This window comes from Taudactylus pleione, unplaced genomic scaffold, assembly GCF_031769625.1.
Source record: "Taudactylus pleione unplaced genomic scaffold, aTauple2 ptg000155l, whole genome shotgun sequence".
NCBI lineage: Eukaryota > Metazoa > Chordata > Amphibia > Anura > Myobatrachidae > Taudactylus > Taudactylus pleione.
The window spans coordinates 4,483,534-4,555,622 of NW_028284557.1; the positions used below are offsets into that span (position 1 = coordinate 4,483,534).

The 72,089-nt window shown below is 45.7% G+C and overlaps 2 protein-coding genes across 2 annotated transcripts in view; both read left to right on the forward strand.

Annotated features, from left to right (window-relative positions):
- Positions 1–13,405, forward strand: part of RPL19 (ribosomal protein L19) — a 14,203-nt gene extending 798 nt beyond the window's left edge. The window contains exons 2-6 of the mRNA XM_088474610.1: positions 1,607–1,713; positions 1,798–1,920; positions 2,622–2,742; positions 12,476–12,586; positions 13,206–13,405. Coding sequence (XP_088330736.1) covers positions 1,607–1,713; positions 1,798–1,920; positions 2,622–2,742; positions 12,476–12,586; positions 13,206–13,332 — 589 coding nt within the window. The 3' untranslated portion in view covers positions 13,333–13,405. The remainder of the gene's footprint in view (positions 1–1,606; positions 1,714–1,797; positions 1,921–2,621; positions 2,743–12,475; positions 12,587–13,205) is intronic.
- Positions 13,406–31,464: 18,059 nt separating this feature from the next.
- LOC148521744 (P43 5S RNA-binding protein-like) lies at positions 31,465–41,063 on the forward strand. The gene is made up of 9 exons (XM_088474611.1): positions 31,465–31,635; positions 32,214–32,314; positions 32,550–32,643; positions 33,411–33,499; positions 37,131–37,204; positions 37,284–37,364; positions 37,888–38,117; positions 38,207–38,260; positions 40,187–41,063. The coding sequence occupies exons 1-9, from the start codon at positions 31,480–31,482 to the stop codon at positions 40,433–40,435; spliced, it is 1,128 nt and encodes a 375-aa protein (XP_088330737.1). The 5' UTR covers positions 31,465–31,479; the 3' UTR covers positions 40,436–41,063.
- The last annotated feature ends 31,026 nt before the right edge of the window (positions 41,064–72,089 follow it).

A 72,089-nucleotide genomic window follows, 5' to 3' on the forward strand; every position in this document is an offset into this window, starting at 1 on the left:
CCCATAGAGATAGATATCTCTTATCTGCATGGAAAGATCAGTTCAGAATACTTCATTAAAGAAAACTGCACCATTTTTTGACTTCACTAACTTTAAGTATATTGCCAGGCTTTCATAAGTATGTATGTAATATATATATATATAATTTTTGTCGTCCTGTGATGTTAACATGAAGAATCTAATGGCTGATATGTGCGCAGCTGGTGGCACATCAATTTGAATTGAAGTTCCCTGTGTATTATGGATGCTTTAAAAAGTTATCCTTGTATGCAGATACTGTTGGAACTTGTCATGGTTAATGCTTATATTCTTGTACAATATAAATATTCTCTTAATTTGACACTTTCTCTGTTGCTATGGCAGATCTCTCTGCTAGAGTAGTATGAGATTGTTTTGCAGTGGTCCCATGTTCAAATTTCATCTGCACCATTTGGACAAGCTCTAGATTTGTGTATTGTAATTTTATTTTTTTAAAATGTTCATTATCCTTTCTAGGCTTCCTTCTGTTTTAGCTGTGTTTAGTCATGTGCTGACTGGTTTTGTGGTTACTGTGTCTTTAATGCATTTAAAGCGTATCACTCCCTGGAGGGGTTTATCAAAGCTTGGAGAGAGATAAGATTCTGGGGTAGATGTATGAAGAGGCAGGTAATGGATGTTTTCGGCAGCATGTATTATTGTAGTTGCCAAAGAGGGAGAGTTTACTCCCCTCTGGCGAATGGCACTCTCCCTTATTCGGCTTCTAACCGGCGCTCTGCGCATGCGCCGGTCAGAAACCCCCTCCAATGGCACCTGCGGCTCACTAAAAGAAACCCTAGGGACAGTGCTATGCATCAGGCAACGACAGTTGCATCTGTTGGAACAGTCGGTGTAACTGACAGTTCCTATATCTGCCTGCACATCGGCGCTACTATCTTGTAGATAGCAGTGCCGTTAATGATGGCGGCATAGCGCCCCTGTCATTTACCACCCAACACTGCATTTATACATGGGGAGAAGCAGTATCAGCATACATAAATTGTGCTGATACAGCTTTGGCAGTTCATACATCTCCCCCTGTGAGAGTACCAACCAATCAACTCCTAACTGTTGTTTTTTCCAACACAGCCAATGACATGACAGGAGCTGATAAGTTGGGACAGGCTTTGTAAATAGACCCCGTTTGAAAACTTAGGAGCTGATTGGTTGGTACTTTCTCTCTCAATTTTATTTCTCCAAGTTTTGATTAATACCCCTTTCACACCATGCTTCTGAACCAGGATATTGCTGGGACTACCCAAGTCGTTGGTTGTGTAGCCGGGGACTTCAACCTTGGTCAGATACAATACAGTCTGTATGGGAGAACTCAGGTAAAGTTTGTGATGCTGATTGGCTGTGGATGCGTAGGCCTGCCTCAAGGGAGTGACATGCAGGGCAAACACGGGTGCAATGTAAACGTGGATGACCTGGGTCCAACGTGCAGTATGAGGTCTGTGCAGCTGTGACACAGGTTGAAACTGTTCAATAACCTGGGTTGGACCTGGGATTTTATTCCTGTAAACCTTTCAGCGTCTGATGTAGGAATGCATATACACTTTTGTGGTGTGATATTAAACTTCTATTTCTTTAGCATGCTCAGACTTCAAAAGAGGCTCGCCTCCAGCGTGCTGCGCTGTGGCAAGAAAAAAGTATGGCTTGATCCAAATGAGACCAATGAGATCGCCAATGCCAACTCCCGTAAGTGTTATCCCAGTCACCTCATCTAGTTGTCTGTCTCTGCTCCTGGTGACTAGACTAAATGTGTTCCTGCTTTTCTTGTAGGTCAGCAAATCCGGAAGCTGGTCAAGGATGGTTTGATTATACGCAAGCCAGTAACTGTCCACTCTCGTGCTCGTTGCCGTAAGAACACCCTTGCCCGTAGGAAGGGAAGACATATGGGCATCGGTAAGTTTGGGCACATGACAAAGCATTGCTGACTTAAATCTTTGCTGTTCGTGTAGAATAGCCTCAAGTTACATGTGGAAATGTTTGGTGTTCCACTTAAGTCATGTTGGGTGGAATGATATTGCAACATTTGAAGCTGATAGTGGAACTGTCCCGAGGCTATTCCTTATTTGGTAAGGTTGACCTTCATATTCCCTCTAACCTCACCTCCCCAAGAACCCACCAAAACTAATTGGTTATATATTGAAATGCAGCCAAGTGCTTTCTTGCAGCTAACTGAAAAAGGACCACCTACTGTGTACCACAGTCATCAATAGTGTGCCATTTTTCTCATTGACAACCTCTCGAATGTATTTATCCACTTTATCATAACCTACACCTGGTCTGCTTGAGAGAAATCATAATGGGGTATAATGCAGTATAGATTAGTGCTCAAATTATCTTGTGTAAACTGATTTCCTCCAACCTCCCTGTTCTGTCCTCCCACACTCCTAAGTCAGCCAGGATCAGAGTCACCAGTGGGAAGAAATAGAGACTGCAACAAATGCCTAGTGACTCCAAAAGTGCTAGGAAGAGAAAATGAAGGAAAAGGCCCTGTCTGAGGGATTACCGTGTCAGTTGCGCATATCCTAGGCTGTTTGTATTCCTTACTGATTTATAATTGAAAACTTTATGATGGAGCTCTCTGCATTTCCGTGCAGGTAAGAGAAAGGGTACTGCTAATGCTCGTATGCCTGAGAAGCTGTCATGGATGAGGAGGATGAGAATTCTTCGTCGTCTGCTCCGTCGTTACCGTGAGTCAAAGAAGATCGACAGGCACATGTAAGAACTTCAGTGATGGCAGTAAATTGCCTTTTAATCCATTGAGCATGAGACTGAAATAAGAATACTACTTTTGGTTTGAAAGCCTATATTTAAAAAAAAATACTGTGCTATTGATGCATCTTCAGGAATACTCTGTTACAGGTGTAAATGTTGAAAAAAGAACAAGTTGGTAAATGTAACCTTTCATAAAATCTAGTTTTTATTCAGAATCCCTTAAATTGCCCAGCTCTGAAAAGCCAAAAGCTGTGTTTTCCCAACCTCTGCCCTCGAGGCACACAAACAGTCCAGGTTTTAGTGATATCCATGCTTGAGCACAGATGGTTAAATCAAAATAACTAATACTAATTAAGACACCTGTGCTCAAGTATGGCTATCCTTGAAACCTGGACTGTTAGTGTGCTTTGAGATGCTTAAAACTACCTCATGTTCAAGATGTGGTGTAAATGGGGATCGCTGTGATAGTGATATTATTTTCATATTTCCCATGATTTTAATTGCCATTGCAGCTGCTACTCTTCTTGGTGTAAACTGTATATCGAAGTCCTTTTTTAATTTCCATTCCCTCAATTTTGTACAGAGCTGTTCATAGTTGAGCTGATTATTTTTTTATTTGACTGCACATGAATAAAAATTCCTTACCTCGTACGGTGCATGAAGTTACAAAGTGTATGTATAAAAGTGCTGTAGCAATTGAAGTGCATGGTATCAGAAATGTGACTGCCAGAGTGACTGAGGGGGCTAGAGATGCACGCGAACATGGTCTTTCAGTTTAAAAGTGTTTTGACCTAAGAAGCATTAACTGAATTAAACAGTTTTCTATTTATAGCTGTACAATGTTTTGGCTGCATTTGTGCATTTGATGCGGGCAAAGGCCACCAGGTAGCCTGTTAAAGATTGTGAGGCTCACATTTCAATAGTTAAGTGCCAGCTAATGGCTGGGCACCAGGCTATCAAAGAAGAATGTTAGCAGGAGCTACTTACATGGTCACCTGGAGCACTGCCACTGTCCAGGACCCAGATAAGCTGGAAGCTACTGTGCTCAAGGCTGTTGTCCTCCGAGCGGAGTGCTCAAAGTTGGATCTTAAGTAGTCTCCAAGTAGGCCAAGATTAATAACCTATGCTCCTGTAGAGTGTGATGACAAGTGCTTGGTCACTTTAACTTTACCTGCAATAGATTAAGCCCCTTTCACTCTACTCATGATGATTACCATTTCTTTATCGTGTGACCACCTCTGTGGGGAAGATCAGTCTCTGTCACTGCAGGTAGTGGTGGCCATCTTAGTGTTGAGCCCTGGTGGGGAAAAATACACAACAGTAGACCACAGCTCTGAAAGTTTTGCAGTCTGTAGTCAGCATGGCTTTATGCACTGTATCTTGTTCTGAACAGTGTCTGTTATGCTGTGCAGCTCTTGTAATTCCCATTGGATCTGATTAAGCAAAATACGTCCAGGGATATCAGTGATATGGTTTAAATTGTCAGACGTCACTCTATATTACCTAGTGGGCCATAAGGAGCTGCAGCTTGTGAATTGGATGTCAAAATTATTAATTTGGAGCTCCTCCAATAGGTTTGTGGCATGCACCTTTTTTTTTGGGGGGGGGGGGGGGGGGGTTCTGTCGAAGATTTGTATGGACAGCAAGGAGTAAGGGCTTAATGCAAGCAACCCAGCATGTTGTAGATCTTCAAGAAGGCAAAAAGTCAGTTGTGCTGAACAGTTCTCAGACCTGACCTAATTGGAATCTACAGCTTACATGAGACCTGGAACATTCAAATGAGGATATGTTCAGTGTTAGTCACTGTCTGGGTTAGACATACCCATAATGTGACTAATAGACCCCTGTTATTCTTAGGCTGGGTACACATCAGGCAATGTATAGGACAATATATTGTTCTGATGCAGATCGGAGCGATATATAGTCCCTATCGCTCAGCATGATCCCTCAATTGCGCGTTCACGTGCGTTAGCATGTGCTGCATGTCAGATGGGCCGATCACGCTGACTGCATGCAAGTGAATGTGGGATGGAAGGGTATATTGCGTGGTCATGGATCGTGCATGGCGCCAGTTATTGCGTTAGGTCAGCTGGGATACATGTTATTCTGATGTGTAGCCAGCATTAGGCAGGGTACACATTAGACAATATATCGTTTTGACACTGATCAGAATGATGTATTGGGCACATCGTCTTATGTGTATCCACGATTCCCACGACACAACAGTGACTTAGTCACATCTGGTGTTCTGCACAGCAGATGTGACTATATGAAGGCATGCTCCTAGATGCGGCCACTGAATGGTGTATCACACGTTTGTGCGCTATATCGTTCTGTGTACGGGCGACCAATATATTGTTGCATCAGTCAGCCACGATCCAGGATAGTATTGTGTACCCAATCTGAAAGTTGAGGCTCTGTCTTGACAGTATGAATAGGAAGATTGAGACCAGCTGAGTGTACTCTTACTTAGGAAAACTGAAATGTACATATTGTATCCAGTGTCCCCCAGTGGATGTCAAAATAAAGGTACATTTCTACTTTAGGGTCCATAGGGTTCCACAGGAGACCTTGGGGGTATAGGCGATGCTGCAGCAGCATTGGGCACCACAGAGTTAAAACTTTAGCCTCCCAGGATGCACTGGGGTCCCTACTCTATACCCTGCCCCCCAGCCAAGGCCATCAGTTTTGTCAGTCCCCGGCCAGGAGTCAGAGCACATGTAGCAGAGTGGGGCTGTTACAGCCCCTGAAGACTTTCAAAAGCAGCTGTGGCTGCACATCTAGAGCAGTACAGCATGGACAGTCTCTTCAGACGTCCATGCTGTCGCTCCTTCACCCCGCCGGTACCGATCTGGGGATGCTGGTGGGGGTCTGGGGTCACGGCTAGCGGTGGTCCCGGACTGTAGCCGGATCTAAGGGGACCAGGTAAGCGGCGGGTCCCGCGGAGGGGACCCGCCGAAAGACAGAGTCCTCAGTCCCCAGGCAGGGGGCTCCCTGGGGACTGGCTTGCGAGTGGAGCCAGGTATTAACCTGCGCTCCAGGGACAGCGAGCGGAAAACGTCCGGCGTCCCTGGGGTTAAATGCATGCCAGGGGAGTGCGCCTTCCCTGTTAACAGCCGGCGTCTCCCCCGCTGCACAGTGCCTCTCCACAGCGGTCTGGCGGGCTGTGTTCAGCGTTCCTCCCCCGGGGCCCGCCTCCTCTCTGCTCCTCGGCGGCCATTTTATGATTAATGTACTAATAGCGGAGGGTATTGTAACACTGGGAGTTTATGCAGGGCGTGGTTTCTAATATCACGCCCAGTTACTGTGTCTGCGCCTGTACAGGAACACCCTGGCCTTGTTGGGCTTGGGTTAACTGGCCACACCCCCTGCGTTGCCCCATAGGGGTTATCACGGCGGTTGGTTCCTCACCCATATAGGGGTTTCCCAGGACGCTGTGTGGCTCCCAGTCTCACCTGCTCTCACCCACCTATGTCTCGCATGAGCCTGCCTGTGTGGGTTCACGGCCCAATTCGGTACAGAACCTATCGGCCGTGTTACGGGGGAGCCATCATTGCAGTCTAAGCGGTCTGTAGTGTCTCAAATGTTCTGCATGATGGTGATGTCATGACATTTGATGACGGTGACAATTTTTGACCTTTCAGACCAGAAGTCTTAAGTCAAAAACATATATGCCAAACCTTATATGGGCAGTCCGTGCGGTCTTGGTTATTGGCAACCCCCCCGTGGCCAAAACTAAATAGACTCCTCCGCAGTGGATTCTCATGTTACACGCCTAGTGTGGAGTACTACGTTACCATGCCCTCCATGCCTCCTTCAAGCATGCCACGGATCATTAGGTGGAAATATGCCTAAAATCCAGTTATTCCCTTGCTGGAGGGGCGTCCAGACGGCTGTGGCCGTGGGCTAGGTATCCACAGCCATGGAGCGCTGGGCTGATAATTTGTAATTGTCTCTGGACTCTGACTCGTCGCCTGAACTGGCGAAGTTGGTAGGCAATCCCAAAGACTCAGCCACGTATATTAATGAGGCAGCCGTTTCCAGAATCTCCTTGCCAGCCATGGCAGTTCGCCGCACCCTAGGGTTGCGTTCTTGGAAAGCGGATGCCAAAGTGGGAGGCTGGCTTCTTCACTTTGCCCAGTGCTGGTATCTGACTTCCGTGGACACTTGGGTCAAAGAAGTGGTCTCTCTGGGGTACGCCCTCTCATTTCGGCGTAGGCATCCCAGCCGGTTTTTCACTACAGGTCTTCCATCTGTTAAGGCCATGGAACTCCAGAAGAGCTGCACTCTATGCTCCGGGGTGGAGTTATAGTACCTGTTCCATTATCCCAACAGGGAACGGGATATTACTCGATTATCTTTCTGGTACACGAACCCAATGGGTTTTACCGGCCAAAACCTCAGGTGCCTAGACAAGTCTTGAGGTTCTTCGGTTAAGGATACAGACCCTCTGTTCCATTATATTGGCAATGGGACCTAGAGTGTCTCTGGACACTTATGAAGCCTACCTTCATATACCTATTATCTTGGCGCAACAGCAATTCCTCGGGTTTGCGATGTTAAGCCGCCATTTCCTGTTTCAGGCACTGCCCTTTACTCTGGCCACTGCGCCTCGAGTATTTACCATACTCATGGCGGTTATGGCAGCCCACCTTCGAATGCAGGGGGTCCGCCTGTTGTCCTATCTGGACTACCTCATGTTAGCAGGGTCTCCAGAAATCCTTCAGCGCCATCTGCACCTAACATCTGTGCTGCACAATTATGGCTAGCTGATAAACTGAGAGAAGTCCTCCCTGGGTCCCCTTACTGAGGATGCTCCATTTCGGAGCCCTGTTAGTCTTTCAACACCAGGGGATCTTTTTGACAAAGGACGATATCTCTAAGTTACAGACGTTGCCTTCGCAGCCGACAAGTGTCTGTGCACTCAACAATGCGGTTACTGGGTTCCATGGTATCGATGTTCGACATGGTGGAATATTCCCAGTTCCACTCCAGACCTCTGCTGCAGATAGATAGAATGGGATGCCCAATCGGGTAAAAGTTAAAAACACAGACGTTTGTGCTTTCCCCAGTGGTCCGTCTGTCTCTAGCCTGGTGGCTACTAACTGCTCCCCAGACATGGTGCGCCCCTTTTCAACTGCGGACTGGGTCCTTCTAATGATGGGCGCCAGTCCCCAGGGCTGGGAAGCAGTGACGGGTCCACACTTCGTTCAGGGATGGTGGACGCCAACAGAATCTGCATTTCCAATAAATCCCTTGGAACTTTGGCCAGTATTCAAAATTCTCCAGCAGATAAAACATGTCCTCCACGGACAGTCCGTGCAGGTACAGTCAGACGACGCCATCACGGTGGCTTACATAGACCGCCCAGGGGGAAACTGAAGTCAGGCAGTTCTGACGGAAGTGGCCCACATTCTACCTTGGGCAGAGGCCAATCTCCCTGCCATAATTTGGCAATGTTCATGCCAGGAGGCCTCAAATGGGGTGCAGACTTTCTCAGCCGTCAGGACGTGCATCCAGGGGAATGGTCTCTTCACCAGGAAGTATTTCACCAACTGGTGAATAAATGTTTTTTTTGTTTCTCTCCAGAAAAAGACCTCATGTCCTCCCGACACAACAACAAGCTGCCTGTGTACGGTTCAATCACAGAAGACGAAGGGGCTCTTCTGGTGGACGCGCTGTGAGTAAGGTGGACCTTCAGGTTTGCGTATCTGTTCCCTCCGTTTTCCCTTCTTCCTCGAATTACTCGCAAATGACACGCTTCTGCTCATAGCTCCAGCGTGGGCTAGACGGCACTGGTTCTCAGATCTCCGGGGTTTCTCAGTTGACACCCCGACATTGTTGCCTCTGCATACGGGCCCACATGGCTGTTAAGTCAGCCCTCTTAAGGTCCAGGGGTTTTTCCAGCTCTGTTAACACCATGCTCATAGCTCGGAAACCTACTTCTGCAGGGATGTACCACCGGGTGCGGCATACTTTCTTTAAATGGTGTCGTCCTAGAGGTTCTGATTCTCAGGTCCTTAGGATATCCAGGGTTTTGGCTTTCCTACAAACGGGCTTAGATCACGGTCTTCGCCTTGCTTCACTGAAGGTGCAACTTTCTGCCCTGTCAGTCTAGTTTCAGTGTAGGATCGCTACGCTTCCTAATGTCCACACCTTGATGCAAGGTGCACTTCGTATTCAGCCTCCCTTTGTCCCGCCAGTGGCTCCTTGGAATTTGGCTGTGGTCCTGAGGGCTCTCCAAGGACTGCCATTGAAACCTCTGGGCTCAGTGGCTTTCAAATGGCTTACAGCTAAGACTGTTTCTTCTGTCCATTACTTCGACCAGAAGGGTGTCAGATTTGGGGGTTCTCTCGTCCTCCCTTTCTGAATTTTCATAGACAGGGCGGGGCTTCGCACTCACCCTGGTTTTCTACCTAAGGTGATATCTAGTTTCTACATTTAATTAGGAAATCCTAGTACCGGCCTTTAATTCCTCAGTCCTCTCTGCTGGTGAGGCCTCTCTGGATGTGGTACGTGCTATGAGGATTTACGTTGACCATACCAGTTCCTTTTGGAAATCTGACTCCCTTCTTTGTCCTCTATGGTTTCCATAAGAAAGGTTGACCTGCCACTAAACAATTTTTGGCAGGATTGATTCGCATGGCCATTTCTCAGGCTTACATTCATAAGGGCCTTCTTAGACCAACCTCTCTAAATCCTCACTCTACTTGGTCCGTGGGTCCTTCGTGGGCAGTTCGCCGTGGTGCCTCAGCTGTTCAGCTTTGCAGGGCAGCCACGTGGTCTTCTGTCCATACCTTAGTCAGGTATTATGCATTTCCTGCCTTCGCCTCTCAGGATGCTTCCTTCGGGTGGCAGATTCTTCTTCCAGCACAGTACCCTCCCTTAAAAGGATACTGCTTTGGGACATCCCCAAGGTATCCTGTGGATACCCTATGGACTCTAAAGTAGAAAATAAGAGATATGGTAAGAACTTACCCTTGTTATCTCTATTTCTACGAAGTCCATAGGGTTCCACAGGACTACCGCCCTGTCGCACCTGTACTGCAGATGGGCTTTAATCTGGTCACTGGTTTTTCCGTCTCCTACTAGTGAGAAGGTGTTTCTTCTGTGTTCCAGACTTTCTTCTTTGTTCTCCTCCTCCGCCTATGGCTTGTTACAAAACTGATGGCCTTGGCTGGGGGGCGGGGTATAAAGTAGGGACCCCAGTGCATCCTGGGAGGCTAAAGTTTTAACTCTGTGGTGCCCGATGCTGCTGCCGCATCGCCTATACCCCCAAGGTATCCTGTGGAACCCTATGGACTTCGTAGAAATAGAGATAACAAGGGTAAGTTATATCTCTTATTTGTACTCTATAATTTTTTTTTTTTTTACTCATTGCCACTCGATGTCCTTTCTTTACGCTGTTTTTGTTATTGCAATCCTAGAAGATCTTGTTAGAGAATGTTTTCTCCTCTACATCTCATTCTTATGGTCCTGTCTTTTGGGGTCATATTTTTTTTTTTCCTGCAGAGACTTGTTTTTTCTTCGATAACATTAGGGTGCAGCTCCCTATCCTGGCACTTTCAGGACTGAAGGCATTCTGGTTTGAAAGAGAGCCCTCCTTCAACCTAGGTGCCCCCATAGAAGAGACTGCCTGGTGATAGCCAGACCATAACCCCCTATCAGAAAGCTAGGGAAGTACAGGGATTGGAGGAACATCTCCCCCATCCTGTTTCCCAGTAATTCAAGATAGTCAGTATTTGAAAGGGGCAGTTTGCTTCACACAAAGTGGCCCATTAGTTGTCTAATCACCAGACACCTTAACCTGCACTAATGGCCAAAGTTTTGTTATTCTCCCATAGTAGTTAATGTCTGATCACCAGACAGTGACACACACTACATAGAACCAAAAACAAATCCATAGATTAGAGTCTAATGCCAAGATGACTTGCCCCATCTAGGTTTAAAAATCAAAGGACCCCAAATGGATTTGTCACAGATGCGTCTGCGTCTTTATGCTAATGCTGCTACAGCTACTTCCCTGGTATAGATCCATGCGTCTAAGTATGCAAAGAGTGAGAGACCCACTGTCCGAGTATGGCTTCCTATGTGGGTGGCTCAGTGTCTTTGCATGCAACTGCTTTCCGTAACACTCCCCTGACACTCATACGCAAAATGTCTCTTAAGCCACTCCCCGTTACCTCCCAGTCACTGTCCAGGAATGCCCTTCACATTTCTGCTACCATGCTTCCAAATCTGTACTGTGACTCTGTGCAAAATGGGGATGCATGAGGAGTGTGACTCAGACACATGCATAGATGAAAAACATCGCTCCATTGCGTCCGATGTTGCTCAATTCAGAATCTGGCCCTTAATGTGTTAGGTTTTCTCAATTTTAAAATACTATTGGAATTTAATTAGCTGCTGTACTTTACTGCCAGCTAATTAATACCCTGAGCTAATTCAATTAGCCCCGAAGCTGGCACTTTTCAAAGGCGTGGGAGGCGTGGCCATGCCTCACTTTAAAAAAACCAAAACTATTTGCCGCAGTGCTGAAGGGGGAGCTGTGAACTCCTTGGCCAGAGGCTTCCAGTTGGGGGGGGGGGGGGGGGGTTCGCTTCCCGGCCAACCAAAGCAGAGTTCCCGACAGCGCTGGAAATCCCGATCGTCGATGGGTAAGTATTGACTAACCTAACCCTCTTTAGGGGTGTCTAACCCTAAGTCCCCCAGGGCTGTCCGCTCGTGGCGCCCGGCATCGGGGAAATTTCAGGCGTCTACATCTAGATGCCCAGCATTTCACCCTCGCCAGGATATGACATTCGGGAAGCCGGCTGCTGGTATTAAGGCAGCCGACTTCCCGATTGTATACAGTGTATTTCCCTGGGCGACTGAAACTGGATTGCAGAAATGCAATTCATGCGTTAAAATCCTGTTTTATTTGCCAGAAAAAATGATTGGGTCTATTTGAATTTCCTCTATGCCTTCTTGGGCTCCTATATTACTATGTTTAAATAAAACTGTGATTGCAGAGGCCATTCACACTCAACTTTGCCCTGAGTGCTTGTAAGAACAGCCCTATCCCACTGTGGTGATTCATATCCCTCTAGGTATTTATAATCTTTAATGAAATGCAGCTGAAGCTAAGGGGTAACTCTGGCGCTGAACACCTGTAAATATTGAGGCTTTTATTGTCCTAGTTTGTCCAACACTCTGCCACAGCTTCAGTCAGCTGGAAGACTCCCACATAGCATGCTAGTTATCATATGCCCTTTTGGTTACCAGTGATGGGCTGCATCTAGTAAGTGCGTTTCTCTGATGTATCTTTTACCAAAGTTAATTTCTACATGCTTTATCACATTGGGTGTTCTTTATAATCAAATCTCACAAAGTCCTACAGTATCTGTCCTGAAAGATAAATTCTCTCTACTAAAGTGGGAAAAAAAAATGGTTGGGGTCTCTTGAAAATTTGTCTTATAAAATTTAACACCTTCATTGCCAAGATTATAAGTGCTGCATCCATGTAGCTTAGCGTGTGGAACCCTTTAAATTTGGAATCTTGCCAAGCCTATATGGGAATATGATGCTGTTTATGTACCTATATTCATATCTCATGAGGACGTGTCTGAGCTACCGTAATTGCTATTCATTTGGTGCATAATATATATGGGCGTATTAGATAATGCGCAGTTGAGACAGTGAAAACGATGCAATGTCCAATAGCTGCTCTTCATAACTTCCTTTCTTGTTGTATTAGGTACCACAGTCTGTATCTGAAGGTTAAGGGTAATGTGTTTAAGAACAAGCGTATTCTCATGGAGCACATCCACAAACTGAAGGCTGATAAAGCTCGTAAGAAGCTCTTGGCGTAAGTACCCACCTTTGGCTAACCTGTCTGAGATTGTAGTGTCTTTAGGGGGAAGTGGGTGTTTAGTCTCAATTATAAATTCACTGACTGGAGTGCTTGGAATGAAATGGTGGAAATTAGGAGCAACTGGAAAATTACAGTACCAGAACCTTCAACAATTTGTCTTGTAGGCCATTTACAAATATATTATATTTTATGTAATATTTACATTGGAGATTCACACTTATGTAAATTTGCTTTAAATGAGAGCATTAAAACATTTGTCTACTTAACTAAAGGTCCTTTCCACACAGTAAAGTCTTCATTCATAATTGACACTCACACATACTGACTGTATTTTCTGACATCCGTATAATATACAGCAATATAACAACCCTTTGATTCAGTGATTCTGAATCCATCAGATAGTTGCAGTGATCCTTTCATTAGCATGTGGTGTTGGAATCAGACTAGATAAGCAGATTTAATTATTGGAAAATGATGATGGTCTCTAGACTGCATCTGAAAACTTGCTTAATTTTGTTCCTTGTGCCATCAGAAAAGTATCTTTTAAGGCATTTTATGTGCTCAATGAAATAATGGTACGGCAATTATATAATATCCCCCTCTCTCTCTGTAGTGACCAGGCAGAAGCTCGCAGATCCAAGACAAAGGAGGCAAGGAAGCGTCGTGAGGAGAGACTCCAAGCCAAGAAAGAGGAGATTATCAAGACCCTCTCCAAGGAAGAGGAGTCCAGCAAGAAATAAATCCCTGCACCTTATTATGTGTGTGTATAGAGTACTGCCTTGTGCAAGTTCAATAAAACGTCCTCCACCTCCAGTATGTGCTCATCTGACATGCATTGTTTTGTCAATCTGCTAACATTTACTTTTCAAATACATAATGGAGGTTTATGTATCCACAATTAGATATTTTGGTCAGTCTGATTAGTTACCTTTTTCCCTAAGCTATATTTATTTTTTAACTTTATCTATTATACTCTGGACATTTTACCCCGGCTGCCGCGTGAGGGTGTTGGAGGTTTTTGTTGTTTGTGGGAAGGGTACATTCTTACTAACCTGAAGGCCACTACTGTGCCACCAGCTCAGAACTTTGTGACCCCAGTTGACTGTTCCTGACCTGACAGGCTCAGCAGACTTCCACTTTACGTGACCTCCTCTGCACAAAGCTGAGAGGTCAGGCTGATGCTGCGCACACAGTAATTTGTGAATGAGGGTAAGTCTTCCTGGATCGATAAAGAGATCAGAGGAGATTAGTGTTCCCGCTAGACTGCGGGCAGGGCACTATGCGAGTGCGTGCTCCCGAAAAGGGGGCTATGACACACCCTCAATAATTAACACTTTGGGGTGTGCCCACCACTTCCGGAGGTGTTGGGCTTCCCCCAAGTTCTCCTCTCATGGTGAACAGGTGCTGTGTGCATGCGCATGGCATCTATTCACCTGGCGGTGAACGTTCACTTAACTTTTTACACCTGCGGTACACTGGGGCCTGCGGGTGGGGAAGATATAGGGCAGGCTGTTTTAGCGGGGTGTTGCTAAAAGAGCAGGGTGCATTTTCCCCTTTAAAATTGGGCAGGGTGTTGTGCTCTGCTAAAACAGCCTAGTGGGAATACTAGAGAAGTCAAGACAGCTACCCCCACTGTGCTCAGACAGCAACTGAACTAAAGTTCACTTCCTTGTTTTAAACTGAATAGGATGGGGCAGTGTGAAGACACAGGATTTAAGGTAAGTGCAGGGGCAGAGTGCGCTACATGTAATGAATGTCCAAACTGTTTACATGTAAAAATTCATACCTTCTGCAAAGGGTAGTCATTATGTTGACATTCAGAATATCGGCTTGAACAATAGAAAAATGTTATGCCAACTGTCAACATTCAGGATGTCTTTGTACCACACTTCTGCAAAGTGGTACTTGACCTACTCCTTGGTTGCTATATGGTATTTACCAAAAATAAATGTTTGAACCCCTGATCTAGAGGACCATGCCTGGTAGGAAATAAAGAAATATTCAACATTTTAGTTCTTTCCTGCCAATTAGTCACAAATGGGCTAGACCACATAGCCTACTTTTCTATTAGGGGCCTATGTATCAAGCTGTTTTTTTTAGTAGCAATGTACTAATGGTACAATGCAGGAGATTTCACAAATCTCTGAGTGCTAATTAGTACTGCAGATCAGTTGCCATTATCAATGTGGACCATATGACCCCTATGCACCAAACTCCAAAAAGCAAAGCTTTTTAGAGGTTGGCCCCAGGAGTTTACAGCATCTTCAGATGGTGTAAACTGTTTTAAGCCTATGGAGGCTCCAGGTGCAGGAGAGAACTTTCGATCTTTCGCAGCCTCCTCTGCTTCCACAGGAGAAGTTTTGCACAAACATGAAAGATTTATCCTTGCGAGTTAGATCCCCGGCAAATTGTATATTAGTCACCACAACCGCTATCCCTGAGTTCCCCTTTGTACATAGTGGGGATATTTTCATTAAAAATTAAAATATCCCCTGCAATATGGATACTTGATGACCATGGCAGTTCTGCAATTATTAGTACATTATTAACTTAAACTATTGATGCAAAACATTTTGTATTAATCTTTATATTAGAGGGCATATTCATCACAATCTGCATTTTTAATGCAGATGTGATCAATATTGTGTAAGTTTGAATTGTGAGAATTAATATTGCTTCAGGGTCTATAGGGCTCCACAGGGAGACATGGGGGACCGAACAGCAAAGCTTTTCAATCCCAGGATTCTCTGGTCCTTCCTCCTATACCCCACCCACAGCCTGAGGGCACTTCAGTTTTGTTGGTGTCTGGCAGGAGCTGGACCAACATTATAATGGAGGACTGCATTAAATAGCCCAAGCTTTAATTTTTTTTTAACAAACTTCCGAGCAGCACCAGACTGTCCTCCGGATGTGTCTGCTGCCGCCCCATCAACCCTCTGGAGCTGTGAGGCCAAGCCTGTGCTAGGTACTCCGAGGGGGACTAGCTAGCAGGCTTACCAGACTGCTTCCTGGAATCCAGGGTACACGTAAGCCGTCTTAGTGCAGTCTTTCCTCCGGTGTCGGGAGATAGACTGAAAGTCCTGATGAGAACACTGGCTTGTCCACTACACCATAATGATACTGGTGCAGAGGCATATAGTAAAGGCCATGTGATAAGGTGCCCTCCCTGCAACTCCTCCCCCAGCTCTGGGTGCCATTCCACTGTGGTCTTGGTGTTCCCTGAGTTACTCCTCCACCCCTTCAGAGATGCTTGGCAGCCATTTTAGGCAAGCAGGTCTCTGGGAAATGCTGGTTCCAGTCTCCCTGTTTACCTCTCCCAAGGGCCAGGTTATACAGTGCTATATCCTACCAGCCACTGTGGTCTGTGTAGTTTATTTCAGTGCCCATTGCAGACATGTAATGTTTTTTTCTGCGTTTGTGCTAGTGCTAATCTCTATTTTCTATACTGTCAGGTTATCCCTGGCCCTTTTTTTTTTTCTACTATACCCTGACATACTAGGGTATTGGGGGTTCATTGTACCTCACATCTGCTATTTAAGTGTGAGGACTATCACATACTATATAGTGTGGTTGCACACTATTGTGCCATATTATACTGCAAGGTGTTCATTGCACTGTATCATACTGTGTATTGTATTCTTGTGACTATGTCTGGCACAGGAAAGCATAACAAGCAGCCTGATGCTGCTGCTCCTACTCTAATAGCTTGTACATCCTGCTGTGTGGGCTTAGCCACAGATGACCTCATTCAGGATGGGTCTCTGTATTGTTACACAGCCCCAGGTTCATCAGCCCCGGTGCCTCTACCTCAGAACCCACCCTGGGCTGCCTTTTCACAAATGCTGGCAAAACTTGTGAACCAAGTAGCAGACCCCGTGGTAGCTCCACCTATGGGATGGCCACAGCAGGTACCCTCTGCAAATCCTTTGCCTCCCCCATGGATAGGCGTACTGTCTACCTCAGGTATCAGGACTTTAGCTAATACCTCCACGGTTTTTCAGCAAATGCTGCAAAAAGATAAACCTTTACCTACTAAGGGCCATATTCAATTAGACGCAAAAAGCCAAGATATGCAAAAAAGTTTTGCCAGTTGCCTCTTTGCCTGTCTGAAACTTATCGGCGTATTCAATTCTATCCGCTTTTCGCGTACGTGGAAAATCAATGCAATGTAATAGGTGAAAAAGATTCGCCTCTGAATAGTAGTTGAAAAGAAGTGCAAAAATTTTTTTTGGGGGGGAAACCACTCGGAACCCTTGGGACAGCCCCCCAATGGACAACTGCATCCAAAAATTCCTAAATTAAAAAAAACTTACCCCCCATAAGTACTTTGAATTTGGGGGTGAAAAAGCACAAAGTGGAGTAGCAAATTCAAAAACTAGTGAAATAAGGTTCTGGGGGTGCTCTAATAAGGGCTCAATTGTTTTTGGGGTTGCAGGTGCTTTTATGGGGGTGGAATTTCACTTTCATTAAAACTTTGCAAACATTAAAAGATGCTTGCACCCATTTTCAGGTACCCCAAATTTGACAGGACTACTTATTTTCACCAAAAAAAACTGCTTTATGCCATTCACCACTTGTGCAAAGACGCTAATTAGAGACTATTGTACCAACTTAAGTACCGCGAACAGTTTTATTTGGGCACTATTACATTAATCCTCAATATATCTGCATCTTTTGGGGGGTTCAAGCTGATTTCCCCGATTCTGACACCACTTTTCACCTGTTTTGACTTTGCGTGTCGCCGTTTTCGCGTCCTTTGGAATTGAATAGGTCAAATAGCAGGGATGCGCACGATAAGTTTCCACGGCTAAATTATGCAATGTAGGCGAAAAGTCAGGCATGCAAAACTTTTCCGCGGGTGCGAAACTAATTGAATACCGCCCAATACGTACTATGATATCCTCCCAATTCACACAGTTATCTGATTCTGAGATATCATCTGGGGAGGCAGAAGACGCAGATCTCTCTGACTCCATCTCAGGAGAAGGGGAGCCACCCTCTAAACTAAATATACCTGCTCTTGTGAGAGCTGTTAAAACTTCTACAAATAGAAGAGTATGAACCCGCTCCTAACAAAAAACATGCGCTTTTTAAGCGACAAAAGGTTGTTTTTACCAGAGTTTCCTCACTCTGACCAGCTATCTGATCACATGAGTGAAGCTTGGAATATGCCCGGTAAAAGGTTTCAAATTCCAAAACTGTTCAGTTCCTTTTACTCGCTTCCAGCTACTGATTGTACTAAATGGGAACTTCCCCCAATGGTGGATTCTCATGTTACATGTCTGGTTAAAAATGCCACCTTGCCAATTCATACTGCAACCTCCTTAGAGGAGACCACAGATAGACGTATAGAAGGTTGTCATAAATCTATATACGCTCTTACAGGAGCTATTACTGGTCCTGCCAGGGCTATGGCCTAGGTGGCAAAATCCATTGGGAGTTGGGCAGAGGCCTTTGAGACTTTTCCCCCTGATGCTTCAAGCTGTCCAACATATCTGACATTAGAGATGCAGCCTCCTACTTCGGTGAAGCAGCTATGGATACAGCTTTCCTGGCCTCCAGGATATTTGCCACTTCGGTAGTGGCCTGCCGTATTCTTTGGCTAAGTTCCTGGAAAGCAGATTAAGACTCAAGCCCATGCTCTAGAGTCTCTGCCTTATGCAGGAGACATCCTATTTGGTCCAGAATTGGATACAATTGTGACTACTTTGGTGACTAACAAGATGGTGTTCCTGCCCTCTGCATATAATACAAAGCCACGGACGTCATCCTTTCAGTCCTTTCGCCCTCGAGGCAAAGCCAAGGGTCAGTCCTTTCCACAACAACAGACATCAGCCAGGGCCTCCAAGCCTAGGGCCAAACAAGCCTGGGCTGCTATTCCACCTGCTAAGTCTGAGGACAAGCCTGCAGCCTGAGGGGGCGGGCCTCTCCCAGGGTGGGAGGCCGACTTCTTCAGTTTACCCAGGTTTTGCATCAAACCACGTAAGAGAAGTGGTCTCCCATGGATACACCCTCCCCTTCCTGAGGCGACCCCCCCCTAACAGTTCTTTTGCACAGGACCTCCATGGGACTCAAGGCCCTGCTGCTCCAAAAAGCTATTCAGTCCTTACTGAGGTCAGGAGTAATAATTTGGGTCCCCGCCTCATGTCAGGGAAAGGGCTATTCTACCGCTTTCTTAGTTCAGAAGCCCAATGGTTCTCATCGGCCTATCCTCAACCTCAAGTCTCTGAACAAGTTTATCAGGGTGCCCAGGTTTCGTATGGAAACCCTCCGTTCTATTAACCCTCCGTTCTATGGAGCCTGGAGATTTTATGGTATCCCTAGACATTCAAGATGCTTACCTACACGTACCTTCTCATCAACAATATCTCCAATTTGCTACTCTGCAGCAACATTACCAATTCCAGGCTCTGCCATTTGGCTTCTCAACGGCCCCTCGGGTCTTTACCAAGATCATGGCAGTTATGGCAGCCTCTCTTCGTCGTCAAGGGATCAGAATGCTCCCGTACTTAGACAATCTCTTGCTGTTGACAAGCTCCCCAGAGACTCTTCACAGCCATCTGCAGGTAACCATTGCCTTTCTACAAATTCACGTTTGACTGATCAACTGGAAAAAGTCTTCCCTGACACCCTCTCAAAGGATGGTACATTTTGGAGCCCTCCTGGACTCTCGAGTTCAGAGAATCTTCCTGACGGCGGACAAGACTTCAGCACTACAGCACAGACTATGCAGACTGCTTCACAATCGCAGAGTGTCGATTAACTCTGCAATGCAGGACTTGGAATCAATGGTGTCCACCTTTGACATGGTGGAGTTTGCCCAGTTTCACTCCGGGTCCCTCCAACACTTGATCCTCTCCAGGTGGAACGAGCTACCCCATCTACTCAATCCCAGACGATGAGCCTCCCCCCAGAGGTTCGCCTATCCCTAGCCTGGTGGCTACACACTTCTCATTTGAACCAGGGTCGTTCCTTTTAGATCCTGGACTGGGCTCTCCTACCCCAGACGCAAGCCTCTAAGGGTGGGGCACAGTAACCGGCCATCACTCCTTCCAGCGCCGATGGTCACCAGTCGAGGCAGTGTTTCCAATCAACATCCTGGAATTTTGAGCCATCTACAGAGCTCTCACTCTGGCTCAGAATATTCTGAAAAACAGGCCATTACAAGTACAGTCCGACAATGCCACGGTTGTGGCCTACCTCAATCACCAAGGGGGCCCTCGAAGTCAGTCAGCAAAGACAAAAGTGTCCCGCATTTTCACCTGGACCGAACGCAGTATTCGTACCGGGGATTCTCAATTGGGAGGTGGATTTCCTCAGCCGTGGCGATGTGCATGCAGGAGAATGGTCTCTACATCCAGAATTGTTTTAGCTTCTAGTGGACAAATGGTGTCTTCCGGAGGTGAATCTCATGGCCTCCAGACACAACAACAAACTTCCAATTTATGGAGCCAGAACAAAGGACCCCGATGCGGCCTTCATAGACGCATTGTCGGTGAAATGGACTTCCATTTAGCATATCTCTTCCCTCTAATATCGCTGCTTCGAGTGCTTCAAAAGTTCAGACAGGAGGGAGGCACAGTCATGTTAACAGCTCCAACATGGCCCAGACATCACTGGTACTCCGATCCTCAAAGGCTCTCCATAGACGTTACTCTTCAGCTTCCTCTACGAGTAGACCTGTTGTCTCAGGGTTCATGTCTACAACCGGACCTAGTCTGTCTGTCTTTAATGGCTTGGCTCTTGAGACATTCCTCCTAACGGCTAAGGGTTTCTCCAGCTCTGTGGTCCAGACCATGCTGAAAGCATGTAATCCAGCCTCAGCCAGGATTTACCACAGAATATGGCATACATATTTTCAATGGTGTGCTCCAAGAAACCCACAGATCTTTAAGGTTTTTAGAATCCTTGCCTTTCTTCAAGCTGGACTGGATCTAGCATCTCTGAAAGTGCAGGTCTCTGGTTTGTCTATCTGGTTTCAGTGCAGAATTGCTCCTATACCGGATGTTTACACCTTCATGCAGCATGTTCCACGAATACAACCTCCCTTCATCCCTCCTGTGGCTCCATGGGATCTGTCAGTGGTGCTACAAGCACTGCAGGAACCTCCATTCGAACCCTTGGAATTAGTGGATGTCAAATGGCTCACTGCGAAGACTGTTTCTGCTGGCTATAGCATCTGCATGTAGGGTATCGGATTTAGGGGGCGCTTTCATGTCGCTCGCCCTTTTTTATATATCATCAGGAGAGGGCTGTCCTTCGAACACGCCCAGGCTTCCTTCCCAAGGTGGTTTCTCGCTTTCACCTGAATGAGGAAATTGTGGTTTCGGCCTTTTATTCACCCTACCTCTTGACAGATGAGGTCTCTTTGGATGTGGTCCGTGCTCTAAAGATCGATGTGGACCGTGCTGCTTCCATCCGGAAATCTGACTCCCTCTTTGTCCTATCTGGATTCCACAAGAATGGATGGCCAGCTAACAAACAGACTCTGGCCAGGTGGATTTCTATGACTATCTCACAGGCTTACACGCAGACGGGCCCTCCTGACTACAGTCTCTGTGGGTCCCTTGTGGGCAGCCCGGCGTGGCGCCTCAGCTGAACAGCTATGCAAGGCGGCCAATGTCTCCCTGTGGAGCCCTATGGACCCTGAAGAAGAAAAGGAGAGTTATGGTAAAACTTACCTTGGTTAACTCTTTCTTCAAAGTCCATAGGGTCCACAGGGCACCCACCCTGAAGCATCTGGTTTCTATGGGTTTCTTCTCTTGGTCACTTGTTTCCTTCTCCGTGTGAAAGTGTGATTCTTCAGTGTACCAGTCTTCCTTCTCTCCTATCCTGCTCCTGCCTCGGGCTTGTTAACAAAACTGAAGTGTCCTCAGGCTGTGGGCGGGATATAGGGGGAAGGACCGGAGCACCCTGGGATTGAAAAGCTTTGCTTTGTCCAGTCGTCCAGGTACCACCTACACCTCAATGTCTCCCTGTGGACCCTATGGACTTTGAAGAAAGGGCGTTAACCAAGGTAAGTTTTAGGGAATCGGTATGGAATCCCGTCTGCCGCATGGCTGGCAGTTCGATTCCCGGCAGCGGCAGCCCGACAGATCAGCAGAGCCCGGCAGCGGAAGCCCGACAGCGCTGGAAATCCCGATCGTCCCTAAGGTAAGTATAAATTAACCTAACTCCCTAACCCTCCTTAGGGGTGCCTAACCCTAATCCCCTTCTAAATGCCTAACCCTAACTCCCCCTTCCCCGCTGCCTACACCGAAGTCCCCCGGGGGAGTGCCTAACCCTAACCTCCCCCCGGGGGTGCCTAACCCCCCCTTCCCATAGCCTAATCCCGTGGGGGTGCCTAAGCCCCCCCAGGTGCCCTAAACCTAACCCTACCCCCCGCGGCTGTCCGTTCGCTGCGCCCGGCATCCCTACAATCAGGATGCCGGTCTCCCGGCGTCAGGGAAATGACAGTCATCTAGATATAGACGCCGGTCATTTATCCCACGCCGGGATAAAGCAGCCAGGAAGCTGGCTGTCTGTATTAAGGCAGCCGGTTTCCCGACTGCATACCAGTTTTGGCATAACTCTTCTTTTTAACGTGATTTACCATTATGCTCTTGCCAGGAGATGGGCTCCGAAAACAGCCTCTCCCAGTGAAGAGCTAGAAGTAGTGTGATAGTTTATGCTATCATTCTGCTCCCTGCTTCAGTTTCTGCATAATTTCTGCATAATTTGATGCATCATTCCTATGTACTAATGCAGGGCCGGATTAACGGGGTGGGGGGGGTGTGACAGGGGCGATCGTCCCTGGGCCCCACACGTTAAGGGCCCCCACACCCATCTGGGTTAAAGTGGACCGGAGGAGACGGAACCAGTTCCGCCTTCTCCGGCCAACCTAACCCCCGGCGTCGCAGGGAGGCTCCATTTACCAGGCGCCCGCTGTAACCAGTGGGCGCCCGGCTCCCTCCCCACAGTGGCAGCCGGAGTCGGAGGCTTGAGCTCATGCAGAGCACTATGGCAGAGACGTCATGTCTCTGCCATAGGTCGGGGGAGCAGCCGAGCGGACTGCAGCGGACGTGGGGCTTAGCTTAAGGTAAGTATAAGCTATATTTTTTTTTATTGCAAGCGGCCTACTGGGGGCATTACTGGCGGGGGGCATTACTCGAGGGGGAGCATTACACCTGGGGCATTACTCGGGGAGGGGGGAGGCATTACTACTGGGGGCATTACTGGCGGGGAGAGCATTACTACTGGGGCATTACTCGGGGGGGAGGCATTACTACTGAGGGCATTAATCAGGGGGCATTACTATAGGGGGCTCTACTAGAGAGGGAGCATTAGTATTGGGGGCACTAATAGAGGGGCATTACTACTGGGGGCATTTCTACAGAGGGCTCTACTAAAGGGGGAATGACTACTGGGGGCATTACTATTGGGGGATTTATACAGGGGGCATTACTACTAGGGTATTACTATTGGGCACATGCCCAATTACTACTGGGGGGCATTACTATTTGGGGCACAACTACAGGGGTATTACTACTGGGGGCATTTATACAGAGGGCATTACTACAGAGGGCACTACTAATGGGAGTATTGCATAGGGGGCACTGCATAAGGGGCACTACTACTGGGTGCACTGCATACGGGGTACTACTACTGTGGGTACTGACACTACTGGGGGCTCTGAATAAGGTCCCCATTGCGCATACCCCCAGTTTGTCACATTTAATAGGGCCCCCCACGTTTGTTGCCCAGGGGCCCCCACAGACCTTAATCCGGTCCTGAGCATTAGTATTGGGGGCACTAATAGAGGGACATTACTACTGGGGGCATTTCTACAAAGGGCTCTACTAAATGGGTAATGACTACTGGGGGCATTACTATTGGGGGCACAACTACATGGGTATTACTACTGGGGGATTTATACAGGGGGCATTACTACTAGGGCATTACTATTGGGTACATGCCCAATTACTACTGGAGGGCATTACTATTTGGGGCACAACTACAGGGGTATTACTAATGGGGGCATTTATACAGAGGGCATTACTACAGGGGGCACTACTAATGGGAGTATTGCATAGGGGGCACTACCACTGTGGGCACTGACACTACTGGGGGCTCTGCATAAGGTCCCCATTGCACATACCCCCAGTTTGTCACATTTAATAGGGGCCCCCACATGTTTGTTGCCCAGGGGCCCCCACAGACCTTAATCCGGCCCTGTACTAATGGTACAAAGCAGGAGATTTCACCGAAATCTTTGGTAAAGTGCTAATTAGCAATGCAGATCGCAGTCCTCATTATTATCAATGGGTACTATGATCTGACTCCTATGTACTAAACTCCAAAAAACTGAGCTTTTCAGAGTTTAGCACTGGTAGTTTACACCATCTTCAGACCCCTAAATGTGTTTATTGGAGCAGCTTCTAGAAGAGAGGTATTTGCCATTTATACCCTTGCTACCTGCAATGTTGGCGAGCAAGAGGACACCCCACATGGAGATACAGTTACCACTTACAAGTCCGGAACCACAAGGGTCTAAACCCTTCTTTGCTTTACTACCTGCAAGTTTGCGGACTTAACCTTAGCTGGGACATATTTGTAATATTAAGAGGTATGTTTGGTGTACTGGACTGGTTCCTTTCTAATCATACCCATATCTGCCACGGACACCTATAACCCTTTCAAACTGACAACTCATGAATTTTCCGGGTCTCGGCCTAATTCAGAGGCGGTCGTAGGATGCAAGCGGTCGTTCAGAAACAGGGCGGCGGCTTGCATCCTGAACGGCCGCCTCCATGTCGGTCGTTAGGCTGTGAGTTAACACCCACAGCTCTAACGACCGCTAAGGGAGATGGTCGCGATGGTCAAGACCATCGGGGCTTACGACGAGACCCTAGGGTAGGGTCTCGTCAACCTTAAGCCCCAGGGAGCTTCCTGCTGTGTTTCAGCAGGAAGCTCCCCACTGACATCACTGATGATGTCAGTGGGGCCGCCCCCGAACGGCTAGCGTTCCGGCGGGAACGCCTCCGTTTGGGCAGGCACGCCCCCTGCCCGTCCAGCAAACGGAGTGAGCTGTCAATCAACATCGACAGCTCGCTCCGTCTGCTTCGAGCCCGCTAACAACGGATTACCCGTCGTTAGCGGGGGCTCGCACATGCGCACGACGGAGCAAACTCCGTTGTGCGCAAGCCCTGTGGACCAACATCGAGTCGGTCGCGAGCGCTCGCGACCGACCGACTCTGAATAAGGTCCTCAGTCCCCAGCCATAGTACAGAACAGGGATGTGGACCTGGGACTTCGATCTGGGTTGTTTGCATTCACACACAGCAAAATCCCAGGTTTTTGCATTGTGTTTGAAAGGGCTACTACTGTGGTGCCTAAACTGCATAAGTCTTTGGGACACCCCATTATATTTACTGCTGCTTTGGGATTATCCATTCCTTAGGGACACAAACTGCAATCCAGTTCTAATATGGGTAACTAGCTTGATTGATAATCTTTCCCAATACTGCTTTTTAATTGGTCGTGACTTTAATATACGTTATATATTTAGTTGTTGCTATAGGTATTAAACTTGTTTTTAATCTTATTGGTCTCCTGTAAATCAATCATGGTTACAAATATAATTACAGATTTTTATCCATTGATTATTCATGCTCTTCAACTTGACATCACTCGCTGATTGGATGAGCAACTGCTTATAACATACACATACACCCATAACATTAAAACCACTGACAGGTATAAGTGAATAACACTGATTATCCCATTACAATGGCACCTGTCAAGGGGTGGGATAAATTAGGCAGCAACTGATGTAGACAATGGCCAAATTGTAAGGGCTAGAGGACTGGGTCAGAGCATCTTCAAAACAGCAGATCATGTGGGGCGTTAATGGTATGCAGTGGTTAGTACCTACCAAAAGTGCTCCAAGGAAGGACTTCTAGTATACCGGCAACAGTGCCATGGGCACCCAAAGGCTCTTAGATGTGCGTGGGGAGCAAAGGCTAGTCCATCTGGCCATATCCCAAAGAGCTACTGTAGCACAAATTGCTGAAAAAGTAAATGCATGCTATGATAGAAAGGTGTCAGAACACACAGTGCATCACAGCTTTGCTGCAGACCGGGTACAGTGCTCATGCTAACCCGTCCACCAGCAAAAGCGCCTACAATGGGTAAGTGAGTGTCAGAACTGATCCATAGAGCAATGGAAGAAGGTGGCCTGGTCTGATGAATCGCATTTTCTTTTAAATCATGTGGACAGCCAGGTATGTGTGCGACGCTTATCTGGGGAAGAGATGGCACCAGGATGCACTATGGGAAGAAGGCAAGCTGGCAGAGGCAGTGTGATGCTTTGGCCAATGTTTTGCTACCTAAACATTGTTGCAGACCAGGTACACCCCTTCATGGCAATAATATTCCTTGATGGCATTGGCCTCTTTCAGCAGGATAATATGCCCTGCCACACTGCAAAAAGTGTTCAGAAATGGTCTGAGGAACATAAAGAGTTCAAGTGTTGACTGGGCCACCAAATTACCCAGATCTCAATCCGATCAAGCATCTGTGTGATGTATATGTATGTACAGTGGCGCACGCAGGGGGTTTCTGAGTACCCAGAGGCCCCCCTGACAGACTTGACAGCGGGCACCATGTTAAGCCTCACCGTCTTATGGCAAAATGCCGAATTCGCAGGTCCATAGAGGGGAGGTGGAGCCAATATGATTCAATTCCATTAGAAATGCACAATTTTGGCTCCGTCTCCTCCAGATTGACCCACAAATTGCTGCATGTTGCCACTAGGGGGATGGACCTAATTATATGGTGCTTGTTCCGTCCCTATCTACAACCCATACGTAGCTGCTGCAAGGTGGGGGAGGTGGGGACAGCCTGCCCAGCCTCTCCTAAGTGTGGACTTTATCAATGTGTCCAAGGACTTGGCTACTATTCAGAGAAGCACATTTTAATGATTTAATAACCTATGTTTCCTATTCCCTTTGAAATATCTCTGATGCGGGATCATTTCTGCTTGATTTAAAGCCTATTACCCATCTATCTACATGCAATTCTTTGGTTATTAGAGGATATTGGAGGAACCACCAGGAGTATATGACTACATGCTGTCATTTTGGTTCTATCTGGTACGCACTTCTTATTATTATTTCCACACTTCCTACATGAGATGTACTACACTATGGCCCGTATTCAATTTTAGGCGAAAAGTCCGGATCCGCGATACTTTTTCGCTGATGACGTCATTTTCGCCTGTTTTGCTTTTACCCCGTATTAAATTTGAAAGACTTTCTGCCTAGGTGGAAAGTCACTGCAATGTAATAGGCGAAAATGAATAGCAGGTGTAAAAAAGTGCAGAATTGGGGTTTTGGGGTGCAAAGTTACGGGAACCCCCCTGCAGCCTTCAGACAGTCCCCCCAAAGGTAAACTTTGTCAAAAAAAAAACACTTAAGGACACCCCAAAAAATGACTTTGAAAAGTGGACAAAAAAAAAAGGTTGGGGTACAAAGTTAAAAACTATGCCCCAAGTGTTTTTTTTGATTGCAGGTGGATTTTTCAAGATTTTTTCAAAATCACTTTAGCAACTTTTAAATATGCTGGCCCCCATTTTCAAGTACCCCAAATTTGCTGGGATAACTTATTTTCAGGAAAAAATACTCCTGAATACTACTCTGCATCATGTATAGAAAAACGCTATTTAGCAGCTATTGAGCCGGTTTAAAAACACCAAATACCTTCAGCAAGCCAAATCGGGGGGTACCATAGTGAACCTCCATGTCAGAGCATCTTTTGGGGGCTGATTTCCCCAATTCTGACAGTACTTTCTGCCTGTTCAAGTTTCGCCAGGTCCCGTTTTCATGTACTTTCAAATTGAATACGTGGTAAAGCATGCACGTGCGCGATGCTTTTCCGCCTACAAAACAGGCGAAGTAGGCGAAAAGTCCGGGCCACGAAAAAGTATCGCGGCTCCGCTCAAATTGAATACGGCTCTATATGTTATTCTTATGGGCCCATATGAGACCCTTCTCTAAGGTTTCCAGCTGATGGAACTCGGGTATATTTACTAAAGTGCGGGTGTTTAGAAATGGAGATGTTGCCCATAGCAACCAATCAGATTCTACTTAAAATGTATCAAGCACATTATAGAAGATAATAGCTAGAATCAGAAGACTCAGACACTGGCCTTGGCACGCCTCAAAAATGGGAACTGAAGTGCTAATTACCCCTTTCAAACTGCCAGCAATAACCCGGATTATTGCACGTGAACGTGCAGCAACCCGGGTTACTGTGCAGTGTAAAAGTGCCAGGTTGAAATAATCCAGGTCGAGCAACCCGGCATTTCAACCCTGGTAACAAGCAGGGTTGAACACTGGTTCAACCAGGCTCGCGATGCAGTGTGAATGGGTAATCTGGGTCGATGCGAACTGGGTCCCATTCACAGCATAGGAAGAGCCAGCACTTGCAGATGATCTGATCTTCAAGCGCCGGCTCAGCACGTGATGGGGTGATGTCATCGACCCGGCAATAAGCCGAGTCGGGCCACCATTCTGAAAGGGGTCACACCTGGGATGGAGCCGTGAACAAAATCTCAGGTGTGACCCGGCATAGCAATGTGAGAGTGGTATAACCTTTACAGGAGATTTCAGTATATTCTCCTGGCTGCATTAGGCTATTGGTACATAGTGGGGATACCAAAAATTATGCAGAAGCTACAGTTTCTACAACATTTTATGGGGAAAAAAAGCTTGTTAAATATGCTCCTATGATTCACAAGGACAGCAGCTTTTCACAAACCCTGTCCCGGCTCTGAAGCATTCAGAAATTGCCCCAAAACAATTTTATTGTGGCGAGATTGAATGTTCATTACCATACCTCCCAACATGACCCATTCCAGGAGGGACAAAATGCTCTAATCCTGGTCTTCCCTCCTAATTTATGATTGCCTTCACCTGTGTTGAACTAGTTCATTGCTAAAAATTTGTTTCAAAACAGGTGATGGCAATCATAAATTAGGAGGGAAGACCAGGAACAGAGCATTTTGTCCCTCCTGGCATAGGTCATGATGGGAGACATTTAAACATGTAATACCCAGTGCTGATATAGCAGAGAGTAAAGCTGGCCACACATCTAAAGATTATCTGTCCAACCAGCCAACTAGTTGATTGGTTGGAATGAAAATCTGGTAAGGTATGAAAGCAAATGACAATCAGCAATTTGCTCCCAAACGCCGGAAAATTGACAATTTTTATAGTTTGAACTAATTATTTAGATCACAGGTTCTCAAACTCGGTCCTCGGGACCCCAAACTGCATGTTTTCCATGTCTCCTCACAGAATCACATGTGAAATAATTAGCTCCACCTGTGGATCTTTTAAAATGTGTCAGTGAGTAATGAGCATCTGCTGGGTGACCTGCAAAACGTGAACTGTGTGGGGTCCTGAGAACCGAGTTTGAGAACCCCTGGTTTAGATCAAACATTTAACAAACTTGTCTGACGACCAATTTCACCTGTTTTCTGGCATTTAGGAGCAAATTACTGATCATCAGTTACTCCCATAAATTACCAGATTTTCATTCCAACCAATCAACTAGTTGGCTGGTTGGACAGATAATCTTTAGATATGTGGCCAGTTTAAGGGCACAGCTGCAGCAGTAGTAAAGGGGAATAGCCCGCCCCACAGTACATACAACAGGAAAAAACTGTGCTGCAGAGTCCTACTGGTGTAACAAAATCAAGTTTTTCAGCCCTTAAATAATATTTATTCATAACCAATAAAAGACATAATATAGACATGAACAATAAAAATAATAACTTATCAGTAAAAAAAAAGTATCAAAATTATTACTTTTCAGCAACAATATAAAGTACTTTGTTTTGGTTGTTGAATGTAGCTATACAAAGTTCCGATCAGTTAAAAAAACAGTCACTCCAAAGAATATGAACTATATATCATATACAGTACCATATCAATTGAAATAAAATCTTATAGAAATATAGGCATGATTCACTGGTATAATGTTACCGCATGAATCCAGCCACACAAGGTAAGATAAATCTTTAGACAGCTGGCATATTATATTGGTAAACAACTATAATAATCAGAAGCTTGCAGACCTTTTTATATTTAAGGCACCTGATGAACCACGTCTCCTTTCAAACGGATTGGAACTCTATATGCTGCAGTTTCATGGGCTACTCTCAGCTGTCTTGGGGCCCCATTTATCATTAAATATTTGTGACTTATTCCCTGCAAACACCCATTTTCAAGGGAGGAACCACAAATATTTAGTATGAACTGAGGGAGCACAACAGATATCTCTGCTATCCGATACCTGCTGTGATCCCTCCATTCCCTCTGGCAGCCGCAGCCCCTATAGGTTTCTATGGGGGATGCGATGCTGCCAGATTTACCAACTTCCGTAATGCAAAGCATTGCAGCGATTGGGCACCGCAGCTAAAGCCATCTGGAGATGGCGTTAGCCTGTTGTTCCCTATGAGCTATTTCCCATTATCCGGTCTTGGCCGGTCAGGCAAGAACCGCCCGGTAGCTGGACGGCTTTTTTCTGGCACTCCGTGCCTTTCATAAGCAGCGGCTTTGAGCCGCTTTTTGTGTCAGGTTTTTTTTTTTCTTATTGGGCATGCGCAGCTGCTGCTGCGCATGCCCGGCCGGCAGAAGCCAGTGTGTGTGAAAGTGAAGATTGTTTCCTTCACACTACTGGCGTGCAGGGATAGCACAGCACCGTCCTGCATAGTAGTTTTTTCCGGCTATATCACGGCGCCCGTGCTGTGTGAAAGGAGTCTATCCTTTCCCTGCAGTACTACATTTCACAGCCGGTTAAATACCGGGCGGCTTTTTGCCGCCCGGTCAAAACCGGCATGTGTGAAATAGCTCTATGGAAACACCTTTCTTATCCATTAACTTGTTCAACACAGGTGACAGCCATCACAAATTTTGTGGAAGTCCAGGAGCAGAGCATTTTGTCCCTCCTAGAATGGGTTATGTTGGGAGATGTGTTACCTGGATCTAATTAATGGATTTATTTTGTAACCACTATTTTTTGTCAATAATACCCATTTTCCACCAAAAACCCGAGTCTGACTTGAGTTTTCGGACATCGTTCCAACTCTGGTCAGACCCCGTTTAAACTACACATTTGATCTGGGTTATTCCTGGGTCAGCCCCGTTCATACTGAACCCAGGTCTGCCCTGCTAAACTTGTGAGGTCATGAAAAGTGGGAGGTGACTGCTTCACAGCCACCAATCAGCTCATTTTTAGGCATGATCTGGGTTTGATAACCCGGGTCGTGCCATTTACTGCGCCATTACCCAGGTCCATCCCAGTTTCAACCCTGGTAGCTACCCGGTTTGGATTCCCAGGTTACTTGACTCAGGTTATTTTTCAGGGACATTTTTCCACTGGGCCGCTACCCAGGGAAAACCCAGCAATAACCTGGGTTATTGCAGCAGTGGAAAAGGGGTATTCATAAATGCAGCTCAGGTAGGACTAGGAGATATTGTAGCCAACCTTTCAAAATGATTATGGGTGCCCCCCATATGATATGGCAGCCAAGCCGGGTGTATGTATTATGTATCAGGCAACATAGGGCGTGAGCATCCCGTTCAATGAGGAAATCGGGGTTACTGATGCTTACTCCACCCTGCCCTTCAGGTGACCCGGTATAGCCACGCGTGTACGGTATCCACCCCCACTCCGGGTTCCTTTCCTTCTTACGATGCTTCCTGGCCTGAGGCTCCCCGTGATCACAGTCACACTCTCACCTATTATCCGCTTGTCTAATGAAGCTGGAGCAGAGACATGAATGTGCGTCAGCTGAGAAGGGAGGAGGAGGAGGGGGTATAAGATGTGGGGACGAACCTCTAATGAGGCAGATAGAGGCGGTGAGAATGCAGCAGCACGGGCAGATGGTGAACAACCTGGAGGGGAAGGCTGTGTTCCCCTGCTCCTACGCGGGCTGCCGGGCGGTCTTCAGGAAGCGGCTGCGGCTACAGGAGCATGTGGCTAAGCACGCCGGCCAGGTGACCCCCTCTGCTTTCAATAGTCTGTGTTCAGGAGACGTGTATGTTCGATGTGATGTAGGTGCATGTTTTGTTGCTCCCGTCGTGGGGAGTACTCCGTATCTGTGTGTATACGGACCCGCTTCTAACGGGACAAATGCTTCTCTGTCCGAAGTCTGTCCCGCCGTGTTCTACCTGCTGTCGGGGTTTTTTCGTCGTGTAAGTTCTCCTCATTGTGATGAGAGAACCTATAACGGCAGCAGTTGTGCACGCACAGCCTTATTCTAATATCTGAAAGGTGATAATGTTGTAATTTGACCAATCATCGAAAACTGCGTTAACAAAATGCAAATTAAGGCCAAAAATGTCTTTAATTTTCCCCGCACAAATTTAGTCTTTTTATATTTTGCTGCCGGTTGCATATGACTAGTTTATTGCTATTTTAATTAAAGTGAAGATTTAAGAATATTATGTCCTAAATCCTATTGCTTCTTACTGTCAGGCTAATTAAACAAGTGTCAATTTTATCTGACTACCAGATAAACCAATACTTATCATTTTCTGTGATATTTCCTCTACATGACCTTCTTTTGGCCCAGAAACCTTGGCACTGTGACACACCAGATTGTGGGAAGGCGTTTACTCGCATAACACACCTTCAGAGACACAAGCAAATACACCTGGGTGTGAAGAAATATAGGTGAGTTGCTCCATGTAAGCCCTTGTTGGTGAGTCTAGTATGAGACATGGGGGTCTATGTGCTAAATGTTAGAGATTAAGTACCAACCAGTCTGCTCCTGTCACTTTACAGGCTGTATTTTTAAAATGAGTTAGGAGCTGATTGGTTGGTAACTTGTCTCCATCCACTTTCTCTCCAATGTTTAGTACATGGACCCCATGGTTTCATGTGAGCCAACTGCATTTTCTGTTTCCAGCTGTCAATCTACTGGCTGCAGGGCTGCTTTTGTGAGGATGAAGACTTTAAAATGTCACCAAAAGTACAAACATGGGGAAATTGCCCCGCTAAAGGTGAGTTTAGATGTGCTAGTTGGGACATGTGCGCATAGGTCTGTCTGCTTTAAAGGGGCCTATCCATTAGCAGATGTATTTCTGAGTGATAAAAGATATCCCTTGAAAATTCCGGTGGTTGTGCTGAAGGGTATCTGACATGTACATAACAGATTTTGGAAAACTATGAACAATATCGCATGACATAATTCAGGGAGTGTTTTTTTTTCTCTATAGCTGCTGCTAATATTGTTTGTTGTTTACCGCATATAAACTGCATGATATTGCGAATATCTTACAGCTATATGTGGTAACTGACCAACATGTTGGAGAGATGATGCGATTTATCGGCTGCAGGAGTGCGCATCTGTCATCGTTCAGGGCCTATCCATTAGCAGATATGAATGATTGAATGATATATCGTTCATTTTATCTGCTAATGGATAGGTCCCTTTAGACTGTGCATAGTTAATTTACTATGTGTGAACAGTCTACACCAGTTTAGTAACTGTCCAAATGAATGCCTTTATTGGTTAACAAATTGTGCTCCCCCCTCATTGGTTCACAAATGTGTTTGAAATGGGTTTTGTGCCTTGAAAGCTTTCATTAACTTTTTCCACTGAAGGGAAAGTACACATTGGTGTTTTGGGAAAGTATTACACATGCAACTAGCAAATTGTGATTTGCTATAAAGCTCCATAGTTTGGGGTGTAGAGGTTTACAATAAAAACAGCCACCTAATGCTCACAAAGAAACAAATGTTAACTCCCTTCTATGTCCTCTCCTAGTGCTCTGTATCGGGGTGCTCCCAAACCTTTCAAAAGAAGAGTGCCTTAAAATGCCACATGGCCGAGCATACCGGGGAACCTCAGATTGTGTAAGTACAGACTGCCAAGAAGTGACTGAACAGCACTCTAGCCTCTTTTGGCCTAATTATCAATTTAAAGACCATAATTCTTCCAATTTTAATACTTTATGTATTTTTGGCATATTGACAAAAGTAGAAACTACATGGCAGCTACAAATATTCCCTCCATTTTAAACCTTTACTGCAAAGACATGCCTCAAGTCCAAATGGCCAATGAGGGGCATTACTTTTCTTTATAAAAAAAGGAACAGATGAAATTAAAAAAAAATTATATATATATATATAATTTATTTCAGAAAACCCTGCACTCACCATTGCTAAATCACTCACAATAATATATAAATTATGGGGTTTTGGTTCATGGATTGATCAATGCTTTACGCCTGCAGCCCACATCACAGGACCCCACTTCTCTGCAGGTCCTACACTATCTGCAATACTTATGGAAACCTGGTAGCTACTATCAGTTTAAACTGAAAAAATGTTACCTGGTTTAAAGCTCACCTGCCAACTAATGGCTTTTAAAGGCAAGGCAGTCACCAAACATAGCTTCTAACCTGCTACCAAAAAGGCAGCTGACACAGGTTATTATAAATGAGCTTGCAGAGGGGTGCATGAGAAAGCTATGAACACAAAAGGTTAATTAAAAATTAACCAAATAAAGTCAGAAATCCACTGCACTTGCCACTCCCAGATTTGGGGTGCAGACCTGCGCTCTCCATTTCCAGGAATGGGGTGCAAGTGGCTTGTGACCACATTGCTTAAATAAGTAAAAGCTGAAAACTCACCATTGTTAAATCACTCGCAATAATATAGCTGCTACCAGGTTTCCATAAGTATGATAGATAGTGTAAGACCTGCAGAGAAGTGGGGTCCCGTGATGTGGGCTGCAGGCTTAAATGCATTGATCAATCCATAAACCAAAACCCATTATTTATATATTGAGTGATTTAACAATGGTGAGTGCTGAGTTTTCTCTATTTAAGCAATCTGGTCACAAGCCACTTGCACCCCATTCCTGGGAATGGAGAGTGCAGGTCTGCATCCCAAATCGGAGTGGCGAGTGCAGTGGATTTCTTATAAAAAAAATTATATATTTTCAAAGTCTTGGGCCTGTGTACCAAACTGTCTTATGTAAAAAAAAAAAATAAAAAAAAATTTATGCCGGTAAGCTTTTTGGCATTTAGCACCAGTAGTGTAGTCTTCAGAAGGTGTAAACTACTGTAAGCCTATGGTGGGCTCCAGGTGCATGAAATCTTTCAATCTTTCACCCAGTCAGTTTCGGAAGCTTACTCTGTGCACATGTGCAGTGTCAGCTTCCCCTGGGGAAGTCTCTCACTTCTGTGAAAGATTTCTCCTAAATGCCGGGGACATAACTTGCGGGGACAGCAGCTACCGTAACCACTGTCCTTGCAAATTCCTTGTAGCACATAGCAAGGATATTTTTACTAAAAATGTAAAAATGTCCCTTGCGAGTTAGACACTCAATTGATGCAGTACTGTGATTAGTACGTAGACCCCCCCCCCCCCTTATGTAAAGGGGCAATCCAATTGGCCACAAGTCAGTGCAGCTGTGCTTTATGGTATCCTGAATTTGTTCAAAACTCCTTGCAGCTCCATAGGGCTGCAAGCAAAAATGAGCAAATTTGGTCTGGGAGTGGGCTGCAAGATTCAGTGATTTTGGTGGTGTTTTAACACTGGCAACAGCACCTCATGCCCTTCGTGGCTGATTGGCCCCTGAATCTCTGGTTTGTATGGTGCCAGGCAATTTACCACCCCCTTATCTCTGCACTTTCTGCAGAAATGCTTTGTGCACTATGGGTCTGCTCCCACACTGCAACACTGGCTTCTCCAGCAGTGTCATGATCTATGTATGTCTACTGTATAAAACTGACACATCTCAAACTTTGTAATACAGAAAGAGGGACCTGGGTTATCCTGCCCCATCTATTGGGTATTGGTGCCTTTTAAAAGTGACGTGTGGAATGTTTAAAATGTTATGAAGGCTGTATAAAGCTGTGGTTCTCAACTCCAGTCCTTGAGTACCACCAACAGGTCATGTTTTGTGATGTCTTTAATTTTGCACAGGTGAGTTACTCTAATTTGCTGTGTCAGTAATTATCCCACCTGCTTCCATAGACAGAAATCCTCTACCTGACCTGTTGGAATACTTGAGGGTTCAGGTTTAGAACAATTGTTCTAAAGTTTAGACTTGGACCTCGACCCTCTATGTTGAGGATGAATCTTGAGTATAATACCAAGCTCTCTAATGTATTTTGTTTACTTTAGCTCAACCCAATGTGATTTATCCCCTCCTTTACCTTGCACTTGCTGTTTGAAAAGAAACACAAAGTTAATTTTTTTAAAAACTTTCTTTAGTGCAAAGTGTTGAACCCCACTGGGCAGCTCCAAATTTCCAGTCCTCGCATGCTCAGAATATGGCAGCTTCAGCCATTAATAGAAAGGTTCCATGGGAGTGGGTCATTTTGAGTACAGTGGTGCTTGACTCAAACCTGAGTTGTGACGTGCCACCTCTCTAAAGTAATAGGAACAGAACTACACGGGAGCTCAGATTATGGACATGGCTGCTCAGCCTGACTCCCATGACTATTTATTTTTGTTTGATAAATGTGAAGCTGGTCTTCCTTTGTTCAATTTTTATTTTGAAAAAGCATCTAATAAATGGTACAATCCACAATTGCTGTGTAAAATAGCCTTGCTATATTATATATGCAATAGCACATGAGCATAACTTTTAAATATAAAATAAACTTTAGTCAAAGACACAGTACTTGCACTTCATTTACAGACACCTGCAGAACCGCAATCTGTTCACTTATGCTGCCAGTCCTTAAGCCTAAAGTGATTCCTGAGTCCCAGACCTGCTGGCCAGCCTATAATTGCATACACCTTCCAGCACAGATGGTGTAATGGCTGGCATTACTGCCTCACAGCACTGAGGTTGTGGGTTTGATTCCCACTACGGCCCTACCTGTGTGGAGTTTGTATATTCTCCCTGTGCTTGCGTGGGTTTCCTCGGGTGCTTTGGTTTCCTCCCACACTCCAAAAATATACTGGTAGGTTAGTTGGCTCCCAACAAAATTAACCTGTGTGTGATAGGAAAATTAGATTGTAAGCTCCACTGGGGCAGGGACTGAAGTGAATGGCCAAATACTCTGTAAATCACTGTGGAATGTGTGCTATATAAATAACTGGTAACAAAATAAAATATAGAATGCAGCATGAAATGGTGTCCACAGCTCCATGGTGGCTGCTCTGTTGTGCCACCAGGGTGGGCTGAAGGCAGGAAAATACTATCCACAGGATCCTGAGTATGTGGGCACACCGGGGTTATTGCCCCACTGGCAATCAATCCCACTCTACTGCTGGGAATTGTTAGCCCTTGTTCTAATAGAGAGATATAAAATTCCATTATTCTTTGAAAGGTGACTTACTCTGGACTGTTTGGCATCATTCTTGAGCACTATTCTGCTTGCCTCTTTCCTAATCAAAGGGTGTTTATTTTGAATGTTTAGTCCTAAAGTATTGTGACCCTGGAAAGAGTTGTGCACAATGCTTGACTAGGACTTGATAACTGCCATTTTGGATTTTGCCCCCAATCCCTTTATGTGGCCTTCAGGTGTGATCATGCAGGCTGTGAATGGAAATCTCACACTGGTGGCGGTCTTGCAGCCCACCATCGTCGCCATGCTGGTGAGTCAAAATATTGCTATTTGGTTTTATTAGGTGAGGACTTGTTTAGAAGAATTGGTTTATAGTCTGTTTGTTGCAGGATACCGCTGCCCTTTCCAAGGATGCCAAATTACATCTCCAACCTGGACAGCTTTGCAGAAACATCGCAAAAAGCATCCATGTAAGTATTGCAATTTAAATGGAAAATCAAAATCACTCCATTCTATTTCTTTCAATGCTTATATTGAAATGAGGATTCTACACAGCTTTCTAGCCATATAGCTTCTCATATCTGTTTGGTACAATTGTAACAGTTGCACAACAAAATTCATATTGCGGCTATAAAGTTTAATAGACAACATCCTGTATAGAACTAACAATGATTGTTGTTTCAGATCGAATTAGCTTGATAAGCTTGTATAGATAACTTAAAGTGGAGTTTTTATTGCAGTTTGTCAATTATGACTAAAACAATCTGCAAAATGTTCTTAAGCCAATTTTCAGTTCTCTATTTTGAGAACTAATATTAGTTTCTCCTCCAAATGGTGGGTGGTACTGGAGACCCTTTTGGCAGTAACAGGTACCAGATAATGATCTCACTGATATATTTATTTTACAGTAGGTTGGAGTTCATGGCTTAAATATAACCTGGGCTCATGTTGGTCTTCAGTTGCTAATGTTTCCCACATCCTCCATTCAACTAGTGGCTCTCCAGTGTACAAAGTGTAAGAAGCCGTTCACAAAACGGAGCACTCTGCGGAAACACAAAGCAACCCATATGGAAAGACTTATCGCCTTTGCCTGCCCCCGAGAAGACTGTCGGCAAACCTTTACCACAATCTTCAACCTGACGCACCACATACGTAAGATCCACCTGTGCTTGCAGACCTACCACTGCTACCATGCTGGCTGTAACCGCACCTTTTCAATGAGGGTATGTATAAAAATGCTTGGGCAATATAACCGCTAGAATAGTGGCTTTTGGCTTAAATTTTTTTATTTTTTTTTATTCCCTTTATTTAGGAAAGTCTGATACGACATATTGTTGTCCATGACCCTGAAAAGAAAAAGTTGAAGGTAAGATTGAGAAGCAGATGGCTATTGTGCTTGCAGAAGGCCTTTTATGCTAGGATTACATTCACACTATACTTAGTGAAAGTGCAAAACTATGGAAGATGGCAGTCTAAAGTTGGCTGCACACCTACATTCTTGGGGCAAGCAGTCAGGAAGCCGATGGATGGAAACCTGACCTTCTGCTTCCCGACTGTCTAATCCCGGCAAGGGATTAAATGATGGGTGTCGATATCCCAATTCCTGTCATTTTATCTACGCCGTGTGCCCGACACCCGGCTTACCGATCTAAGGCAAGCTGGGTGCGGACAGCCGCAGGGGGGAGGGTTAGGTTTAGGGTTCCCGGAGGGACTTGGGGTTAGGTTTAGGCTAGGGGAAGGGTGGGTAAGGGTTAGGCACCCACGGGGGGGGGGGGGACTTGGGTTTAGGTGGCAGGGAGGGGGGGGGTTTAGGTTTAGGCACCCCTAAGGGAGGGTTATGGGGTAGAATTGGGTTGGTAAATACTTTTGACGATCGGGATTTCCTCCTCCATGCGGCCGGCAGTAAATTGTATGTATTCTGTTCTTAGTGCTGATCTTGCCATTCCTGACCTGTTCAGATATTGTAAGTGATGTGTACATTCCTACGAGTCTCATCACAAGAAAACTGGTCACATCTGAAGATCTAATATTGTGTTCTTCTAAAATTCATTACACAATGGTCACAGGTCAAACAAATCAGGAAATGCATGCACTTGGAATTCTTTCCAATGCTCCTACAGTAGTGCCACCTTTGGATGTGCCTATTTAAATCTCTTCCTGTGTTTATGTACAGTCCAGCCCATTGTGTGTGTATATAGTCTACACCACTGCCAAATATCTGTAGAATATGTCTAGAGTCTCTATCCTTTCAGCAGATTGTTTAGAGATCAGGATTGCAAGGTAAACTGTAAGGGGTGTACGCATGACTGGATGCTCATCAGGATTTGTAATTCCACTTGAGATTGCAAGTACCATTGCATCTGAAGTATAATTGTGTAGCTGTGTACCCAGCTTCACAATAGGGCAGAGGTTCCCAAACTGAGTCCTCAAGGCACCCTAATGGTCCAAGCTTTAGGGATATCCATGGTTGAGCACAGATGGTTAATTCAAGACTGAGGTACTAATGAAGTCACCTGTGCCCAAGCATGGTTATACTTAAAACCTGGACCATTGTGGTGCCTTGAGGACAGTTTAGGAACCTCTGCACTAGGGGATAATTTTTAGTAGAAAATGGATCTCATGTAAACTGCTTATCGGATTGCCGCTGCAGTATTTAATTTAACCAGCATTAAATACTATGCCCACTTAGGGACTGATGTAGAGTTGAACCACAAGTACCTTTTGTGAAGCATATCTTGTATGTTCTAGCATTGCACATGCTCCAGAACAAAGTGAATGCAACTATGGGCAATGCAAAGTCATGTACTATTAATCTCCATTTGCAACTGGAGGGTAGGTTCTCCTGTATTTAATTGGTGAGAGATTGTTGGAATTGCATATGCCTGTGCTTGGTGTGCTTTTCCACCTGGTACAGCTGGTGCCATTGCATTGGTGATGGCTTTATAGTTAAGGATGGGTGTAGTCTCCAAGCAGAGGTGTATTCCATTCTTTAGTCCAGTGTAAGAAATACAGCAGATTTTCACTCTACTCTGCATTGGTCCCTTTGGTATCATGATGAATAGTGATATGGGAGCATGTCTGTTGCATTGACTACAAATGTGACCTAGATTGCCATGAAGTCTCTGTGCTGGACTGCTTATAAATCTAGTAAATGGATAAACTTTTGAGTTCCTTGATTAGTTATTGTTGCATGATCAGTATCCCATACAGCTTGTCACATTTACTGTCCCTTACAATCTTTTTCCCACTTTAATTTTGTCCATCACTTACAATATGCATTCCTTATCCACAGCTTAAATTTAATCTGAGACCTGCTAAGAAATATCTGAGAAGAGCCCACCGTCCACAACCCTCCTTGGAGCAGGACCTTAGTCGGCTTTTCAATCAGAAACTTGTATTCCGATACAAGGCACAGTTGGAGAGCAACCTTTCCAGCCTCTTCAATGAAAGAAAGTTCCGCACACCTGCTCTGCCAGAGGTAAACCTAAGTGGTCTCTTCCAGCAACCTCCTCTGGGTGCCAGGGCAGAGAAAACTGCCTGAATCTGGTCAAAGGAAGCCAGACATCTCTTTACCTATGCTGTAGACTGACAAGTTGCCACACTTTTGTTCTTTGGAGGCCTGTAATGGATTTTTACAGCCTGCTATTAAGACATGGAAGTAAATGCAGCCCAGCTAATATATTGTGAACAGTGTTCATACAGAATTATTTCTAATTTGGTTAAACTTAAGTGAATTTATTTAAAATGTCAGTTCTGGGCAGTAATGATTTAGAAAATGTTTGAAGCAAAAATGCTGCTGTTTCATTTCAAACGGTATAGCTTGGAAATGTGCTTATGGGACAATAAATTTAATTTATTCTATGGTATGTATGAGTACTTGTGAAATTCCACTAGGTGGCGCTCCTGTCTGTCTTGTTCAGAAGGCGTGTTTAAATGTATTGAATGCTAGTATTAAACAATATTAATGTGTATTGTGACTTTGGGTTAATCCTCCACTTGCATTCTAAAATCTTGTTCTCATGGTAAAAGCTAAAGTTTATTTTCTTTCCTACTACCAATATCTCCACTATCCCATAGCTTTATTTCTGATATATCCTGCAACTTGCATGGATGAAATAACCTATCCTTGTGCTAATGTTTGTAAATAAATCTAAGGAGTGACTAAAGAAGTACAGTGTCTGTTTTTTGCTCTGGGCTTAATGTCTGTTTATAGAAAAGCACCAGTGATGGAACACAATTTTATTTGAAACTTCATTAGTTGAAGTCTGGGTCTTTTTAGTTTCCGCATTATACTGATCATTGTATGATTCGCACTGCCCAATAAGCCTGGTCTATTCACAACCTAACAATCCCAAACTTTGTTTTAAATAGACATCGGGAGCACAAAGCTCTAGTCAGGGCGTGTCTTAAAAGTTGCATTAACCTTCTAAATCCCTGCACCAGATTTAACTTAAGTGTGGGGCTCTGTTACCACCACCCCCTACATCTGTTTGTTTTTTGTTTTTTTTCCTGTACACTGGAGGGAGGAACCCTGCTCTGATCCGGTTATCCACAACTGAAAATGTGCTGACTGTACAGCATTTCTAGATTACCAGCAATGCCTAAAGGATTACATATGGTATAAATGGATTGGTGATTTCTAAGCTGGCTGCCATGCTTTATAGGTTGAAGACATGATCAATCTTGTGGTCTTTATGTTGAACCTTTTTTTTTAATAAGTGACCTGGAGATGTAGTAATCCTTAAAGAGTATATACCAATGGGTTCCTAACTGTCATTTTACAGACTGTTTGAAAAATGGTTAGGCGTTGATTTGTTGGTACTTTATCACACTCCACTGTATCCCTCTCCTAGGGGCCTATTCATTATACCTAAAATACTGATGGAGGTAATTGGGTTTAGAACTCGCATGGAGTTGTACCTAATTACAGGAGGAATTCATCATTCCTCCTCTCCACAAGTATCTATTCCGAAAAGCTGTCATTTTTGCGATGACAGCTTTTCGGGAAATAGGGAAAAGTATACTAATGTATGGGGAGTGTGGAAATCAACACAGGGGGGCTTAGCAAGGAGATATCAGTGATATCTGCTGTGCCAAGTATGTTCATGAATACCAAAATAACCTTATTTAAGGAAAATGTTATTTTAGTGTTGATGAATAGGCCTCCTAGTCTTGGTACATTTGCCCCTTATACTGTGTGCATGTTTAAAACAAATGTTCTGCAAATTATGATAAATGCAAATTATTGTAAAGGCTGAGGAACTCCTCTGTATAGCAGGGAAATTAGTCTGGTACTGTGAACAGTACTCTAAATGGTACAATGCAGCTTTTAAAGCACCATCCACTCTTTAATGAGGAAAAATAAAACACTTTTGTCAACAAAACTGCTAACAAACATACTTTATGTATTCAGTCAAAGTAGGTAAAAGATGCAAGTGAGGCACGGTTTCGCTGTTGGCAGTATACACAAAAATGAACCTTCTGTACATAGGCGTCTTTATAATGGGTGCAAGGTGTGCGGTGCACACTGTCTCCTGGGTCCAAGGGACCCACACTGCACACCTATAGGTAATATACTTGCGCCTCTGCAGTTTCTGATGTGCTGCTCCACATCGCTGGCACGGTGCTGCAGAGCAGCAAAAACTCACTGGGAAAATGTCAGCAGGCATTTTCTTGGTGGTCTGCATAGAAAAGATGCCCCAGGTATATAGGTGCAGGTGCCATTTTACCAGAGACCTGCACAATAGATTCTGGCATAAAGCCAGAATCTACAGCTCTCCAGTGCGCTGACAGAGGGGCCCAAATGGAGGCTGCACACAGGCCCCCTTCCTCTCTTAAGCAGGAATATTTTATGTAATTAGGAATAAGTTGGCTTTTGCGTTATGCAGAAATGTTTATAAATCATGTATTGGCCTGCATTGTTTGTACTGTTAACTGTACAAACAATGAACAACTAGAGAAACTCTTGTGTGCTCGTTTGCTTATGTGCATTGTAAGGCAGTGTGGAACCCTTGTGGCACCATATAAAGTATGATAATATTAAACTGTTGCATAGTTAGTATGGAAGGATAAGTTAAATGCATTCCAGTATGAGTGATGGGCCCAATAAAATGCTCAACAGGATCTGTGAGAATGTATTTTAGTATCAGTCCCATCTCCTACCTTGTACAAATAAGGTGATTTGGGCAAGGGGTTGTAACTCATAGTATGAGCTAGTCTATAGGTGTTTTTGAATCTGTTTTAATTTCTCATTGTAGTATAGTTACATACCATACCCACATTTCAAAGCATTTAGGGGCATAGGTATCAAAGCTTGATGGGAGATAAAATTGTGAAATGTAGATCACCAACCAATCGGCTCCAAACTATCATTTCTTAAATGCAGCCTGCAAAATGTAAGTTAGAAGCTGATTGGTGTGATATATCGCACATCAAGCTTTGATACATATGCCCCTTAGTATGTCTGTCTAGCATGGTCTCCAACAAGCACCTGAAATTTTATTTGGTGTTAAACTAGCTGAAGTACTTGAGTTTAAATCTTCAGGATACTAAGTTTTTTTTTTTTGTGATATCGTCCAAAGCCTTCCAGTGAAAGGCCCAGACAGGCTCCGCCCTGAGGTCTGAAAAGGACCCAACCACTCCATTAGGCATCCCAGACCAATTGCCACCCCTCTGAAGCTTTCATCCAAATCCATCCAGTGGAAGGCTCAGAACAGGCTCCCTGGGTCAAAGGTCTGCCCAGTGTTCATAAACTGAGACCCTAAAACCTGGTCAGGATCCAATTGGACCACCTCACGTTGGTTTCATCCCAGTCTGTACAGGGATGTTTGAAAGCATAACAGCACAAACAAGGAGCCTCATGTTTGCTCCACACCTACAGGTTGGCTTTCCTGGCTGCTGGGCTAATTTTCTCTTCTAGTGTTATTCTGTACCTGTGGAAGAATCGTCCATTGAGGCATGTGTTCCCATCACATATCTTATAAAGTTGAGTGCAGAACTCCTGATTTTAGGCTAATATCAGACAATGGTTTGACACAAAGATCTGCTTAGTGGTATTACATTTGGAGTGGTTGTGGGAGCTATACAAGCTGTTACATATCACTTCCACAGCCATACTAAATATAAGGAAAACTTCTGTATACAAGCTTGCTGGTAGGAGCTGACAGCAGTCTAGGGGGTATATGTACAAAGAAATGGCTTTAACACTTAGTGGCACCTATATGAAATGCAAAGTCCCATGGGCGTGCTCTTAATATTTGTGCTGGTTTAAATCTTGAGGTTAAACTAAGGTGCTGATATGTAACTTATAAACACATGGAGGAATATTTCAATTTAATTACATTTGCTTTGTCATATTCACTGATTTTGTATTTGTAACCCAATCCATTCACCCTATTATCTTCTAAACTCATTTCTGCCTCACTTTCCCCTTACTACTATTGAACATACCACCTTGACTTACCTTGTCCCCCTATTGCACATTTGATCTTGTGTCAGGTGAGTCAGTTCTCTTGAGTGGACACTTGATAGTGCTTGTTTCCTTTAGCAGTCATGAGCCCTAGAGCAGTGGTTTTTCAAACCCGGTCCTGGTGAAACCCTAGATCTAGCTGGATCACAGGTGTGTTAATTGTCTAACATTATAGATCTACAGGTGATACCAATTATTTCTGAGGATACCTTGAAAGCACTCACCATAATTACACCTCAGCTAAGCCTGGGTTATTGCTAGGTGTGAAAGGTGCAAGGGTTGGATTCCCAGGTTGAGTGACCATCCAACCCAGATAACATGCAGGGTTTAACACTGGAACAAAACCCTGAATACCTGCAGTGTAAATGGGTAACCTGGGTTCTGTTTACATCATGGGGACTTCTGGGTTTTTCAGTGCTTGGAGATGTCATACAAACCTGGGGGGGGCACCATTTTGTAAGCAAAACTATGATTAATTTTTCACACCCCCTGGGACTTTCCTGTCAAGAGTTTAGATAATGTTTTATTAAAATGTTCTGCCAAAGGTGGTGTATGATGATTAAACACTATAGAAAAAGGAATGCACTTTACCTATATTAATGATCCTGTAAACATGAGCTGCTGGTTGATCCAGTACATAAGGGTCTATTTGTGCGGTCTTGTATGAGGGTAGGTGATATGCTCAGCATGTAATGTTAGAAATGTGTGTACAGCTGGTGTTTAGCAGAGTTAAATGTACACACCCATAGATTGCAAGATGATCCGAAAACCAGCCGCGTGTAACTTATCTAGGCAGTGTGGTTTATTATGCAAGTGGTAGTACAGCCGTCCTCGCTGTTACATTGGTAGAGTAGAAGCCTGAAGCGGAGCAGGGTTTTGGCAGGTCACTAGCCAGTGACTGTCTCAGGCATGCTGTAGCTGTGAAGATGCTGGAACAGCTTTCAATGCGGGTGGAAGGTTGCAGGTCTCTGGAAGTAAGAGGGAGATGTCCATCTCCCACTATACAATTCAGTGGCGTCACACTGGGTGTGGGGGCCGCACCCGGGTGTCAACTGCTGAGGGGTGACACCGGACAGGAGCTGGTTACTGCACTGCAGTTTTAATGGCAGCACTCTGCTCCTGACACTGTGGTCGCTGGCACTGCACACAGGGCAGTCCGCACCCCCTGGGCCCCACCAGTAAAAGCACGGGAGTCTGGACTACGGGGGGTGGGCCGCGAGGCCATGCCCCCTGTCTGAGGCAACACCCCCTTTTTGACGGCTCACTTCTATGCCGCGAGCACAGCATCCCTCCCTGCTCCAGGTGACACTGCGGGGATTGATGCCACTGATGTAACTCATACACAGTATACCTAGAAATCTGCAAGCAGCCTGTGAACCTTCATCTATAAAAATTATTTTGTTTTTTCTCCTTGTGTTACTATAAAATTATTATTATTGTAGCGCACACATATTCTGCAGCGCTTTACAGAGAATATTTTAATCATTCACATCGGTCCATGCGTTTACAATCTATATTCCTTACCACATGCTCACAATACAGACAAGCTAGTGTTAATATTTTATTCTTTCCTTTTTTTTTTTTTTTTTTTTTTGTTGGGAGCCAATTAACCTACCAGTTTATTTTTGGAGTGTGAAAGGAAACCAGTGCACAGGGAGAATATACAAACTCCACACAGTTAAGACTGTAGTAAGAATCAAACCCACTGTGAGGCAGTAATGCTAACCATGACACATCTGTGCAGCTTGCCAAAAGATTTCCTTTGAACAAGCTAATACTTCTGAGTGCTATTTACATAACAGCCCTTTGAATTAATAAATTGCACACTATTTAATTGGAGCATGACCCATGCATAGCAGAAAGCCTCCACAGTACAGCTGTGATTCGAGGTGTGATTGACTCAGCACTTTGCCATGTCTTTCTATGAACTCCCAGTGCTTTGTGCTTTGATATAAAGCAATCGTATAACTGGAATTTTGGAAGCAGTCCCTCAGTACTGGATAGGTTGTTCTCAGCCATAAAGGAGGCCAAACAAGTTGTCTTTGATGGATGTTCTGTGTCAGCACAAACCCATGGTAGCCAGCAGTGGTGGCTCCAGCGCAGTCCAAAAAGGGGAGCCACACCATCTGATATTTCAAACGCTGCCAAACATAGGGGTCTATTTACTAAGCCTTAGATGGAGATAAAGTCGACGGTGATAAGGTGCAAGCCAACCAGCTCCTAACTGTCATTTTTCTAACAGCCTGGGACATGGCAGTTAGGATCTGATTGGTTGGTGCCGTTGGTACGTTGACTTTATCTCCATCCAAGGCTTAGTAAATTGACCCCATAGATGGCTGGGACTCATTAGCAGCTGGTGTGGTTCCCCTATTTGAATTTTGGACTGCGCTGCAGCCCCACCCCTGGAGCCGCCACTGGTAGCCAGTGTTTAGTGTACTGACTAAAATGGTATGATACATAGCATAGCACAGATAGCTATATTTTCATAGGGACTCAATTAGAAATTGGAGATTTGTATATTGTCACTAGAGAAATTTAAAATATCTCTTTTTTTTTTTAACAAGATAAAGTTATACTACATCCAAGTGGTGGCGTAGCCAGCCTTTGGCATGAAATGGAGCATACATGGAAAATTAGACTTGTACACCTTATAAGGCCCATCAGATCCTCCACATGCCTCACATCTGTATTTCCTGTTTTGTTCTCCTCACCCATATGTTCAATATTGTGTCCCCTTGATCTGTATTGTGCTCCCCCCTCCTTGCTGGTATATCCTGTATTATGCTCTCCACTCCTCACCTGTTTGATCTCCAAAAAATATACTGGTAGGTTAATTGGCTTCTGTGACCATTGCCATGGTTTACGGCAATTCCTCAAAGCCACGTGTCATGACTGTATGTATTTTGGGTGCCCTGGGTAAAGTGTGCTCATGGTACTATGAGCAGCAACCTGACCGTGAGAGTGATGTGTATTATGATAGTTCCCCTAAAATATATATTTCAGGAATGTCTGCTTGGTATGAATTGGTACTGTATGTCAAAACTGGGTTGAGTCCACTACTCAGAACCAAGTGGCCTGGTGCTATCTAGTCTTTGAAGACAAAAGCTTCATGGAAGTAGTGTTTGCTCTTCACCCTAGGTGTACATTGTGCAAGTCCAGTCCACAGACACACAGGCTGTTAGAGTGTAATTTCTCAACCTTAGCTAATCAGTCTTCCTACAATAAAATGCCTTTTGAAGTCATAGAGATATATGACACGTAGGTTCTTGTAGCCGAGCTAATTTACATCTACACAGACCCTGGGAGAACAAAGGACAGTCCTTTTGAGCCTGGAAAGGGTGAGAGAGGAGTCGTGGGACTATAAGGCCCAGCAGCCCACACTGCTGGGTTTTCACTCTACAAGGGAGTAGCTATGTGCTAGAAGTGCTTCCCATCTTCTGTATCTGGTGCTCTCCCTCCACACAGATCTAAAACCTCAGAGTAAGATAACTTAAAATTCTGATGTTTTATCCTTTTCTTTTATTTGAAATCAACCTGTGCATTTATATCTGTTTGTCTTGTTTATTGACCTGTTTTTCCTTGTAATTTAACCCTGGAGATATCTTCTCAATAAATCCTAAATATTTATCAGCGTGTCTCTGTGCTCTATGAATTCACGGGCTCAAGAGGCCCATGCTACATTTGTGTAATTATTCGTGGATTATTAAGTAAGATTTAAGTGTCTGGTGATCGCAAGAGCGCTATTCTAATACTCTTCATGGTGGTAGCTCGAGTAAAACCCACGTCACAACTGCCCAGCTGTGTCAGGTTGGCCTATCTGAGCGCAGGCTGGGGCGCGGTGTTGTGACAGTTCCCAACAAAAAAACCTTAATATGTCACTATTGACTTTACCCTACCCAATGGAAATGGGATAACAATTTTAAACATAATTCTATTAAAAGTGAAGTTTTACTTAATGTGGCTCTTGTGTGCCTAATATATACAACCACTCTCTCTTCTTCTACATTTCAAGTTTAACCCTGGTTGTTAGGGCTGCACCCCCGTCTGTGAGAATACCTGATATCACGCTATCTTACGGGGTCATTTAGTAATCAATAACTATCTACTATTAATTTGTGTGCAGATATTTGTTGTTCTCATAATTTTCTTGAAGTCCAACTCTGGCAGCCTTCTAATTGCTAAGAGACTGCCGGGTACCAGCCCCAGGAGTGCACACTGCATCCTTATCCTGGTACATCATAGACTGCACTGCAGCAGCAGATGGAACATGTTTGTGCCTGCCCTAGGCGACTCTCTCTTTCTCTCTCTCTCTCTCTCTCATATATATATATATATATCTCTATCTCCTATATCCTATATCATATATATATATAGAAGAAAAACAGCGGCACTCACGGGACTTGAAAATAAAGAGACTCGTAACACAGCAGTGTATTTTGTTCGATGTTTCAGTCGGTGAAGACTTTTATCGAGAACATACAGCAAGTAAAGTGTACATACCTTTATAGGAAAGGAAAAAAGGTGCGCTATAATTCAAATACTGTCCAGTATAGGGACCAGCTGCTGACACCTAAGGGGTCTTGCACAAACCCTCACAAAAAAACGTAAATTGTAAAGTAGGTGTCTGCGCTAGTTCACATATGAAATTACACAAGACTGTATAGTATTAATATAAAAATGTATTAGACATATATAGGAAATGCAGTTCGAACTTTTAAAACATAAACATTAATTAATCATTGATACACAATATAAATGTGCCTCCAAACATTACATCCTGTGGCAAATTACCTGACACAATGTAGCTAATATTGGACTAAAAACACAATGTGCCTCAATAGAGTGTTAGAGACTGGTATAAAACTTCAGTCCCCTCTGTGTAGCCTGAATAATGTTATTCACATATGCATAGGGAAAGGAGAGGCCTTAAAAATAAGACAATGTATTAATGTAGTCACCAAACGGGATCCTATGGGGAATAAGCCGCTTATCTGATGCAAAAGCTCTATGGGGTCACATGTAGCACCTGCGTTTGCTAATATCTACATGCTTGATGTAGAAAAAACCTTGTACCTACTCAATCCTGAGTTCAATGAGCACCTTCTATACTTTTTCAGGTATATAGATGATATCTTTGTTTTATGGTCTGGGACAGTACATCAATTCACGGCTGCTATGTATAACATCAATCAGATGCATGAACACATCAAGTTCATGTATGCAGGTAGCCCCCAGAACATTCATTACTTGGACGTTGACATCACATGGACCGGCATCTCCTTTACTACCAACATTTACACCAAACCCACCGACTGTAACAACCTTCTACATGCTGAGAGGCATCATCCTTTAGCCCTAAAAAAGAGCTTGCCATGTTCACAATTTCTCTGTGTCAAATGGATTTCTAATGACGCCAGTAATGCGGAAGATGGAATGAACCGTATGATGACCAGATTCCTAAATACAGGCTACAACCTAGAAGATCTTCTGAAAGCTAAGACCAGATCTCTCATGAACAAAACCAGTTTAGATGATGCACTTTCCACTAAAAACATCAAAAAGGCTCCTACAATGTTCATCAGCCAGTACAACACTGCCAGTAACCATATCAAGTCAACCGTCAAGAAACTCTGGCCATGTGTCAATACGGATTCAAGTCTTAAACCCTTACACTGTTCCAGAATTATGATGGGATACAGAAGAGGAAAGAATTTAAAATAATGGCTTGCCACAATGACATATCCACGACTGACGTGTTGAGAGAGGGACATTTTCTTGTTAAGAAGCCTGGATGTTACAAATGTATAGGCTGCACCACATGTCGGCACATGGAAACTGGATCGGATGTTGTTCACCCACACTCAGGTAGACAGATTCCCATAAGACGTACTCAATTGTATGAGTAAATACATAATTTACATCATCCGGTGCCCATGTGGCCTCGCCTACATAGGCAAAACATCATGCACGTCAAGAATAAAGATGGCTCAACATCGAACTGCGATAAGACAGGCCCTTGAAGGTAAAGACAATGAGTAACCAGTGGCATGACATTTTAAGGAGCTCAAGCATCCTTTGGCCACACTCAAGCACAAAATTATTGATCATGTGCCTGCTTCAAAAAGAGTAGGTTATAGAGACAGCATCTGCTACAGCTGGGAGCCCGGTGGATACATAATATGAACACTGTGGCCCCATACGGACTTAATGAGACATTATCGTTTGCCTTTTTTTCTAAATGTGTTCTGTTCTTTTCCTCGCTTTCACTTCGAGGGTATAGACTTTTGTTCTTTATGTCTTCAGTCTTGTTTGTCTTACCACCATCATCGGCCACTAACACCAGTACCTCATCTGATTCTTTAACATACATCAGTCCCCCGTAATCTTTTAGATGGGCTGTTCGGTATGGTACCGCATTGTCTTTGGACTTATTTCCAAAACCTGGTGGTGATCTGGCACTATCCTTTTTTTTTTTTTTTTTTTTTTTACAAAAAGATTTTTACAATCATACATACACTGGATAAGCCCGATCTTGGAAGCTAATCAGTGTTTGGCCTGGTCAGTACTTGGATGGGAGACCCCCTAGGAATATCAGGTGTTGTAAACCAACTTTTCTTCGGATGTTCATGTCTACCTTCGCACTTGAACTTACAGAACCCCCCCATGATTTTATGTACCAGATTTGTTGGACATTTCTTAAGCCCATCACGGTGTATCCTCTTTACCATCTTTTTTTTTTTACTATTTTTGTACTGCACGTACATCATATACCACTACCCCCCTATTTTGAGCATACTGCTTAAGTTCAGCAGTGTTTTTCTACTCATGGTTGAGTCACAGATTAACTCCATGTCATCATTTACTCTGATATTTTTCATTAGATACATTGCTATATGATCATTAAGATGCCAATATAGTCTCCAGGGCTTGACAATTTGTCCTAAAATCTAGAAGCCAGGATGAAATTGTAGGAGCCAGACCACCACCACCCCAAAATAAATTACAGGAGTGAGTAAGGAGCACAGCTCTGTGTGTTATGCAACATTTATACACACTATACTAGTACACAAAATGGTCACAGTTGAATGGATACAGTAAAATGGAGGCTTCCTCACTGCTCTGCACAGCTCCCCTGTCCTACCCTCCAGTAATAACGGACCGCATTTCACATAAAACAATGGTGCCAGAAAGTACAACAATTAGCCGTGCTGGGTATTTGTTCTTCAGGGTCCATAGGGCCCACAGGAACTATCTTGGGGAATATGTGGTTTGGAGGAAACCCAGCACCAAACAGCCAACTCTTTCTGGTCCCAGGATGCACTGGGTCCTCCCCCATATATACCCCGTCTCTGGCCTCAGGTACTCAGTTTTTCATTTAGTGCGGCAGGAGATGCACCATTATAACAGAGTGGGACTGAAGCAGTCCCAAGTTTTTATTGTTGTTGTGTTTTTTACTCTATGAGTTTAGCAGCAGGGTGTCTTATAAGAAGCCTGTGCTGCGACTCCATCTACCCCCACCTTCGCCGCAACGCCAGTAACCTGTGTGGTCTGGTGATTTCAACCCACGGCGGAGCGTGCTAGCTGTGATGCTGTGACCTGGACTGCAACCGGAGGACACAGGGAAGTCAGGTAAGAGTGAGACAGTCCTGGCTTCCAGCATGGGAGATGCAATGGAAGCTGCTGCAATGAGGGCCTGGTTTGTTCGCTCCCAAACTAGACCACCGAGACCCAGTGGCATAACTAGGGTACTTGGAGCCCAGGGCAAAATGAAAAATGTAGACCCCACCACCCATTTGCGGGCGTCGAAGGTGCTCGCAGTGAAAAAACAGGCATGATCACATGAAAAATGGGGCGTGTCAACATGACACACACCCCTTTCTTGGCACTCTGGGAACATTCCTTTCCATTACAAATGCACCTTAATGCCCCGTGTAGTAGTGCCCCTCTTGCAATGCCCACTTTAGTAGTGCCCCCTATGCAATGTTCCCAGTAGCAGTACCCTATGTAGTAGTACCCTTTATATAGTGCCCCCAGTAGTGCACCCTTACACAGTGCCTCCAGTAGTGCACCTTATACAGTGACCCTTATGAAGTGCCTCCAGTAATGCACCATTTTACAGTGCCCCTTATGCAGTGCCCCCAGTAGTGGTTCCTCTTACTCAGGCCCCCCATAATCCCCCTTATACAGTACCCCCAGTGTGCAGTGTTCCCAGCAGTGCCCTTTATACAGTACCTACAGTAGTGGTCCCCCTTATGCAGGCCCCCAGTAGTGCCCCTTATACAGTGCCCCTTATATAGTACCCCCAGTAGTGGTCCCCCTTATGCAGGCAGGGGCGCCGAGAGGGGGGGAGCGGGTACAGATTACCCGGGCACGGGCTTCCTGAGGGGCCCGGCGGGGGCCTGGGTCCGGCACCGCTCCCCCCTCCTCTCTCACAGCAGCCCAGCACACAGCAGTCTCCTTTGCCTGTGGGGGGGGAGCGATCACACTGCCTTTGCCTGTGGGGGGGCTTAGAGCGTCCGGCCCCCACCCCCCTCCCCCGCAACGCTGCAAAACTTTTTTTTTTGTTTTGCTCGAGGTGCTCGATTACGCGCCCCCCCCCCTGTACCTGGGCCCGCCGCTGCTCTCTACAGCCCTGTATGCGGGCCTCCAGTAGTACCCCTTATATAGTACCCCCAGTAGTGGTCCCCCTTATGCGGGCCCCAGAAGTGCCCCTTATACAGTTCCCCCAGTAATGGTCCTCCCTATTCAGTGCCCCCGGCCAGTAGTGCAAAACAGACAAAGACATGATATACACACACAAAACACTCACTGACTTACGTGAATCCCCGCTACTGCTGTGCCCACTGCTGTCTGATCCTCCATCCTCCCGCTCGGTCCTGCTCGGTACTATGGGAGAGACGTCATGACGTCTCTCCCATCGCCCACTGCAGGAGCCGGAAGGCGGAGCTCATGAGTGAGTTCCAGCCCAGCTCTGGCAGAGGGCGCAGCAGCCAATGAGAGTCTGTCTGACTCTCATTGGCTGCTGAAACACACACTTCGCTGTCAGCGCTTCGGCGATGTGTGTGTTTCAGCAGCCAATGAGAGTCGAACAGACTGTGTAGTGTGGACTGCAATCACTGCGGTCTGCACTACACTGAGTGACTAGGGCACGCCTGTACTGTGGCTGGCAGTGCACCACCGTGCCACCGGTCCTACGGCACCCAGGACACAAGCCCCGGCGGCCCTGCCCTAATTACGTCACTGCCGGGACCATATCGCCTGGCGCCGGAGATGAGCTTCAGATGCATTCTGTTGCTGGGAGGCCAGCATTCCCGATTGGTTTGAGCAGCATAGGGGAGGTAAGCTCTCACCCAGCAGCCCCTCCCCTGACCCAGATGCCGGACTACGGAAGTTTCGCGCTCCTGGGTCGCTCCACCCACCTCTGTATATGAGATGCTCACTTACTACGCTCTGTGAAAGGGGTTGGTCTCAGGAGGCGTTGCAATCTCCCTGTATACCTCTCCCCCAGGGACCAGGTATATAACGCTCTATATCCTATCAATCAACTCTAATAGGGTTTTGAGTAGTTGATTCAGAGTCTATTGCAACTAAAGGTTGTATCTGCATTGTATGTGACCTTGTGCTAGCGCTGCTGTGTTTATATACTGCCTTTTATTTATAAACTGTCAGTTATAACTATCACTGCTGTGTTCTACTATCACTTGTTTCTATCACTATTGTTCCCCATCCCTCTGGACACGTGGTGGGGTTGGTTTTATATAAGGTTCACTTTTTTTTTAATAGTGTAAAAAAGTCGCATTTGCATTACTTTGTACCTTTGCACCTTATATGTCTAAGGTCAAAGGGAAATATTCTTTCTTAAGGATGCTACTGCTAAAAGATTGGAGACCTGTTTGAAATCAGTTTTTTCTTTACCTGATGCAATCACGCGGCCGGCTATGGCAACGGCCTGGGTAGCCAAGGCCATGGAAGAGTGGACGGCTGCATTGGAAGAGACTATGCCAGATGCTACGAGAGAACAACTGTCTGTTTTTCTCTCTTAAGCTCGAGGCAGCATCTTACATAGGGTATGTGGCAATGGCCGCAGAAATTATGGCATCTAGGGCGTCAGCAGCCTCAATTGTGGCACGCAGAGCCCTCTGGTTAAGGTCCTGGAAGGAGGATGGGGGTTCCAAGAAAGCTCTGGAATCCCTGCCTTTTTCAGGTAAAAGATTGTTTGTTCCAGAATTGGATAAGATAGTGGCTACGTTTGCAGCTTCGAAAGCTGCTGGGCTGCCATCAACAAACACTAACAAAAGGCAGTTTTCCTTTTGGTCCTTTCAGCCTCAGGGAAGGGCAAAGGGACCGTCCTTTTCCAGGGAGTCGAATTCCCATAGGACTACCAAGCCACAACAAGTGAAAAAGTAATGGTTAGTCAGACATCCAGCTGCCAAGCAGGACGACAAACCTTCAGCCTAACGGGGCGGGCCTTCCCCTGGGGGACCTCAGGGGGGGGCTGACTTCTTCAGTTTTGCGACACTTGGCATCAGAGAACAACAGATGCCTGGGTCAGAGAAGTTGTCTTTCAGGGATATGCAATCACCTTCCGGGGACATCCTCCCCAGAAATTCTTTTGCACAAATCCCTAATCAAACTCTGTTAAGGCCCTGGCCCTCCAGGAAGCCATTCAGACTTTGGGCCATATTCAATTAGTTTTGCACTCGCGATACTTTTTCGCATGCCGGACTATTTGCCTACATCGCGTATTTTAGCTGCGGAAACTCATCTTGAGCGCCCCCGCTATTCGCCGTATTCAATTCCAAAACACGCGAAAACACAACCCGGCGAATGCAAACCAGGCGAAAAGTACTGTCAGATTTGGAGAAATAAGCCTGACACCCCCTAAAAGATGCACTAACAGTGGGGATGGGATCAATGTACGTGCCCCCGAATAGCCCTAATAAAGTAATTTGGGTACTTTAGGTGTGTCTATTTCTTCTAATTAGCATCTTTGCGCTAGTGGTGAAGAATAGCATTAAGCTGATTTTTTATGAAAAAATAAGTAGTCCTGTCAAATTTAGGGTACATGAAAATGGGTGCAAGCATGGTTTAAAATCGCTAAAGTAAAGTTTGAAGTATCCTAAAAAATGCACCTCTAGCAAACACCTGCAAACAAAAAAACACCTCACCCATACTTGCAGACCCCCCAAAAGTCTGTTTCACTAGTTTAAATGTTTGTACCACCACTTTGCACATTTTTGCCCCCATTTTCAAAGTGCTTTTTTGGGGGGTTCCTCACTTTTTGGGGGGAATTTTTTGACGCAGTTATCCTTTGGGGGCTGTCCCAAAGGTGCAGAGTGGTTTTCCCACCTTTACACTCCAAAATAGCGATTTTGCACTTTTTTTTACACCTATTCATAGGCGAATATTTTTCATCTATTGCATTGCATTTTTGCGTACACGAAAATAGTTTGCAATTGAATACGGAGATAAGTCTCCACCTGGTGAAAAGTCACACTTTTTTGCGGATTCCGAATTTTCATGGCTAATTGAATACGGGCCATTGTTGGGTTCAGGGGTTATCTTTCCGGTTCCCTGGGCTCAACAGGGAAGCGGATATTATTCAAATCTGTTCTTGATTCAGAAACCGAATGGATCTCATCGCCCTATCCTGAATCTAAAGCATCTCAACAAATTTGTTCATGTACCAAAATTCCGTATGGAAACTCTATAGTCAATTATGGAACCTGGGGATTTTATTCCCTAGACATACAGGATGCATACCTGCATGTGCCTATAGCACTATCCCATCAAAGGTTTCTACGATTTGCTGTTTGTCAGCAACATTACCAATTTCAGACTCTACCCTTTGGTCTGTCCACAGCTCCTCGGGTGTTTACCAAGATAATGGCGGTCGTGACGGCTCATCTCAGGTGACAAGGAGTCAGAATTCTGCCATACTTGGACGATCTCCTAATATTGGCACAGCCTCAGATGTTTTACTTCATCATCTCCAGCTGACAGTGGCCGGCCTAAAGGAGCACAGCTGGATTGTCAATTGGAAAAAGTCATCACTTTTTCCAAAGCAGCAGATGATACATCTGGGAGCGCTCCAGGATTCTCAGGCGCAGAAGATTTTTTTACCAGTAGAAAAGATTGCAGCTCTACATTTGCAGGTGTGTAAATTGCTCCACAATCAAAGAGTATCAGTACACACAGCAATACAGGTACTGGGGTTCGTGGTTTCCACCTTCAACATGGGGGAAAATGCCCAGTTCCACTCTAGGCCCTTGCAGCTATTGATCCTGTCTTGTTGGAACGGTCAGTATCAGTGGATAAAGTCTCAGGCGATTCTTCTCTCTTCAGAGGTTCGGCTCTTCCTGGCCTAGTGGCTTCAGACAGCTCATCTAAACAAGGAACGCCCTCTGTGGATCTCATAGTGGGTACTCCTCACCACGGACGCCAGTCTTCGAAGATGGGGCGCGGTGACAAGTTATCACACTTTCAAGGGAAGGTGGACGTCTCAGAAAAGTCACCTGCACATAAATATCTTGGAACTCTGGGCAGTATACAGGGCGCTAGTTCTAGCACGAAGCCTCCTTCAAGGCAGGCCTGTTCAAATCCAGTCCGACAATGCGACTGCGGTAGCCTACCTCAACCATCAGGGAGACATGCGAAGTTGGGCAGCCATGCAGGAAGTGGCAAACATTCTGACTTGGGCAGAATGTCATCTTCCGGCAATATTCATCGCAGGAGTCCACAACTGGGAAGCAGGCTTCCTCAGTCGTCAGGACATACATGCCGGAGAATGGGCTCTCCATCCAGAGGTTTTCCAGCTTCTAGTGGGAATACATACATGTATGTCTTTAGAAAAATTTTCCCATTCTGCAATTGGAGCCTGATAGACATGTCAAAGGTTTTTTCCTTTCATTCACAGATCATATGTTACCATTATATATTGTTTTGATCTTTTTCATCTATATTACATGAGGTCTTGATAAAGGTTCATGTTAGAACCGAAACTTCGACCGGATCTTAATTACCATGCTTCTGGGATATCTGTTAACCAAAGTATGATGTTCAATCAAGAATAAAAATTGACTAATTGCATAAATGGAGAGTGCCTCTTTCCTTCAGTGGAAATCCATGGCTATATATATATAATTATATACACACACACATACATGCAACTTTGAATCCTTCAGGGCCTATTCATCCACACTAAAATAACAGTTTTACAGACATTTTCCTTAATCACCCTTGTTTTAGTATTCACTGTTCATGAAGACACTTAACACAGGAGATATCACTGATCAGAGCCGGATTAAGGGGGGGGGCAAAGGGGGCAAGTAACCCCGGGCCTGTAGAAAACTTTGTGGTCTGGTCCAGCGCTGCTGCTGCTCTGTGTTGTGCAGTACTCTATGCCCTGTATGCATTAAACTATGCAGTGTGCACTGCAGTAAGCAAGCCTCTTTCTCCTCTGAGGCCTCCCGGCTAAGACTCCACCCCTTTGCCTCTGTTAAGCCCCGCCCCTTTACATTCTCTACCCTGTGTTTAGCCTTCTCCTCCCCTAGTCTTCACCCACCACCCAGTTCTCTTCTCTCCCTCGAGTCCCCTGTCTGTGTAGGGCAGCCTGTCTCCTGCAGTGACAGTCTGCTGAAACCAGGACACATAATCTTCCTGCTGAGGTAAGTACAGTGGATGAGAAGGTGTATGGTGTATGGAGCCCTTCTGCTCCATGGGAGGTTTCTGTCCTCCCTGAGCTTGCCTAAGGACACCTGCGTTACGGTTTGACAGGTGTACCGCCCCAGTCAAACTCCCCACCTGCCACGGTACCCGGACCAGTCTGGGGGTGGGGTGCATTAATGTTATCTGTGGGGGTACTGTTAATGGGATGGGGGGGTGTATTAATATTATGGGGACTATATTACTACCATATGGGTGGTGGGGTGGGAGTGCAGATATATTATGGGGGGTATAATACTGGCATCTGGGTGGTGGTGCAGTAATATTATGGGGGATATTACTGCCTTCTGGGTGGTGGTGGTGGTGGTGCAGTAATATTATGGGTGATATATTATTGCAATCTGGGTGATGGGATGGGGATGTAGCAATACTGGGCTTGATTCAGAGGTGGATGGATCTGCAGTAGCAGCTGTGACAAAGTCTCAGCCACTACAGTGTCTTGATGCCAATGTCGCGGTCGGTAGGCATCTTATTGAGACACCCACCGGCCGCAAAACAAAAACTGCCGATGCGCACATGAAGACGCACCTTCAAGCGAACATCAACTGCACCATCAGACAATAGAGCAAACTTATGGTTGCTCAGAATGTCTGTGGCGGTGCCAGTGAAACTACGTCCGACACCAACACGCCCATCGCCATTTAAGTCCCTGCCCAGGAACACCTATTGAAATTGCATAGATCTCCGTGCAATTCCAATATGCGTCCCTCGTCGGTAACCATAGCTGCACCCACCTCGGAATCAGGCTCACTATGTGTGGTGAGAGGTATAGTAATACCATCTTGGAGCATATACGGCAGAACATACACACACATTATATGGTAACAAAATACATATTTTATATAGGGAGAGAGTGAGAGAGAGATAATTCATCTGTCTACCTCTGTAATAGGGCCCCCTGTCTGATGTGCCCCGGGCCCCCCATAGCCTTAATCCGACCCTGTCACTGATATCTCCTGGTTAAGTCCACCTGCGTTAATTTTCACACTCTCTATAATTATGGAAATTAGGCTATTCATCAAATTCCGAAAATTATGTATTTTCGGAATTTGATGGTGTTACTATACGCCACTGCCAGGTGGCGTATAGCAGGTTACACTTGCCTGCTGTCAGCTGGGCAGGTCCTCTGCCGGCTCCCTCCATCACTCTGGTCGCTTCTCTGGCTTCGTCTGCTGTGCTGACACTGGGGGTCATTCAGACCCGCTCGTGAGCGGCAGTACGCTCGCAAGCGGGTTGATGTCCACCACTGCGCATGCGCACGACGGAGGGAGCTCCGTCGTGCGCATGCGCGAGACCCGGAGAGCGATGGGCTCTCCATCGCTCCGGGTCTCGCACCAAAGGGGGCGTGCTGTCGATGTTGATTGACAGCACGCCCCCTTTGGTGGGCGTGCGGGGGCGTGCCTGCCAGACGGAGGCGTTCTCATGGGAACGCCTACCGTCTCAAGCCGGCCCCACTGACATCACTAGTGATGTCAGTGGGAGTGATTTTGCCTCTGATAGAGCCAAAATCACTCCAGGGCTTGCGGCAGCGAGACCCTACCGCAGGGTCTCTGTCGCAAGCCCGATGGTCGCGATGGTCAAGACCATCGCGACCATCATCATGGACGCTCGCTATAGCTGTGGGTGGTAACCCACAGCTATGCGAGCGTCCATGAAGACGCTCCAAAAAAAGGTAGGAGGGCCCTGATTCAGAGCGAGCACTCTGGTCAGAGCGTTCAGCTCTGAATCAGGCCCACTGTGTTCTCCCGGCAGAACACAGTAAAGTTTAGAAAAAAATAAATACATTTTTTTTTCTCTAAACTTTACTGTGCTCTGCCAGGAGAACACAGTGGGCCTGATTCAGAGACGGACGCTCTGACAGAGCGCTCGCTCTGAATCAGAGCCGGCCTTCTGGTTTTTCAGAACGGCCTCCTGGCCACTCGCATAGCTGTGGTTGACCACCCACAGCTATAGCGAGCGGCAATGATGATGGTCGCAATATATATGGAGAGGAGGAATGATGAATTCCTCCGGTAATTAGGTAGAACACTATGTGAGTTCCTAACCTAATTATTTCCAGAGAATTTTTACTTATGATGAATAGGCCCCTTGGTGTTTTCATTATCACCACTACTGTAGAGGGGGCAGACTGAATAGGATAGCTATGAGCCAGGGCTCTGGTTGTTCTGGGCCTTTATTGTAAATTTAAAGCTGGGTACACACGATATGTGTACCCAGCGATGGCACATTGCGATGGAACAATACATTGCGCCATCAGTGTTGCCCATGTACTCAATTCAGTATAAGTGAGGGGGGCACTGCAACATACCCTTGCTCCGGACACCATGGCACCTAGCTACAACTCTGATGACCTGTTCTGTGGCCTTCCCCTCCCCTCATCTGTATATCCTGCAGTGTACACCCTCCTGATTTCTATGTTATTGTATTGTACTACCATTTATATGTCCTGCAATGTACCCAGGGCTGGTGCAAGGTTTCTTGGCACCCTAGGCATTTCTTCAGCCTTACTGTAAATCCCAGCTCTGCTTTGAAGTAGATCACCCCTTGAAACACTTCTTCTGTCATACTGGAGATGTTTCATTAAGGCAGACTGGCACTTTGGGCAGCTGGCATGGAGAAGGCAATCTGTGTCTGCCTGATGTCTGTGTCTCATGGTTCAGAGCATGAAGCTGAAGGTCAGATTGGAACATGAGCCCTCTCTCAGCCTGGAGTTTCTCTCTCATGTCTGCTTGTATTTGTCCAATCTCAACAGCTCTCTTGGCTTGTCTATCACCTCTTTGAATTGTCTGTTGGTTAGTTTTAGTCCAATATGCACCTCTATATTCTGCTTAGTCTGTTTCTCACCAATTGGTGTGTAGTCTTTCAGCCTAAATATATAGGGGCCTATGCAGAGATAAAAGCAATTAAAAAAAAAAAGAAGCAATTTAAACTATGGATAAACTATGTTGCAATGCAAGGGGTGCAAATGTATATTATTTTTTGCAAATTTTTGAAAATACAGGCTGCTTTTGCATGTAGCCAGTAGCAGCTCCAGGCACAGGCAAGCCGGTCCGTCGCCCGGAGCGCCACTGTATACGGAGGGCGCAGGAAACGCCCACCCTCCCACCCGGCGGTAGAGGAAATATGTAAGCTCAGGGGGAGGAAGGAGGGAAGGGGCGGCAACTCAATACGGCGCTGGGCGCAGCCAGCCTAGCGCCGGCCCTGCATCTAGCGAACAAATACTAGGCAGCATTGTTTTTACAATGAAATCTAGAATTAAGCTTGGACAAGCCCCTTCCCAACAGTAAAGCTGGGTACACACGTAAAGATTTTCTGTCCAACCATCCAACTAGTTGATTGGTTGGAATGAAAATCTGGTAACGTATGGGAGTAAATGATGATCAGCAATTTGCTCCCAAACGCCGGAAAATGGACAAAAACTGCTGTTTGAACAAATTTTTTATATCAAATATTTAACAAACTTGTCAGACTTCCATTTTCATCTGTTTTCTGGCATTTAGGAGCAAATTGCTGATCATCATTTACCCCCATATGTTACCAGATTTTAATTCCAAACAATCAACTAGTTGGATGGTTGGACAGAAAATCTTTACATGTGTATGCAGCCTTACCCTTCTCTCTACACATTTCAAATCTGGCCAACCTGCAGTGTAACATTGTCTTGCCAAGGTGCAAATTGCTCCTTTTTTGCTCCTTACTCTGCATAAGGCTGGGTACACACTGGGCAATATATTGACCATTAACTGAAACGAGTGATATATCGCGAGCGCGTCGGAGCAGGGGCGTAGGGAGGGCGGTTCCGGTGGAGCACGAGCTGAAAAGGAGCGCGCAGCAGCCATTCAGCTACTCCGGGGTCTGGCACAGCTGCGGCAGTGGGGGTCCCCAGCCTCCCGATTTGACCACCCGCGGGCCGTTTCGGCCCACGAGTGGAGCTGTATTCGGGATGTTGGGGAGAGGTGTGCCCTCTATGGGGTGGCGGCCCTGTTCATCCGCACTTTTCGAACACCCCAAGAGCCTGTCCTGTATACACCTCACTGTCTTTGGGCCTGATTCATTATGGATCACAACTGTGAATACGCAAGCAGATGGCCGATTGTTGCGTACTGCACATGCGTATGCATCACAGTGCGCAAGCGCCAAGGCATCACTGCGATTGCAGCCATCCCGCAGACACATTGCAGAGTGATTGACAGGAAGTGACCGCTTGGGGGTGGTCGGCGAAATGCAGGCGTGCCAGTGGGTGCGACCACCATTACAGGGGCGTGCATAAATTATCCGCTGCGATGGCATACGCAGCCTGAGCTCTCACTGCGAAGATTAGCAATTTCTGAGTAAGGTCTGACCTTGTGCAAGTTTGCATGAGGCTCCGATGTTACCGATGTTTTCGCAGATTTAGGGAAGTAGACGTCCTTATGTTGTGCTGCAGGGCTTAATTACGCAATTTCAGCTGGTCCTGTCCCCAACTCCGCCTATCTGCTTCTCCTCCACCGGGCTTCTCCGTGAGTGGGCAAGTTTGAGGTACAGTGAGCTCGGGGCCTAATTCAGACCCGCTCGTGAGCTCTGAGCGCTCACAATCGGGTCAATGTTGCCCAAGTGCAATGTCACCAACAGTTATGCGAGCGGCCAGGAGGCCGCTCCAAACAGTAAGAGGGACGGCCCTGATTCAGAGCGAGCGCTCTGTCAGAGCATCCGGCTCTGAATCAGGGCCTCGGAGTGAAATGACCACATCAGCAGTCTTTTCACTCCTCTCTCAGAACTACTATGCATGCAAGGTCTACAGAACCATCTTCCATTAATTTTTGTGTAGTGTAGCCCACAGGCTAACATGGCATAAGCTGCGGGGGTCAAACTCCGGAAAGCCAAGCATTCCGGAGCTTGGTAAATCTGACATCATCGCCTGCCCCATAGAAAACTATGGGACTGCTGTTGAAAATGGAGGGACCGCAGCAGAGATCGGAGATATATGCTGTGATCCCTCCATAATACATTCAGGGAATAATTATTATTTATGGGGTATCCCCCGAAAATGGGTGTTTTCGGGGAATATGCTGCAAATATTTCATGATAAATAGACCCTGAGCCCTGTGAGTTTTAGTGTTAGCTCCTCAGCACAATCCTGTTGTGTTAGCCTTTCTCTAGGTGTCATTCTGGCCTTCACCCTGGATTTATAGGCGTGGAAGGGGCGTTTTAAGAGAGGAGGGGGCCCGTGTGCAGACTCAGTGCACGCCCCCTGCTCTCTCCAGCATTCCCGCGTTGCAGTAGATTCTGGCGTAGTGACAGAATACTGTGTATGCGTGGGTCTCCGGGAAAGTGACGCCTGTGCCGTTTTACCGGAGACAGCAGTACTGCATATGCGTGAGTCACCGGGCTGCCATTTTCCCAGTGATTTTTGCTGCTCTGCAGCACCGGCTCTTGCGATTGCACAACTTTAACTTGATAGATCGAGATGAAACAAAGTGCAGGTTATTTCTTGGAGTGTCCACTACAAATTGATGCTATTTTCATGAAAATCAGTTTAGTGGTTTTGTGGCAACTTGGAACAAAAAGCCACAGTTTTCTTATAATATTAGTAAAAATTAGAATAACTCCTGTGGGAGTTCAGGCTTGACTATTAACCCCAGGGCTGGCTCTAGGGGTGGTCGACCAGTGCGGTCGAACAGGGGCGCCACCCACAGAGGGCGCACCCCTCCCCAACATCCCGATTTCAGTGGGACAGTACCCCCAGCACCACAGCTGTGCGGTGATGCCAGACCCCGGAGTCTGAATGGATGACGGGAGAGGGCTGGGGGAAGCCCAGCTAGTGAGTCCCCCCCCAGCCTGACGTTGTTTGGAGGCATGCCACGCCTCCAAATTACGTCACGTAGGATGCGTGGCCTATTGTAATTAGGCCACACCCCCATTTTCAGGCGTGCACGGCGCACTAGAGAGAGCCGGCACAGGGTGCTCCGACCCCTGGAGCCGGCCCTGTTTAACCCTATCTCTGCTTTAACACCACAGTTGTCGATGTTTAGGCTGCCTCCTCCAGGGAACATGGTACAGCAAGGTGGGTGGTGCATGGGGGTGGCCGCCTGCTATAAACAGCCACAATTTCCTTCTTTGTGAAGTTGGTAATGGGGCTACAAATACGCAATTCAACGTGAATTGCATCATCAAGCTGCCCAGACTGCCCACTTCACTTGGGAAGTGCAAAACGGCAGTCACCAGTAATGAAAATTTTTGGGAGAATAGGCAAGTATGCTTAACACCTTTACCCCGGGCCCCATCCTCTTCATCCTACAAACCACTTACACCACTTCTGTCCTATACCACCTCTCCCTGAGCCAGGGGGAAGCTTGCCAAAAAATATGAGCCTGTACAGCAACAACTCTTACCCAGGGCTGGAGTGAGGGCCACTTGTGCCCTGGGGCTGAAAATGTTCAAGGGCTTCTACCGAGAAGGGGAGGAGGTGTGACCAGTGTTGTTGGGGTGTGGCCACAGCCAGGTAGGCGTGTACAACCCCTACACTATCAGCCCCAATGTCTCCCTAAATATACAAGAATAGGAACAAAAATTATAATTTTGTGAGGAAAATAGAAATACAATTTACTTTTATGATTTATGGCTGACTGTGTGGCCAGCTGTTATTATGATGGACCTATTATTATATGGAAGCCTGGAGCTGCTACTCCATTTGTCCCATTGTTAATCTGGCTCTACCTAATTTATACCCCTTTTACACCAGAGCTAAAACCCGGGTAGCTCCTTGGTGTAAAATGGGACAGGGTTGGATTCCTGGGTCGAGTGACCCGACAATCCAACCCAGGTAACTTGCAGGGTTTAACACAGGAATGACCCGTGAAACCCTGCAGTGTAAACGGCGCGATCCGGGTCATGATGACGTCCTCTCCAAGCGTCCACTTCCACGCCGGAAGAGCTGGGTCACTGCAGACCCGGCTCCGGTGTGAATGGCGCCGACCCAGGAATATCCTGGGTCGGCGCCCGCTAAATTCCATATCCGATCTGTTTTGGAACCCTGTTCCAACCTCCGGGTCAGACCCGGAATTTAGGTATAAAAGAGGTATAAGTGACTCAGTGCCTGATTCAGACCCGGACGCTATTTGCGGACGGTCGTTCAAAAAAAGGGGCCGGCTATTTAAATTGTGCGCTCGCTCATTGCGGTTTGTTGACGCCTCTATGTCTGAACGAGCAAACTAAAAATGCGCTTGCTATTTTGTAAAGACGCCCCTTTGCCGTTCGCATCACACGTCATCTCCGGTATTTATTTGATTAATCGGGTACATCGAAAGGCATCTGAACTGCTCGCAGTGCTTGTGCTAGGTTTTTCCTACCGCAATCACTGCGAGCAGTTCAGGCTAAAAGACAACCAAGTGACGTGGTCGATGATGCTCCTTTACTAATTATGCACTGCCATTAAACGCCCTTTTGACCGTTAGGCACGCCTGCGTTCGGATCGCCACTCCCCCGTTTTCAAGCACCTTCCCCTGTTACCACCCACAAACAGTACATTCTGTCAATCAAATTAGCAGCCCCTCGCTGTTTTGCGAGCGCTCGATTTCCGACCGCAATGACTGGTTTGCGCATGCGCATTACGACCCATACACATGCGCAGTTGTGCGAACATCACTCAGAGCGAACGAGCGGCTCTGAATCAGGCCCTCAGTTCCTTAAAAATGCTCTCTATTATTTCAAACTATTCGCAAATTAAGGGGAGCCATAATCTTTGTCCAGGAAATTCACTTTAAAGATAGCAAGCATCCCTCTCTGCTCACCAAATGCTATCCAAACTTTTACACCTTCAATGTAACTAAAGTAGTTAGTTGCATTAGTTTTATGCAGCTCCCTTCCCTTCAAATGAATCTCCTAGCCAAAAGAATGGTATGTCATCCTAATAAGCAAACTTCAATCTATAGAAATTACTGGCTAATGACTCGACAACATCTTCAACTCCTCCTCCACTCTACATAAAGTGCATATGGGCTTAGGAGCTGATTCAGACCCGCTCGCTAGGATGCAAACGCTCATAGCTGACCGATAGTTGCGATCTGCGCATGCATCGCAATGCGCGTGTGCAAACCACTGCGTAAGATCTGAATGCGTTTGCTCGTTGCGCATAGACAGCCCAGCAGAGTGAGTGACAGGAGAGGCCGTTTGTGGGTGGTGACAGGGGCAGACCACTAGAAACAGGGGAGTGGAGGTGCGAACGCAGGCGTGCCTGATTGTTGCAATGCCGTTTCAGAGGCATGCATAGTTAAAAGGCAGCGTCATAGTACACGTCATTTGGTGGGATTTCACACTGAAGTGGTCGCAGTGCTTGCGGCAGGGTATAGTCAACCTCAAGCGCTGCGATTGTATCCAATGGTGCTCGATGTACCAATGTTTTCATGCACTTCCAAGAGATGGCGTGCTCAGGTGGGCATTTTATGAATGGCTAGTGTGCGTCTGCATATACTAAGTGATCGCACACCAAGACATAGTGGGTGTGCGAATTCCTTGCCGTGTGATCGCCCGGGCGTGCGCTGGATTTGCATACGCAGGCTGCGAGCATACGCATCTAGCGAGCGGGTCTGAATGAGCTCCTTAGTTCTGAAAGGCTTAGATTACAAATTACAATGCAATTTTAGATAGATCTGCACCATCTAGCAATATCATTCCACAAACAGTTTCTAAGCATGTCAGCATAACTAGTATCGCTACAGTTTTGGACACACACAAAGCAGTAGCAGCCCACCACAATAAAAATTAACACACTAAAAACTTGGCCGCAGTACAATCACTTGGAACATCGCACAAACAAAAATCTACAAAAAATTTATTATTAGAAGCTTTTGTCAGCCAGAGGGGAACTTAATAAAATATTTTCTAAAAACAGACAAACATAAAAAAAATTAGATAGCTCTTTGCTGGCTTAAATAATGGTTTTATTAAAAAAGCAATAAAGCTAACACAATGTAGGCAAAAATACTTAGGGCTCTATTTATTAACATTATCTTTACTAAAATAAAGTGAAAAAGGGTGTTTTCACACCCTTTTCACATTATTTTAGTATCACCTACAGTTACTAAAGGGAAATTGGAGTAGACTCCTGCCTTACTCTAACAGGGAGAGCAGAGCCGAGAGCCGGTCCCAGTGATCAGCTGTGTGGTCTAAACAGACCACACGCTGATACAGTGTAAAAAAAGTAAAAAAAAAAATTTACTTACCTGACTCCTGGGACCGGTGGTCGGGGCTCCGGTGATGTCTCCCCTCCGGTCAGCTGGTCTCCCATGCTGCACTGCGGCCCGGTCATCAGGTGATCGGGTTCCAGTGCAGTATGGGATATTACCTGACCGGAGGACATGGAAGACATCACCGGTGCCCGGATTATGCAGGTAAGTGTAATTAAGGGAGAGGGGGGTCGCGGGGGGGAGTCCGCGATCGCGTGGGTGGGGCTTAATGACGGGGCAGGGCTTAGCATCGGGGGGGTAGCAGCGGCGGCCGGTTGGCGCATGCACGGGGTACTAGTCACAGTATTTTTTTGCAAAAATACCATGACTAGTGTGCGGAGGGGATTCGCAGGGACAGAGCTTTCTCGCAAGCTCTGTCCCTGCAAGGGATTTGTAGTAAATCCCTGTGATATTGCCTGAATTTGCAATGTGAATTCAGATGGTAATATCACACTACAATCTGCATTACAAATGTGGATTGTAGTAAATAGAGCCCTTAATTCCCAAAGAGTGTTTCACTAACTTCAGTCTGCACAGGACATGAAAGGGACATCAAGCAGGAGCCCAGATAAAGCAGATCTTTACACAATAATACAAACAGCTGTACAATATACAAAGTCTCACCACAGCAAATGATGAGGCAACAATCAAAATTAGATTGGAAAAAAAAACCATAATTCATCCTAAAGCAAATTACGTAGATTCCACAACCTCAGACACACTAAGCAGGGTCATTGAGTCAGAAAAGATGAACAACACTATAAAAACTACAAAACTCCAGGTGCTGATGGCTACTCCATGTCCTTATATAAATATTTGGTCCTGTTCTATTCCCTCAGAGTATGTTTGGCAACATTCTTGAAGGCAAAGCCAAACTTACAGTTATCCCCAAACTAGGAAAATGATCAGACCACAAACAAAATGAAATTTCTATTTCAATTTCTGCCCAATGTTGTTATGTTGCAATGTAATATCTTTCACCTGTCTAAGGGGGTCATTCAGACCCGCTTGCGAGCGGCAGTACGCTCGCAAGTGGGTCGATGTTCCCCACTGCGCATGCGCACGACGGAGGGAGCTCCGTCGTGCGCATGCGCGAGACCCGGGGAGCGACGGGCTTTCCATCGCTCCGGGTCTCGCACCAAAGGGGGCGTGCTGTCGATGTTGATTGACAGCACGCCCCCTTTGGTGGGCATGCCGGGGGCGTGCCTGCCAGACGGAGGCGTTCCCATGGGAACGCCTACCGTCTGAAGCCGGCCCCACTGACATCACTAGTGATGTCAGTGGGAGTGATTTTGGCTATGATAGAGCCAAAATCACTCCAGGGCTTGTGGCAGGGAGACCCTACCGCAGGGTCTCCGTCGCAAGTCCGATGGTCGCGATGGTCAAGACCATCGTAACCATCATCATGGACGCTCGGTATAGCTGTGGGTGGTCACCCACAGCTATACGAGCGTCCAGGAGGCCGCTCCATTTTCATGGAGGAGGGCCCTGATTCAGAGCGAGCGCTCTGGTCAGAGCGTTCAGCTCTGAATCAGGCCCTAAGTCAGCTCTTGGCATGGTATACTACACAGCATTCTATACAACATATTAAACAATGGTTAGATAAAGAATACTTGTTGGGTGAGAACACAACTTATCCCCTGGCTTATAACATTTCAGAGACCAATAGTTGCACTCTTCTTTTCCACAGTAGAGTTAAAGCTAAACACCTGGGACAGAGGGCCTGATTCAGAGCCGGCTCCGTCGTGCGCATGCGCGAGACCCGGATAGCGACGGGCAATCCGTCGCTCCGGGTCTCGCACCAAAGGGGGCGTGCTGTCGATGTTGAGTGACAGCATGCCCCCTTTGGTGGGCGGGCTGGGGGGGTGGCTGCCCAGACGGAGGCGTTCCCATGAGAACGCCTACCGTTTGGGGGCGGCCCCACTGACATCACAAGTGATGTCAGTGGGAGAGGTTTCGGCTCTGTTTGAGCTATTCCATATTCCATTTGTGGGAACACCCACTCTTGTCCACATGTCAGATTTATGACAATGCTGTTCACTGGAAAGTATCTGGCATGGCACGCTTCCACCATATCATTGGTCCTTCATGGACCTTAATCATGGCACAACCTCAGTTCAATATCAGCAGCAGGTGACCAAACCCACAAGTGTCCACCTTTTAGAAAGCTCATCCATCACAGACCATTGCAAACCTGTGCACCATGTTCTAAACAAGCAGGCAGTGCACCTTCCATAGTTACCCTTATACAAATCGGTCACATGCTGCTGATATTGGACTGAGGTTGTGCCATGATAAAGGTCCATGAAAGACTGAAACATAGGATGAATATTGCTGCACTATAACATTTTCTATTTGAAATAAACTGTGTCTTTAAACTATAGTAAGACCAGTGAGTGTCCTGCTCTGTTCAAGTTTGGATATGGACCGGCGGATTGGAGGATTTCTACTCTGATCCCACAGGAGCACCCCAGCAGATGAACTCTGGTTACCGTGCGTGCATTTTTTTTTTTGCTTGGGTCTTCCCAACTTTGGATCCCAAAACAATGCAAAGCGTCATCTTCCCGGTGCCGGAACTTGCGTGTTTTAGATAGCATCATCGTCCCGGCATCAGGTCTTGCATATTTAGGATTGCAGAAAAAAAATCCCTATCCCTTGTGATTGGGCACCATTTTACAAAGGGGATTGAAGGTAGAATGTGTGGCCTGTGAGCTGCAGCACTGTGAGGCACTGTGTTGTGTGTTCAGAGCCAGGCACTGTGCACTAAAAAATGCCATTTGGAGCTGTGAAAAGGGGCACAGTGTTATTTATTTATTTTAATGCCCTAGGAGCACTGTGAGGCACTGTGTTGTGTGTTCAAGGCTTCACGCACTGTGTTAAGAAAATCCCAACTGTGTTGTGTTTTCAAGAAGGCAAAAAGCCATTAGGAGCACTGTGCTAAAGGGACACTGTTATAAAAAAAAATGCCATAGGTTGCCACTGCCATAGGAGCGTTGTTAGGCACTGTGTTGTGTGTTCAAGCACTGTTACAAAAATATTAAAATACATTTTTTGTGTCTTAAGGCACTGTGTTAAAAAATAACGTCTATGGGTGCCATTTCTAGGAGCACTATGAGTTGATATGAATAAGTCGATATAAGAGCGGGAACAGTAACCCAGTGCTAGTGCTGCTGCCAATCATGATAGTACTTCAAAATCTACTAAAGGTAGTCCAGGGGAAACAAAGTTTAAGAGATGGCACCTGAATTCTAAACAATATTTCACAATGTTAAAGAAAACATCACCTCTAATAAAAAAAGGGAAAATTTACTGCCAACAAATTTTAAATTGCCAACATTCCATACATGCAGTGGCAAGGAAATGCTCAGGCCACGGCCTTCCTTTGCAAGTGGTGGTGCTGCTACTGCTGTTTTATGCACCTATTGCAGAAGCCCAGGCCATACACAGTCAGGCACCTTCTCACTCTAAGTCTACATGTGTCACCTTTAAAAGAGGTAAATCAGTTCACCCAAAAAAAAAATAAGGCTGAAGAACAAACTGTGTGTTCACAAACTTCACAAATCCCTGAGGAGAGTCTAAGTGTGTACGCGAGTGCTATGTGTGAGTCTGACATTTCTGACACTGTACTCCTAGAGAAGCCTCCTACAACCAGTTCTACACCCTTTGCAAATGTGGGGATGAGCAGCAGTAAGAGTAAAGATGGTGACTTAGAAATTGAGGATGCTACAGTGGCAGTGTAACATGATGAAGGGGATATTTGTGTATCTGACACTAATGAGGATGCTGATGAGGAGGATGTTGTTTGTGTCAAAGTAAGTCAGCCACCAATAACTGCAGTTCTAGCCCGACCAAAAAAAAGTCACCTCTTTCATGTGGAATTATTTTTACCCAAATCCTGACAACATTTGTCAAGCCATCCATACAGTTTATGAAGCGAAATTAAGTAGAGGTAGGGACATTAACCATCTAGGAACCTCCTCCCCGTCATTTGCAGCAAATTCATGCAATTTATTTGGGAAAATCTCAATAATCCTGTAAAATAATACCTAGAAGTCCAGCATCAACTAGCAGCAGCTTGGATAGTTCCCAGCACATGCAATCTTCACTGCTAACACCTTCACCAACAATCTCCTCATTGATGATCAAAGGTGATCCTCTTGCATCCAATTTGTGAAGGATTCCCCAGAAGAATCTTTGCGCACTATGGTTGCTGGGGGATAATCTTCATCCCAGAAGGGGACCAAGAAGACTAGTAGATTCAAACAACAATAAACTGTGACACTATCCTTTGCAAGAGAAAGCAAGTATGATAGTTGCCATTCAGTTGCACAGCGGGTCACTGATGCATTGATGGCTATGCTAGCTTTAGTATTAGTCTGTGTCCAATACCCACCATCAATGCATCTGATTTTAGACAGTTAATTGCGTTCATGTGTCTCTGCTACCAAATTCCTTTTCGATTCTATTTTACCAATACAGCAGCTCCTCGCTTGCACCAGGATGATAAAAAAAAACTAGTTCTTGGCCTAGAAAATACCATTGTACAGACTGCCCACTTAATCACAGATATATGAACAAGTGGTATTGAGCAAATTAAAAATTATATGATGGTAACAGCCCACTGGGTGGGTGTATTGCCTTCAGCAGCAGCAATATCTAACAAACAATGCTAGCTAATTCACAGGCAGGCTACTCTCTCTATCACTGGGTTCACTAAAAGGTATATCAGTGTTAACCTGTTAGAAAAACTCAGACATGTCATATCAAAATGGCTTACCCCGCCGGACTCTCCTCAGGAT

Excerpts from the sequence above, each read along its gene's own strand:
- LOC148521744 (XM_088474611.1), top strand. The coding sequence starts at position 31,480 with ATGAGGCAGATAGAGGCGGTGAGAATGCAGCAGCACGGGCAGATGGTG. Across the intron at positions 31,636-32,213 it reads TGGCTAAGCACGCCGGCCAG|AAACCTTGGCACTGTGACAC; the intron begins GTGACCCCCTCT and ends CTTTTGGCCCAG. Across the intron at positions 32,644-33,410 it reads GGGAAATTGCCCCGCTAAAG|TGCTCTGTATCGGGGTGCTC; the intron begins GTGAGTTTAGAT and ends GTCCTCTCCTAG.